General features: G+C 43.4%; 3 protein-coding genes, 1 long non-coding RNA gene and 1 pseudogene across 4 annotated transcripts; 1 reads left to right on the top strand and 4 right to left on the bottom strand.

The window, feature by feature from the left end:
• The first annotated feature begins 24,386 nt into the window (after positions 1–24,386).
• LOC123412723 (dormancy-associated protein 2-like) lies at positions 24,387–25,426 on the top strand. Its single transcript, XM_045105662.1, has 2 exons — positions 24,387–24,548; positions 24,679–25,426. The coding sequence occupies exons 1-2, from the start codon at positions 24,449–24,451 to the stop codon at positions 25,164–25,166; spliced, it is 588 nt and encodes a 195-aa protein (XP_044961597.1). The 5' UTR covers positions 24,387–24,448; the 3' UTR covers positions 25,167–25,426.
• A 1,112-nt stretch (positions 25,427–26,538) lies between these two features.
• LOC123412722 (damage-control phosphatase At2g17340-like) lies at positions 26,539–32,607 on the bottom strand. The gene is made up of 12 exons (XM_045105661.1): positions 32,249–32,607; positions 32,101–32,166; positions 30,014–30,080; positions 29,873–29,941; positions 29,628–29,768; positions 29,268–29,396; positions 28,476–28,562; positions 27,692–27,766; positions 27,545–27,622; positions 27,367–27,444; positions 27,226–27,288; positions 26,539–27,092 (listed from the first exon to the last, which is right to left on the bottom strand). The coding sequence occupies exons 1-12, from the start codon at positions 32,416–32,418 to the stop codon at positions 27,018–27,020; spliced, it is 1,098 nt and encodes a 365-aa protein (XP_044961596.1). The 5' UTR covers positions 32,419–32,607; the 3' UTR covers positions 26,539–27,017.
• Positions 32,608–41,689: 9,082 nt separating this feature from the next.
• LOC123412721 lies at positions 41,690–42,977 on the bottom strand. The gene is made up of 2 exons (XR_006613586.1): positions 42,108–42,977; positions 41,690–41,967 (listed from the first exon to the last, which is right to left on the bottom strand). It is a non-coding gene; the product is annotated as an uncharacterized LOC123412721 (long non-coding RNA).
• Positions 42,978–63,168: 20,191 nt separating this feature from the next.
• LOC123412655 lies at positions 63,169–65,831 on the bottom strand. The gene is made up of 2 exons (XM_045105598.1): positions 64,296–65,831; positions 63,169–64,175 (listed from the first exon to the last, which is right to left on the bottom strand). The coding sequence occupies exons 1-2, from the start codon at positions 64,370–64,372 to the stop codon at positions 63,293–63,295; spliced, it is 960 nt and encodes a 319-aa protein (XP_044961533.1). The 5' UTR covers positions 64,373–65,831; the 3' UTR covers positions 63,169–63,292.
• Positions 65,832–67,011: 1,180 nt separating this feature from the next.
• Positions 67,012–69,542, bottom strand: LOC123412653 (annotated as a pseudogene).
• Positions 69,543–72,089: the final 2,547 nt, after the last annotated feature.

The following is a 72,089-nucleotide window of genomic DNA, read 5'->3' as shown; positions in this document are numbered from 1 at the left end:
ACAATCACAAATGCTACATCCGGCGCGCCGGCGGAAGCAACGTGGCGGTCGATCGTTGTCCATGCATCTCGCACGCAACCCGCGCGTATGTCCATGTAACATTTTTCCCTGTGGTGATCGTTTAAATTTGCTACAATCGGCGTCCAAATTTGCTACATTTATCCATAAAAAAACTGCATGTACGTTTGATTGCAACCTCAGTCCATCGGATTTTTGCTACAACCGATGTTTTTTTACTACAACCATGTTAATTTTTGCTACAACCGGTATCATTTTTTGGTGCAACCGTTCACTAAAAAGTTGCATACACGTTCGTCAGAGTTGCAACCCGAGTTCATCGGATTGTTTTGCTACAACCTTTTTTCTTTTTGCTACCACGCATCATCAGCTTTGTTTTTTTGTTACGACCACGTTGACATTTTTTTGCTACAACTATATTTTTACTGCAAGCATATACGAAAATTGCTGCATCGTGAACAAAATTTGTTGCATCGAAAGAATAATATTGGATGAAGATCTAACAGTGCGGCCCGTGTACAGCTAGCGGATCGGACGGCCCGCGCGCGGCCGCCCAAACGATTCAACCAGCGCACCGGCACATAGCACTCGCCTTTTCAGATTCTATCCAAACTTCAGAAATTCCTATCTCCTAGACCGTATGTCCGATTTCAACAAATAAGATATCCATGAATTCGTTAGAACCTGTAGTTTATGGTAAAAATATATAATCTGACTTATGGACAGACTAAAATTTCGTTTTGATTTAAATACCAATTTGACTAATTTTGTTATATCTTTTATTCTGTAAACCGTTTAAAAATGTCTTATAAACGAAAGTTGGACCTTACGAGTTAGGACCTCAACTTTCTGTTGGAACCCATGTCATAATTTATCAACTATATTTAGGTACTATTTTAGCTTCAACACTCCAAATTGACTCTCTTTAGTCATAATTAATTAGATAAATCTTCTTAGACGATCCCTAGAAACCCTCCCCGTTAATGTGTTGCCACCACAAAAAGTTGGAGCTAGTAAATTATTAACTTTTTTTTTGAACGGGGAAGGCCAGAGCGGCCCTTATATTTCATGTGAAAGGATAGTTACATCATTCGCTAGAGTATCTATGAAAAAGTCAGGAGGCTCCTCCATCCACTTTATAGTTCTAGTGGGTTCAACAAATCTAGCTAGGGTATGTGCTACCATGTTTGCTTCCCTGGGGCAGAAGACAAACTGAATAAAGCTAAAGTTTTTTGCAAGAAAAGAACACTCTTCGTAAATTGCAGCTGCCGGTCCAAGCGAATTGCCGTCGAGTAACATGGTGTCGATCACCTCCTGGCAATCTGACTCAACTATGATTTTTTGCACACCCACCTTGCTAGCCAGGATAAGTCCATCTCTAAGAGCTCTTGCTTCGGCTGAACTGGCATCTTCAGCAAAGGAAATAGCACTACATGAGCCGGCGATGAAGACTCCTCTGTCAGAGCGCAACACAGCCCCTGTGCTACCCGTCCCCGAGTCACCAGAGAATCCAGCATCGACATTGAGCTTGTAGAGACCCTCAGGCGGCCGCTGCCACCCATGCCGAATAACACCTTGTTGCTTATTCCTTGCCCTGAAGTTCTTTGCAAGAGATAATATTGCATGCGTCGATCTGGGGGGTTCAGAGATTTGCTCGCCGTGAGTGAAACTCCCTCTCTCCCACCAGACATACCAGACTGTCGTTGCGATCAGTTCAGCATGGCCCATGTCCGATATGTGCGACTTGATTGTGCTCTTAGATAGGATCATTTCAGATAAAGCACCACTCCCATCTTGCTCCAGAGAGCAGATTTATTGCACCAAACTCGAGAGTCCCAAAACCCTCCAGATTTCCTGCGCTCTCGGGCATTGGAAGAAAACGTGTTTAATACTTTCACAGTCCATTGTGCACAACGGGCATTGGGAACTAGTTATGATGCGTCGATTCGCCAGAACTCCGTAGCATGGTATAGCACCCAGTAGGGATTTCCACAAGTGGATTTTTATCTTTGCAGGTAGCCGAAGTTTCCAAATGGTTCTCCAAATAGGGTTATTACCTGAGGAATGGTTTGTGTTTGTCCTCCTCAACTTTCGCCCATGTTGGGTCTCCCATTCTTGATGATACGCCGATCGAACAGAGAATATGTCGCGCCTGTCAGGATGCCAAGATACAAAGTCGTTCATCATCCCCAAAGCCAGTGGGATATTTAGAATGCGTTGTGCATCAATCGGCCAGAAAAGATCATTTATAAGCTCCTCATCCCACGTTCTGTTGTCTGCATCTATAAGTTCAGAGACTTTGGTCAGGACTATATTGCTCCGTGGCGTCATAAGCTTCTTGCTTGGGCTGCTTGGTATCCACGGATCTTCCCAGATGTTAATGGAGACACCATCTCCCACTCGCCATATGATGCCTTTTTTGAACGTTTGCAGGCCACTCCACAGGCTCTACCACGTATATGAACTTCCCTTCTTCAGAGTACAGTTGAGAAGATCGCCATCCGGGTAGTACTTAGCGCGAAGCACTCTTGCACACAATGATTTTGGGAAACTTAGGAGCCTCCAAGACTGTTTCGCTAGGAGGGCTAGGTTAAAACAATGGATGTCCCTGAAACCCATGCCTCCCTTCTCTTTCGGCACACACATCTTCCACCATGCAAGCCAGTGCATGTGTTTCTTATGGTCGTCATCACCCCACCAATATTTTGACATTGCCGAAGTAATATCATTACAGATCTCCTTTGGCAGTTTGAAGACTGACATAGCATATGATGGAATAGCTTGTATTACAGCTTTAAGCAGTATTTCTCTTCCCCCCACAGAGAGAAGCTTTTCTTTCCATCCTCTTATTCTGCTCAATACTCTTTCAACTAGATGTTGGAAGCAATCAGATCGGTCCACTCCGACAATTGGAGGCAGCCCAAGGTATTTTTCTGAGAGGGCTTCAGCCATGATATTCAGGGTGGTACAAATCTCCACTCTAGCTTGAACAGCTGTGCAAGGACTGAAGAATAATGCAGATTTAGCCTCACTGATTTGCTGGCCCGAGGCCATGCAATATTCATCTAGGACTTGTTGGAGGCTTGTTGCATTTCCTTGGTCCGCACGCATCAAAATGAGAGAATCATCAGCAAAAAGAAGATGGGATACTGAGGGAGCATCTCGGCACACTTTTATCACAGTGATATTACCTGTCGTCTCTTCGAACGCTAACAGGCTTGACAAACTTTCTGCACAAATAAGGAACAAGTAGGGCGACAGCGGATCACTCTACCGGAGGCCCCTTGTTGGTGTGAAAGATTCCGAGAACTCATTATTGATACGAACTTGATACTGCACAGAAGATATGCATTCCATGATGAGGGCCACCCAATCGGCTGAAAACCCTAGTTTGATCATAATCTTCTCGAGAAAAGCCCACTCTACCCGGTCATATGCCTTGTGCATATCCAGCTTAACCGCACATGTTCCATACCCGGAGTTTTTCCTCTTGATTGCATGGTATGATTCAAAAGCCATGAGGAAGTTATCAGTAATGAGCCGTCCAGGAACAAAGGCGCTCTGGTTGGGAGATATGATATCAGACAATACAAATTTCAGTCTCGCCGCCAGGACTTTGGATATTACTTTGTATAAGACATCACAGAGACTAATAGGTCTGAACTGTGTTACATACTGTGGATTTTCCACCTTGGGTATAAGGACTATAGTAGTGTTGTTCCATCCAATCGGGATTTTCTTGTTTTGTATAGCTACTAATACCTCATCCACCAAGTCCTCTCCAATAATGTGCCAGAACCTCTTATAGAACACCGCATGGAGTCCATCAGGTCCTGGGGCTTTGAAATCACCTATACTGTACAGGGCTTTCTTCACTTCTTCCCTGGTATAGGGTTTATTAAGATCAGCATTCATCTCTGCTGTAACCCTTGGAACTACTTTCTGAATTAGACCGCCGTCATCCCCCTGTAATTCAGTGGTAAAAAGAGTGGAGAAATACGCCGAGATATGCTCATGTATGTCGTCGGGATCCTCCACCCAGTCGCCATTAGACCTTCTGATTTTCACGATCGATTTCCGCTTCTTCCTACCGTTAGCTGCTCGGTGAAAAAAACCCGTGTTCTGGTCTCCTTTTGCAAGCCAGTCGGCTCTACCCCTTTGCATCCAATAAAGCTCCTCTTTCTCGAGCATCTCCTCGATCTCAATGTGGAGATTCTGCTGTTGGATTATTGCCTCATCAGTTAACGGTCCCGAAAGTACAGAAGTAAGCTCAGCTTGCAGCTTTCGTAACTTCGCCCTTGGTCCCTTTAGTGTTTCTTTATCCCATCGATGGAGGTCAGCGTGCACCCCAACAACTATGTCTGCCAAGGGATTCAGGCCTTCGTCCTTCCTATTATTCCATGCCGCTTGGACTATGGTTTCCACATTTTCCTCTGCTAGCCATCGCGCCTCGAACTTCAGAGTACCAGGTCTCGTCCTCTGTTGTAGTATCGTGATGTATTCCGTGTTAATGAGAATAGGACGATGATCCGATTTGTCGTAATCCTCATTTGAAACACCGTAATCCGGGAACATATCCGCCCACCGCACATTGCTCACTGCTCGATCCAGGCGCTCACGGATATTTCCCCGGTGCCAAGTAAAGATGTCACCCGCATAGCCTAGATCATCCAGCCCGCAATCGGTGAGTGCATCGCTGAAACCCCGTAGACACCGTAGCGGTCGTGAGGTACCTCCTTCCTTCTCATAATTGTGCAGAATTTCATTGAAATCACCCGCGATGAGCCAGAGGAGACTTATCATCGCATGTAGCTGTCGTAGATAGTCCCAAGTGAGGTGTTTTCTTTCTCCGCTGGGTTCGCCATACAGCCCCGTGAAACGCCAACCATCCAGAGTATGTTCATTGATCCGAATGTCGATGAAGTTTGTATGTACTTCCATCGACGTGACTCCCAAGTTATTATGCCATAGCATCACTAAACCACCACTTCGCCTGTCGCTCTTCGAGACAGCCATTTGATCAAACCCCAAGCATCTCATCAGTTTCCCTGCCTTAGCTTTATTCAGATGTGCCTCAGACAAGAAAAGCACATCTGGTCTTGCTCGCCCGTGGATTCCCACAAGCGCACGCACTGCCGCAGGCTTCCGCAACCCACGGCAGTTCCAGCATAATATTTTCATTGCGTCCGGTCGAGCTCCTTCTCGGAGCTCGCCGATATCTGATGACTAACATCCATGACAGTATTGCAGCCCGTCTTTGATCGCTTTGAGTCTTGTGAAGACACATCGTCCTCCTCCTCCCCATCTGCAACAAGGTTAGGTCCAAAGTCCTCCATTGGTATTACTCCCACAGCCACGGCCTCCAGGAGAAGAGGAAGCTTAGAACTACTAGGTTCTGTGGCCGGCTCCTCATACGTTAATCTCTTGCGGGATTTCTCACCTTCATGCTTGTTCCCATCTCCAGCTTTATGAGGGCTACTAGCATCATCCTGTAGCTCCTTCACCGAGGGCCTCCCGCTCTCCGCTCTACCCTGGGGATTAGGTTTATGTCCCACAGTAGTGTTCTGTCTGGACCCTTGAGATTGGCCTCCCGATCGGGGGCGAGAATCCAGTCACCCCAGGCCATGGAATCTTTATCATGCTTCCCATTACCATGCTCCAAGAAAGTATGCCCCATATGTCCACACACGTAACAAAATGCCGGCATCTTCTCATAGAGGATGGAGTAATACACTTTCCGCTGATTTTTAGTTATAGAGACAAACCTCATCAGTGGTTCGTTTACATCCAACCTGACTCGGATCCTGACGATCCTGCCGTTGCCCCATCTAGGGTTTAGCATGATGCTCGACACCTCCCCAACTTTCCTGGTCAGGGATCGAACCACCTGCTCCTTCCTGTACATTGGAGGGAGATCAACTATCTGGATCCAAACTGCTAGTTTATCAAGAGCCACCTCATCAAATTACGTGAAGCCATCGTATGGTTCGATCAAAACCCCATGGTCCCTGAAGAGCCAAGGTCCTTCTTCCGTAATCCTCTTCCAATCACCCAGACAGTTTACCGTGATCGAGAAGAGATTTTCTCCCAACGCGCTGAAAGTGGCATCCTGTGCCAAGCTCCACGCCATGCGCATACTCTCATAGAAAGCCCCCCTGGAAAAGGGTTTATCGGTGTGTACTTTGGCAATCACCATGAACTCCGCTTCCCCGGTCTCATCTGGAAATTCCTCATCAAAATTGAGATCATCCTTCTCTCTCTCTTGCAGGTTTAGCTTCCCTATCATATCGTCCACCCCCATCGCCTTGTCCGCCATGGTCGTGCTATTAGCCGATGATTTCGAGCCCGAAGTCGCCATAGCCAGCGATACCCACCCTAGCACAGGGTATGATCTGCCCGATCTAGTGCGTCTATATGGATGGCCTTGAACCGCACCGAAGGGTAGTTGGAGTCGGACTACAATCGGGGTAAAACCCTAGACGTTTCCGCCAGGGGAGATAAACCCTAGACGCTGCCGCCACGGGAGATAGCTTTAGTAAATTATTAACTTCAATTCCCATAGTCGGTCATAAGTCTAATATTCTAAATAGTTTCTTCATGGAAATTTGGTTCGTTCGAACCTTGTCTCTCAATCATTCTATATATTCACATCATGATCTTCACTCGAACCAATTTGACCCATCCTAGAATAAAACCTATGACATATTCCCATTCAAATAAACTTGATCTTTTCTTAACCATAACCATGACGTTGTCCGAATCAAGTAGATTAAAACTGTAGGATGGACTTATATCACAAACCCGTTTGAGCCAAGCTTGTTCATATTTAACCTATAGCCATACCATAATAATTAATTTAATCTCATAGTTGTATTGTAAACCTTGTACCTTTTGTTAGCATCTATTATTTGGTTATTCTTATGTGTTAAAGTGCTTTCTTATGACGTTAGAGTTAGATATTTCGTAAATAGAAGGAGAGATGACTCGAAGTAGAATATTTCATCTTCAAGAGACCCAGGCAAGTTGCAACTTGATCATACTTTATCCTATGCTTTTGAAATATGCATGGTCTCTTTCAAAATTACTTGTATGCATGTTCTACTACAAACTTTGCAAATTTTTATTGCTAGCTAAAGGCCCTAGGAACTTGTAGTTATGCTTAGCCATGCTTACAAAGAAAGGGGTTAGGAATCAAACAACTTTTAAACGAATAAACTTGCCCTCTTTTGGGGCAACATTTTGATAAAATTTTGAAAAACAAAATTATATATTATTTTCTTTCTACTCCCTGTGCAGAATGGTATTGACGGGAGAGTCTACAAGTGATGGCGCCCATCGGGGTCTTGCACTCAATGCGCCTGACTGAGGTCTTGCACACAGGTTTTTGGTGGGGATCACCGTCCAGGAAACCAAGATCTTCCAAGTACAGTTTGATGTAGCTTCCAGTACAGCCACATGCTATTACGGCTCTGGCTTAGTTTAGTACTAACGAGAAACACTTACCTGAGGACCGCCATCGGAGAGGGGCTTTCATTGCCAAAGTTGCGGGCGGCTTGGTCTGGTATAGGGGTCGGGGATGTTATGGAAAGGCTTCGCCACAATCTTCTCCCGGTAACACACCCAAGTGGTGTCACGACAAAAAGGGTTGATTGTGTCATGTGGGGAACGTATACGACCTCTGTAGGCGGTTAAACCTAATCGATTAGATGTGCCCCCGGTTACAGGCAACTTTGATCAACTGGATACTTGGACTGAAGAAGAATCTCCCCTCCCTTTTCTAAATGTCTGTTTTAAGGGTTAAAGATGAGGAATGAACATAGTGAATGTGTTTCACTTCAACCTTATGTATGTTTTACAGCTAATTTGGAGACTGAGCACTGGTGTGTATATCCAAGTGTTTCACTGTTGGAAATATGCTCTAGAGGAAATAATAAATTAGTTATTATTATATTTCTTTGTTCATGATAATCGTTTATTATCCATGCTATAATTGTATTGATTGAAAACACAAATACATGTGTGAATACATAGACAAAACACTGTACCTAGTAAGCCTCTAGTTGAGTAGCTCGTTGATCAAAGATGGTTAAGGTTTCCTAACCATAGACAAGTGTTGTCACTTGATAACGGGATCACATCATTAGGAGAATGATGTGATGGACAAGACCCAACCTATAAATGTAGCGTATGATCATGTCAATTTATTGCTACTGTTTTCTGCATGTCAACGTATCCCAGTTTATCAAACGTCGCAACATAACTGGGTGACTATAAAGGTGCTCTACAGGTATCTCCAAAGTTTTCTGTTGGGTTGGCATGGATCAAGACTGGGATTTGTCACTCCGTGTAACAGAGAGGTATCTCGGGGCACACTCGGTAATACAACATCACAACAAGCCTTGCAAGCAATGTGACTAAGGAGTTAGTTATGGGATATTGTATTATGGAACGAGTAAAGAGACTTGCCGGTAACGAGATTGAACTAGGTATCGAGATACCGACGATCGAATCTCGGGTAAGTAACATACCAAAGGACAAAGGGAACAACATACGGGATTAATTGAATCCTTGACATAGAGGTTCAACCGATAGAGATCTTATAATATGTGGGATCCAATATGGACATCCAGGTCCCGCTATTGGTTATTGACCACAGAGTGTCTTAGGTCATGTTTGCATAGTTCTCGAACCCGCGGGGTCTGCACACTTAAGGTCCGGTGACGTTTCAGTATAGTTGAGTTATACGTGTTGGTGACCAAAGTTTTGTTCGGAGTCCCGGATGAGATCCCGGACGTCACGACAAGTTCCGGAATGGTCCGGAAACGAAGATTGATATATAGGAAGTTGGTATTTGGATTCCGGAAGGTTTTCGGGCATTGCGGGCGGTGTACCGGGAGTGACGAATGGGTTCTCAGGGTCCACTGGGTGGGCCCACCACTCCCCAAGGAGTCCACGCGGGTTTATTGGATGCACAATAAGGCATAATGGGCTGACAAAGTCATCCAAGGAAAGCTCATGAGGAAAAAGTGGAAAATCCAAAAGAGGTGGGACATTAAGGAAGGAGTCCTAATCCAAGTGGAATTGGAGGAGGACTCCTCCCTCCTCCACATCGGCCGACCCAAGGGCTCCTCCCTTGTGGCGCAAGGCCTGCCCCCTCCCTCCTCCTATATATATTAGAGGTTTAGGTCTGTTTGATACACAACTTTGCCACGTGTTGCCCTCTCCTCTAGATCGTAGTTCTTCCTCTAGATCGGTTTTCTACGGAGCTCGGGCGGAGCCCTGCAGGAACAGATCACCACCACCACCGGAGCGTCGTTGCGCTTCCAGGGAACTCATCTACATCCCCGTCTCTCTTGCTGGATCAAGAAGGCGGAGATCGTCATCGATCTGTACGTGTGCGGAACGCGGAGGTGTCGTCCGTTCGGCACTTGATCGGGACGGATCATGGGATGGATCGTGAGGCGGTTCATGGGACGAATCGTGGGATGGTTCGTGGGATGGATCATGAAGACGTACCACTACATCAACCGCATTTATTAACGCTTCCGCTTAGCGATCTACAAGGGTATGTAGATTCGCTCTCCCCTCTCGTAGATGATCATCACCATGGATAGGTATTGTGTGTGCGTAGGAAAATTTTGTTTCCCATGCTACAATCCCCAACATTCACTCCCACCTTTTATACTAAAAACTATTCTTATTTTAAAGCAAGTTTACAAATTTTAGTATAGGAGAAATTTGGTTTTATGCAAAGGAAACCTCCACCAATACTTACCCTGCATATATATTCTGTTATATTTCCTTTGCAACTTGCGAGTACATTCCATGTACTCATTTGCACGTGTGATGTGCAGATCCCAACAGATTAAGAGACGATAGGGTTATGGTCTACACTCAACGAGCCGAGTGGCATTGATGGAGACCTAACTTAGTGACTACGTATTTTTCCGTTGTACTATGTGCCAGCATTGAGCTATGCCAATGGTATGTATTTGCCTAACTCTGCATCTATCATTGTAGTAAAACGATGTTTGTCTTGCTGATATTCATTCTTGTTATTCTGTGTGCTAGCTTCGATCCAGGGATAGCATAGTAAGCACAGAGACTTGGATTTTACCAAATCCGGGTCATACATATCAATGCATCTTATTTTCAGCAAATTCTAAGAGATCCACATACTCAATTATCATAGTCTTCTGTGATTGCTAATACTCATATCATATTTTTAGAACAAACATCATTCATCGAACACATAGAAAGGTAAGGGATTAATGTTTCACCTTCCAGCGTACTTATCATGAAGATAAATGTAAACAAGAATAAATCATGATCAAATATATTTGGCTGGATATATATGCCTGACCTTTCCCCAGAATATGGTGCTTTCTTGCTAATAGGTTGAGGCTGGAATAAGAAATTGACTCAACATGGCAAGTAAATAACATGAAAGTAAATAACATAAAATAAATAGATTGTCCATTTACAGAGGGAAGCATAGATTTGTAGAGGTACTAGAGCTCATTGTTTAAAAGAGTGATGAATATATTTTGGGTGGTGTGCCTTTCATGTCAATGTTACGATAAGGGATTTCAATATCTTCCATGCTAATCACATTATTGGCAGTTCCCAAAAAAAAAATGAAATTTTACTCCCCCTTGACCATTTAAACACATTCCATATCTAGCCATATCCACGGGTGTCCTCCAAACAATCAACTTTCTAGGGGGTTCTTGTTTATTTATTTATTTATTATTATGCAGGACTGAGAATCCTTATTATCACCCTCTCTCGTGTAATGACAAGTGTGTTGGAATTATGCCCTAGAGGCAATAATAAATATAGTTATTATTATAATTCCTGTATCAAGATAATCGTTTATTATCCATGCTATAATTGTATTGAATGAAGACTCATTTACATGTGTGGATACATAGACAAAACACCGTCCCTAGCAAGCCTCTAGTTGGCTAGCCAGTTGATCAAAGATAGTCAGTGTCTTCTGATTATGAACAAAGTGTTGTTGCTTGATAACTGGATCACGTCATTAGGAGAATCACGTGATGGCTAGACCCAAACTAATAGACGTAGCATGTTGATCGTGTCATTTTGTTGCTACTGTTTTCTGCGTGTCAAGTATTTATTCCTATGACCATGAGATCATATAACTCACTGACACCGGAGGAATGCTTTGTGTGTATCAAACGTCGCAACGTAACTGGGTGACTATAAAGATGCTCTGCGGGTATCTCTGAAGGTGTTAGTTGAGTGAGTATGGATCAAGACTGGGATTTGTCACTCCGTGTGACGGAGAGGTATCTCGGGGCCCACTCGGTAATACAACATCACACACAAGCCTTGCAAGCAATGTAACTTAGTGTAAGTTGCGGGATCTTGTATTACGGAACGAGTAAAGATACTTGCCAGTAAACGAGATTGAAATAGGTATGCGGATACTGACGATCGAATCTCGGGCAAGTAACATACCGAAGGACAAAGGGAATGACATACGGGATTATATGAATCCTTGGCACTGAGGTTCAAACGATAAGATCTTCGTAGAATATGTAGGATCCAATATGGGCATCCAAGTCCCGCTATTGGATATGACCGAGGAGTCTCTCGGGTCATGTCTACATAGTTCTCGAACCCGCAGGGTCTGCACACTTAAGGTTCGACGTTGTTTTACGCGTATTTGAGTTATATGGTTGGTTACCGAATGTTGTTCGGAGTCCCGGATGAGATCACGGACGTCACGAGGGTTTCCGGAATGGTCCGGAAACGAAGATTGATATATAGGATGACCTCATTTGATTACCGGAAGGTTTTCGGAGTTACCGGGAATGTACCGGGAATGACGAATGGGTTCCGGGAGTTCACCGGGGGGGGCAACCCACCCCGGGGAAGCCCATAGGCCATGAGGGTGGCGCATCAGCCCTTAGTGGGCTGGTGGGACAGCCCAAAAGGGCCCTATGCGCCATACAAAGAAAAATCAAAGAGAAAAAAAAGGGAGGTGGGAAGGGAAGGAAGGACTCCCACCCACCAAACCAAGTCCAACTCGGTTTGGGGGGGGGGGGACCTTCCCCCTTGGACTCGGCTGACCCCCTTGGGGATCCTTGAGCCCCAAGGCAAGGTCCCCTCCCTCCCACCTATATATACGGAGGTTTTAGGGCTGATTTGAGACGACTTTTCCACGGCAGCCCGACCACATACCTCCACGGTTTTTCCTCTAGATCGCGTTTCTGCGGAGCTCGGGCGGAGCCCTGCTGAGACAAGGTCATCACCAACCTCCGGAGCACCGTCGCGCTGCCGGAGAACTCTTCTACCTCTCCGTCTCTCTTGTTGGATCAAGAAGGCCGAGATCATCGTCGAGCTGTACGTGTGCTGAACGCGGAGGTGCCGTCCGTTCGGTACTAGATCGTGGGACTGATCACGGGATTGTTCGCGGGGCGGATCGAGGGACGTGAGGACGTTCCACTACATCAACCGCGTTCACTAACGCTTCTGCTGGACGATCTACAAGGGTACGTAGATCACTCATCCCCTCTCGTAGATGGACATCACCATCATAGGTCTTCGTGCACGTAGGAAAATTTTTGTTTCCCATGCGACGTTCCCCAACAGTGGCATCATGAGCTAGGTTCATGCGTAGATGTCTTCTCGAGTAGAACACAAAAGTTTTTGTGGGCGGTGATGTGCGTTTTTCTGCCCTCCTTAGTCTTTTCTTGATTCAGCGGTATTGTTGGATTGAAGCGGCTTGGACCGACATTACTCGTACGCTTACGAGAGACTGGTTTCATCGTTACGAGTAACCCCGTTGCTCAAAGATGACTGGCAAGTGTCGGTTTCTCCAACTTTAGTTGAATCAGATTTGACCGAGGAGGTCCTTGGATGAGGTTAAATAGCAACTCATATATCTCCGTTGTGGTGTTTGCGTAAGTAAGATGTGATCCTACTAGATACCCATGGTCACCACGTAAAACATGCAACAACAAAATTAGAGGACGTCTAACTTGTTTTTGCAGGGTATGCTTGTGATGTGATATGGCCAACGATGTGATGTGATATATTGGATGTATGAGATGATCATGTTGTAATAGAAAATATCGACTTGCACGTCGATGGTACGGCAACCGGCAGGAGCCATAGGGTTGTCTTTATACTAACGTTTGTGCTTGCAGATGCGTTTACTATTTTGCTAGGATGTAGCTTTAGTAGTAATAGCATGAGTAGCACGACAACCCCGATGGCAACACGTTGATGGAGATCATGGTGTGGCGCCGGTGACAAGAAGATCGTGCCGGTGCTTTGGTGATGGAGATCAAGAGGCACGTGATGATGGCCATATCATGTCACTTATGAATTGCATGTGATGTTAATCCTTTTTTGCACCTTATTTTGCTTAGAACGACGGTAGCATTATGAGGTGATCTCTCACTAAAATTTCAAGACGAAATTGTGTTCTCCCCGACTGTGCACCGTTGCTACAGTTCGTCGTTTCGAGACATCACGTGATGATCGGGTGTGATAGACTCAACGTTCACATACAACGGGTGCAAAACAGTTGCGCACGCGGAACACTCGGGTTAAGCTTGACGAGTCTAGCATGTGCAGACATGGCCTCGGAACACATGAGACTGAAAGGTCGATCATGAATCATATAGATGATATGATTAGCATAGGGATGCTTACCACTGAAACTATACTCAACTCACGTGATGATCGGACTTGAGATAGTGTAAGTGGATCATGAACCACTCAAATGACTAGAGAGATGTACTTTTTGAGTGGGAGTTTAGCAAATAATTTGATTAAGTTAAACTCTAATTATCTTGAACATAGTCTAAGTCCACTTTGTATATATTTGTGTTGTAGACCATGGCTCACGCTACAGTCATCCTGAATTTTAATACGTTCCTAGAGAAAGCTAAGTCGAAAGATGATGGAAGCAACTTTGTAGACTGGGCTCGTAATCTTAAGCTAATCTTACAAGCTGGGAAGAAGGATTATGTCCTTAATGCTGCGCTAGGAGATGAACCACCCGCTACGGCTGATCAGGATGTTAAGAACGCTTGGTTAGCACGTAAGGAGGACTACTCAATAGTTCAATGTGCAGTCTTGTATGGCTTAGAACCGGGACTTCAACGTCGCTTTGAGCGTCATGGAGCATTTGAGATGTTCCAGGAGTTGAAGTTTATCTTTCAGAAGAACGCCCGGATCGAGAGGTATGAGACCTTCGATAATTCTATGCTTGCAAGATGGAGGAAAACTCGTCTGTCAGTGAACATGTGCTCAAAATGTCTGGGTACTCAAACCGTCTAGCTGAGCTGGGGATTGAACTCCCGCAAGAGGCTATCACTGACAGAATCCTTCAATCACTGCCGCCAAGCTATAAAGGCTTTGTGTTGAACTACAACATGCAAGGGATGAACAAGTCTCCCGGCGAGTTGTTTGCGATGTTGAAAGTCGCAGAGTCTGAACTCCGTAAGGAGCATCAAGTGTTGATGGTGAATAAGACCACTAGTTTCAAGAGAAACGGCAAAGGCAAGAAGGGTAATTCGAAGAAGAGCGGCAAGCCTGTTGCCAATCCGACGAGGAAACCCAAAGCTGGACCTAAGCCTGAAACGGAATGTTACTATTGCAAGGGTATGGGTCATTGGAAGCGCAATTGCCCCAAGTATCTGGCAGATAAGAAGGCGGCCAAAGAAAAATCAGGTATATTTGATATATATGTTATTGATGTGTACTTAACCGGCTCTCATAGTAGTGCCTGGGTATTCGATACCGGTTCTGTTGCTCATATTTGCAACTCGAAACAGGAACTGCGGAATAGACGAAGGCTGGCGAAAGATGAAGTGACGATGCGCGTAGGAAATGGTTCCAAGGTTGATGCAATCGCCGTCGGCACAGTTTCACTTCAGTTACCATCAGGATTAGTGATGAACTTAAATCATTGTTATTTAGTGCCTGCGTTGAGCATGAACATTATATCTGGATCTTTTTTATTGCGAGACGGTTACTCTTTTAAGTCAGATAATAATGGTTGTTCTATTTCTATGAGTAACATCTTTTATGGTCATGCACCAAATGTGAGAGGATTGTTCATATTGAATCTTGATAGCGATACACATATACATAACATTGAGACCAAAAGAGTTAGAGTTAACAATGATAGCGTCATATTTTTGTGGCACTGCCACTTAGGTCATATTGGTGTAAAGCGCATGAAGAAACTCCATGCTGATGGACTTTTGGAGTCACTTGACTTTGATTCACTTGACACGTGCGAACCATGCCTCATGGGCAAGATGACTAAGACTCTGTTCTCCGGAACAATGGGGCGTGCAAGTGACTTGTTGGAAATCATACATACCGATGTGTGTGGTCCGATGAGCGTGGAGGCACGCGGCGGATATCGTTATTTTCTCACCTTCACTAACGATTTGAGTAGATATGGTTATGTCTACTTGATGAAGCACAAGTCTGAAACATTTGAAAAGTTCAAGCAATTTCAGAGTGAAGTGGAAAATCATCGTAACAAGAAGATCAAGTTCCCGCGGTCTGATCGTGGGGGTGAATATCTGAGTTTCGAGTTTGGTACTCACTTAAGACAATGTGGAATTGTTTCACAGTTAACACCGCCTGGAACACCACAGCGTAATGGTGTGTCCGAACATCGTAATCATACTCTATTAGAGATGGTGCGATCTATGATGTCTCTTATTGATTTGCCGTTATCGTTTTGGGGCTATGCATTAGAAACAGCTACATTCACTTTAAATAGGGCACCATCAAAATCCGTTGAGACGACACCATACGAATTGTGGTATTGCAAAAGGCCAAAGTTGTCGTTTCTTAAAGTTTGGGGATGTGATGCTTATGTCAAAAAGCTTCAGCCTGAAAAGCTGGAACCCAAAGCGGAAAGGTGTCTCTTCATAGGTTACCCAAAAGAGACAGTTGGGTACACCTTCTATCTCAAATCCGAGGGCAAAGTTTTTGTTGCTAAAAACGGAGCTTTTCTCGAGAAGGAGTTTCTCTCGAGAGAATTGAGTGGGAGGAAGATAGAACTTGACGAGGTTGTCGAACCTCTTATCCCTCTAGATGGTGGCGCAGGGCAAGGGGAAACCTCTGTCGTTGCGACGCCGGTTGAGAAGGAAGTTAATGATGATGATCATGAAACTCCAGTGCAAGTTTCTATCGAACCACACAGGTCGACGAGACCACGTGCTGCTCCAGAGTGGTACGGTACTCCCGTCTTATCAATCATGTTGTTAGACAACAATGAACCTGCAATTTATGAAGAAGCAATGGTGGGCCTAGATTCCAACAAATGGCTAGAAGCCATGAAGTCCAAGATAGGATCCATGTATGAGAACAAAAGTGTGGCCTTTGGAGGTACTACCTGAAGGCCGCAAGGCTATTCAGAACAAATGGATCTTTAAGAGAAAGACGGACGCTGACGGCAATGTGACCGTTTATAAAGCTCGACTTGTGGCAAAGGGTTTTTCACAAGTTCAAGGAGTTGACTACGATGAGACATTCTCACCCGTAGCGATGCTTAAGTCCGTCAGAATCATGTTAGCAATAGCTGTATTTTTCGATTATGAAATCTGGCAGATGGATGTCAAAACGGCGTTCCTTAACGGTTTCCTTAAGGAAGAGTTGTATATGATACAACCCGAAGGTTTTGTCGATCCTAAGAATGCTAACAAGGTGTGCAAGCTCCAGCGATCCATTTATGGACTGGTGCAAGCATCTCGGAGTTGGAACAAACGCTTTGATGAGGTAATCAAAGCATTTGGGTTTATACAAGTGGTTGGAGAATCTTGTATTTACAAGAAAGTGAGTGGGAGCTCTGTGGCGTTTCTAATATTATATGTGGATGACATATTGCTGATTGGAAACAACGTGGAGTTTTTAGAGAGCATAAAGGATTACTTGAATAAGAGTTTCTCTATGAAGGACCTAGGAGAAGCTGCTTACATTCTAGGCATTAAGATCTATAGGGATAGATCAAAACGCCTGATAGGACTTTCACAAAGCACATACCTTGACAAAGTTTTGAAGAGGTTCAAAATGGAACAGTCCAAGAAAGGGTTCTTGCCAGTTTTACAAGGTACGAGATTGAGTAAGACTCAGTGCCCAGCAACTGATGAAGATAGAGAGCATATGCGCTCCGTCCCCTATGCTTCAGCCATAAGTTCTATCATGTATGCAATGTTGTGCACTAGACCGGATGTTAGCCTGGCCATAAGTATGGCAGGTAGGTTCCAGAGTAATCCAGGAGTGGATCACTGGACAGCGGTCAAGAATATCCTGAAGTACCTGAAAAGGACTAAGGAGATGTTTCTCGTGTATGGAGGTGACGAAGAGCTCGCCGTAAAAGGTTACGTCGATGGAAGCTTTGACACAGATCCGGACGACTCTAAGTCGTAAACCGGATACGTATTTATTCTTAATGGGGGTGCGGTAAGCTGGTGCAGTTCCAAGCAAAGCGTCGTAGCAGATTCTACATGTGAAGCGAAGTACATGGCTGCCTCGGAGGCGGCTAAGGAGGGTGTCTGGATGAAGCAGTTCATGACGGATCTTGGAGTGGTGCCAAGCGCACTGAATCCAATAACCTTGTTCTGTGACAACACGGGTGCCATTGCCTTAGCAAAGGAACCACGGTTTCACAAGAAGACCAGACACATCAAACGACGCTTCAACCTCATCCGCGACTACGTCAAGGGAGAGGACGTAAATATATGCAAAGTGCACACGGATCTGAATGTAGCAGACCCGCTGACTAAACCTCTTCCACGGCCAAAGCATGATCAACACCAGAACTGTATGGGTGTTAGATTTATTACAATGTAATTCACATGATGATGTGAGGGCTAGATTATTGACTCTAGTGCAAGTGGGAGACTGTTGGAATTATGCCCTAGAGGCAATAATAAATATAGTTATTATTATAATTCCTGTATCAAGATAATCGTTTATTATCCATGCTATAATTGTATTGAATGAAGACTCATTTACATGTGTGGATACATAGACAAAACACCGTCCCTAGCAAGCCTCTAGTTGGCTAGCCAGTTGATCAAAGATAGTCAGTGTCTTCTGATTATGAACAAAGTGTTGTTGCTTGATAACTGGATCACGTCATTAGGAGAATAACGTGATGGACTAGACCCAAACTAATAGACGTAGCATGTTGATCGTGTCATTTTGTTGCTACTGTTTTCTGCGTGTCAAGTATTTATTCCTATGACCATGAGATCATATAACTCACTGACACCGGAGGAATGCTTTGTGTGTATCAAACATAGCAACGTAACTGGGTGACTATAAAGATGCTCTACAAGTATCTCCGAAGGTGTTAGTTGAGTTAGTATGGATCAAGACTGGGATTTGTCACTCCGTGTGACGGAGAGGTATCTCGGGGCCCACTCGGTAATACAACATCACACACAAGCCTTGCAAGCAATGTAACTTAGTGTAAGTTGCGAGATCTTGTATTACGGAACGAGTAAAGAGACTTGCCAGTAAACAAGATTGAAATAGGTATGCGGATACTGACGATCGAATCTCGGGCAAGTAACATACCGAAGGACAAAGGGAATGACATACGGGATTATATGAATCCTTGGCACTGAGGTTCAAACGATAAGATCTTCGTAGAACATGTAGGATCCAATATGGGCATCCAGGTCCCGCTATTGGATATTGACCGAGGAGTCTCTCGGGTCATGCCTACATAGTTCTCGAACCCGCAGGGTCTGCACACTTAAGGTTCGATGTTGTTTTACGCGTATTTGAGTTATATGGTTGGTTACCGAATGTTGTTCGGAGTCCCGGATGAGATCACGGACGTCACGAGGGTTTCCGAAATGGTCCGGAAACGAAGATTGATATATAGGATGACCTCATTTGATTACCGGAAGGTTTTCGGAGTTACCGGGACTGTACCGGGAATGACGAATGGGTTCCGGGAGTTCACCGGGGAAGCCCATAGGCCATGAGGGTGGCGCATCAGCCCTTAGTGGGCTGGTGGGACAGCCCAAAAGGGCCCTATGCGCCATACAAAGAAAAATCAAAGAGAAAGAAAAAAAAGGGAGGTGGGAAGGGAAGGAAGGACTCCCACCCACCAAACCAAGTCCAACTCGGTTTGGGGGGGGGGGGGAACCTTCCCGCTTGGACTCGGCCGACCACCTTGGGGCTCCTTGAGCCCCAAGGCAAGGTCCCCTCCCTCCCACCTATATATACGGAGGTTTTAGGGCTGATTTGAGACGACTTTTCCACGGCAGCCCGACCACATACCTCCACGGTTTTTCCTCTAGATCGCGTTTCTGCGGAGCTCGGGCGGAGCCCTGCTTAGACAAGGTCATCACCAACCTCCGGAGCACCGTCACGCTGCCGGAGAACTCTTCTACCTCTCCGTCTCTCTTGCTGGATCAAGAAGGCCGAGATCATCGTCGAGCTGTACGTGTGCTGAACGCGGAGGTGCCGTCCGTTCGGTACTAGATCGTGGGACTGATCGCGGGATTGTTCGCGGGGCGGATCGAGGGATGTGAGGAAATTCCACTACATCAACCGCGTTCACTAACGCTTCTGCTGTACGATCTACAAGGGTACGTAGATCACTCATCCCCTCTCGTAGATGGACATCACCATGATAGGTCTTCGTGCGCGTAGGAAAATTTTTGTTTCCCATGCGACGTTCCCCAACAAAGTGAATGAACAATCATCATGAGAATAACCCATTTAGCATGGAAGATATTGACCGCCCCGATCTCTCCATGAGCGGTACAAGCATGCAAAACAGATGTTTATTTGAAGGTTTTTAGAAATGGCACATGCAAATTTACTGTGAATAGCACTGAAATACAATATATAGGTAGTGATGGTGGACTTTCACGGAAGAAACGTAGCTCAAGGATTTGGATGCACAAGTAGTATCTCTACTTAGTACGAAGTTTTGGCTAGTGAAATGTTCTAAACAAGCACCACATGTTGGAGGATCCATAACAACATAACTTTTATGCAAATATACCCAAACATAACCGTTATGTCGTCTTCCTTGTCCAACTTTGATAATTTGATCAAGGTTGAAAATAATTAATGGGTATTCACAATCATAAAATATGTCCAATATAATATGTTTGTGTGTGAAAGTTCTCTTTCTTATACTAATCATTAAGGAATTGCTTGTATGACCAACATTGTGATTGTCAAACTTCAATAAATTTTACTTTCTAAACCAACTACTACTAAGCATAAAGCACACGGATTCTTTTAGATTTATGGTCATTCATTCATTCATAATTTACTCTTAGGATATAAGTGAAACACAAGAGTAAACATGAAACTACTCTTAAAAATATATAAGTGAAGATCAATGAGTAGTTAAACAATTAAGTAGTGATACGTCTTCAACGTATCTATAATTTTTGATTGTTCCATGTTGTTATATTATCATTCTTGGATGTTTTATAATCATTTTATATCAACTTTATATCATTTTTTGGACTAACCTATTGACATAGTGCCTAGTGTGAGTTGCTGTTTTTTACTTTTTTTCTTTCATGGAAAATCAATTTCAGATGAATTCCAAATGCCATGAAACTTTTTGGAGATTTTTTTGAACCAGAAGGAAACTTGAGGACCAAAAATGCCAACCATGGGAGGTCTAGGCGGCCCACTAGGCACCAGGCTGCGCCCTGGGCCCGTGGCGTGCCCTGGTGGGTAGTGGGGGCCTCGGGCACCTCCTCCACCGCTTCTGAGCTCTATAAATACCGTAATATTCTAGAAACCCTAGAGGAGAAAAAGAAAAATCATTTTAGCCGTCGCAAGTTTCAGAAGCCACGAAATTCAATCTAGAACCTGTTCTGGAAGGGAACACGGTCACGGAGGGGTTCATCATCCTCATTGGTGCTCCTTCGATGATGCGTGAGTAGTTCATATCAGACCTACAGATCTGTAGGCAATGGCTAGATGGCTTTTCTCTCATTTTATTTTTCAATACAATGGTCTCTTGGAGATCTATTTGATGTAACTCTATCTTTTGCGGTGTGTTTGTTGGGATCTGATGAATTGTGAGTTTATGATTAGATCTATAAAATTATATCCATTCTTGATTATTGCAGGCTAATATTTATTCTTCTATATTTGGGTTCTATTTGTCCAACTTGATCTTTTTATCTTTCAATGGCAAGAGGTGCTTTGTGATGGGTTCGATCTTGGGGTGCTCAACCTTAGTGACAAAAAGAGACATGACACGCATGTATCGTTGCTATTGTGGATAAAACGACGGGTCTATTCCTACACGAATAGATCTTGTCTACATCATTTCGTCGTTCTTAAAGCATTACTATGTTTCTCCATGTACTTAGTACACTAGATGCATACTGGATAGCGGTTGATGTGTGGAGTAATAGTAGTAGATGCAGGCAGGAGTCGGTCTACTTGTCTTGGACGTGATGCCAGTATACATGATCATTGTCTTGGATATCGTCAAGACATCGAGGGGCATGAACCCACAATCATGCATAACGCTCCCTCTTGGAGTTACGATCTACTACTCGGCCAAAGCAATAAATAGCAACGGAGAAAATGCGTGAATCACTAAGGAACATAATATAAAAGGATAATCAAATATACAACTCATAAAAATCCGAACATAATCTCATAATCCATCGGATCCCAACAAACCAAGCATAGCAAGAGCAAGAGAATTACATAGATGCCTTGATCATGTAGGGCAGCTCACATGGACTAATCATGGAAGCACAAGATTGGAGGGAAGACATCACATAGCTACTGGTCATGGACTCATGGTCCAAGGAGGACTACTCACGGCACGTCCGGGAAGCGTCCATGGCGGTGGAGAAGCCCCCGAAGGTCAATCCTCCCTCCGGCAGGGTGCCGGGATGAGGTCTCCTGACGTTCCCGATCTCTGAAGCGCTGCGGCAGCCGAACGATGGAGAAATTCGCGATTCTGGATCTTATTCAAGGGTTTTCTCTCAGAGGAGTAAATATAGGCGAAAGGAGGGCACCGGAGGAGGTGGGACCCACCCAGGCGGCTTCTTGGCGCGGCCTAGGGTTGGGCCGTGCCCACAGGTCGCCTGGACGGCCCCTGGCCCATCTTCGGTGATCTGGAAGCTTCCGTTACGCTGATTTTTTATATTTTTTTCTCGGGATTTTTCGGGCTTCGGAAAATTGGGTAAAAGCCCCTGCAAAATAGACATCAGTAGACAAAACTAGCACTGGGTGCACTGAGTTAGTAGGTTAGTCCAAATATGTGTAAAATGATATAAAAGTGTAGCAAAACATATAACAATGTCACCCAAAAGATTATGAAACAAGCAGAAATTATAGATACGTTTTGGACGTATCAGCGAGCTGGAATCGCGGGCAAGACCTGGAATCACGGCAAGGGAAAGGGGATCACGACGCTGCTATATTGGATTGCTAGCTATTTAAAATGTACAGAGTGTAAATGAAAATTTGTGCTTAGTTCAAAAATTATGTCACCTGCGACAGATATTTCGGGACGGAGGGAGTCCTTTCAAACTCATCTATCTCTTCTTCTTTCCAACTCTTTCTCTCTTGTAATCTCGTGTACGAACTCTGGGAAGAATCCTAGGGATCTCCCTTAACTTGTAAGCCATGACAATTACTCAATAGGAGACCAAAGGGTTCAACGCTTCTCCAATCTTTTACAATAGTGTTATGTGTGATGCATGTGCACATGCATGTTGTATTTGGTTGATGTTTGGTTTATAATTGTGCAACCGAAAGCAAGGAGTATAAGAGCATTTACATCCGTGACGGGTAAATCCAACCCCTCAAACATTCACGGACACGTTCGCGGATAGTGACTGGTCAACCCTCAAATAATACAATTATAGTCGGATACCTCAAATTAGAAATGTCAAATCCTTACTATTACATGCAGCGTAAACCTAATAGCAAACACAGCTCGTCCGCCTTTGTCGTGCCCATGTTCGACGGCTGGCTGCACCCCTCATAGTGTCAGTCTGGTCACCGACGAAGTAGAGTAGGACATGGGACACTAGCCGGTTCACGGGAGTCAAGCTCCCGCTGTCTCCCATTCCCCGCTCTTCCCCGTTGGAGCCCGTAACCCAGACGGTGCCGGTGCACGTAAGACTGATGACAGATCCTTCCTGGAAGGAACCAACGTCCACCACGACGCGGTTGCGGTGCCCGCAATGGTTCACCATACGGAGCACCGGAGAATGCGACTCCGCCTCGCCAACGTCCACCGTCTGAGGGCTTCCGCCGCCTCCCGTGCATGTTGCCTCGCACGACGGGCACGCCCGTGCCATGTTTGAGTCCGATGAAGCCGGTGGTGTGTCCTCCATCTCGGCGTGCCAACGGAGGGGCTGCGTATCCGCCATCGCGTTCGGACATGAGATGGACCACACCGCCTCTGGTGAGGCAGCAACGGCGGATCCATGCACTAGTTGTGCAGGCGCAACGGATTCCCGACGGAAGGAATCCAAGCGCTACTGTTGGGTGGCCACCTCCCTGAAGCGACAGAGCGCGAGCCGAACGGACATCTCCTCCTCGTGATCGCGTGGGATGAGTTCGGAGTAGACGGATGTTGAGGTGAAGGATTAGGATCCGTTGTTCATCTTGTCGGAGATCGGCGAAGGTGAGCTCGGGTGGTAGAAAGGATGGGGGAGTAAAGTCGCTAGGGCTTGGTCCGACGAGTCGATGGAAAGGAATATATGTGTGGTCAAGTAGGCCAGGTCCGATGTGACGGACATGTCCGGACGTCCATATCCGCCTCATATTTGAATAGGATATGAAGGGTGTCGGTCAGCCCAGACGTATAAGGTCCGTTTAAGGCGTTCGTCTGGGTCATTTTTTTAATTTATTTTTTGGTATCGGTCAATGATCCCAAGCGTTTATAAGGTTTACAAGGTCTAGCTATAGATGCTCTAAGCATTTCCCCGTTAAAGCTACGTGTGCCACTTCTGTGTGTACGTGTAAGCAGATATTTTTGTATTTCCACGTTACAGTGTACATTAGCATGATGGGTCTAATCAATAGCCAGGATATAATGGACAAATGGATCTGATAATTAATACACGGTTGCACAAAGATGGGCAATCTCTACTTTGTTAGCTGATCTTGGTTAGCAAGTGGTTCTACACTCTCGATCACACGTAAATCCACGGATAAATGTCAATGCCCCGCTCCGTGGGTACCTCATATAATGTGACAACGAGATATACCAAAGCTCGGTTCCGGTTTGATCATATCCTAGCTAACAGCCAACCATATGCTCCCGTCCATTAACTCGACGAGATAGACATAGCCTATGCATGCCTTGCCTCTTCTATAAAATACGACAATTCTAGCAGCTATATCATCTCATCCTAAGCTAGCTAGTATAACTCGATCAAACTGATCATCGCCAATGGCGGTCAAGTCTCTGGTTCTTCTTGGTGTCGTACTAGCCTCGCTCCTGCTTCTCTCCGAGGATGTAGCAGATGCTAGAGAACTTACTGATGCTAAAGGTTTGTAAAACATGTTCTCTCTTAATACAGTATTTAGTAACACAGTAGATACAACTCATACTTCATCGTATATATGCATGACTACCTGTCAATCTCAAGCAATGTTCATTAAGGAATTGTGTGCATGCAGAGTCAGAGGAGAAGAATGTGAAACCTACAAGAGGGCCGGGCTTGACTAAGGATGAGAAGTGGGGAGGTGGAAACAAGCATGATGGAGGATACGGAAACGGTGGAGGGTATGGAAACGGTGGTGGATATGGTAACGGTGGGGGATATGGAAACAATGGCGGGGGCGGTGGAAACGGTGGGGGGTACGGGAACGGCGGTGGAGGCTATGGAAACGGTGGATACCGGAACAATGGTGGAGGTTATGGCAATGGAGGTTATGGAAACAATGGTGGCGGGTATGGTGGAGGATACGGCAATTCTGGACATGGTGGCGGTTATGGGCGTGGTTATGGCGGTGGAGGCTATGGACCTGGATATGGTGGCGGGTATGGCAATGGTGGTGGAAATGGTGGGTTTGGTGGGGGATATGGTGGTGGCGGTGGATACGGTGGCGGTGGTGGGTATGGTGGAGGTTACGGTGGAGGATCTGGTGGCGGTGGCTATCCTTGAGATGGATAGGTGCAAGATGTCACAATGGTTGGAACTATGGAAACAACCACTAGATATGGGTTTATGTTTTAACTAAGAATCTGTTGGGTACGTCATGTGGTTAAATAAAAAAATGTTCCTTATGCTCGTTATAGGAGCAAGGTCCGTAAGGTTGAGAAGTCAGACGAGCAAGCCAGCCTTGTATTATCTCCTATGTATGGAAGAGAAGATGACTTCTAAATTGTAAGTGGGCTTTGGTTATTGATTTTCATTTTCAAGAACATGAGAAGATCTGTGTGCCTATATATTATGGTAGAAAACATTCATGATTTACAAGAATAGCTCCATGGCACCAACAAAGGACTTATGGTACTACTCTTCTTATAATACTGTCTCCTAACATTCGTCCCTCACGACAATAATCACTTACTCTATCGACTACCACCGAATGGAGCAAAGGGGTGTGCTTAAAGACACGCTGGCTCCTCTCAACCCAAATGCATCGTACCGAGTAAATCACCACCGAGTTGACACCCTTGTGAAGCTTCAGCGCGATGTACAATTGCCAACAGGTCCACCATTGAAGTATAGAACCATTCGTCGTCAAGGGCAAGATGGCCGAGAGCCCGAGACAGATCCAGCGAAGGACGCCATTTGACAAGTAAAAAACGGTGGAAATCATAGTCATCCTGGATCCAAAGCACCCCATAGTCATCCTGGATCCAAAGCACCTCAGATTTTTTTTTTTCCAAATATGTCTTCAACCCAGGCATTGTCTCAAACGTATAATGTGTCAACTCGAAATTCTTAGCGTATTTATCATCTTTTAAACACAATATGACATCATGACATATCTCAGTATGACCACCACTAGGATTTAGGAATGATTTAGGGGTTGATGTAAAAGAAAAGGAATGACAAGAGGGGCAACATGAGTACATGGCATGGTAGTTTGGCAGGTAAAACGTTTTTCTGATTTGTGTATCTAGTACATTGAATCGACTTAAACGGTAATCTCCACATCAAACTCAACCCAAACAATAATAGTGGTTTTCTTAAAATACATCGAGCTCCTCTGATGTTGCATCAAAGGGTCCTTCACGCGTTCGTGCTCACGCTCAGCCGCAGGAGACAAGCACGGAGGCAAAGGCAGTGGCTGTAGAAGGCAGGGATAGCGAGACCAGCAGGCAGCATTGACTATTTCATATACATACATACATACATACAATGATCGTAGGAATTTCTTTTTCTCCACTGAGAATGTATGCCCAAGCATTTTCTCCAGCTACCATGAAATCATCAGCAGCACAGCACTCCAGGAACTGCGAGCCCAAACACAAAATATGTGCAATCATCTGCGGATCAGCCACAAGTTGACATGGTGCCATATGAATTCGGTGACAAGTGGGATAACCTTTTTGACTCGTCAAGCAAATGTTGTTGTTGTAATTCTTGCTCTAATACAAATGTGGTAATCTATTTCAATAGATTGAACCATTATGCCCCTGGGGGTCATAGCCTCATAGGATCCAGCAGGTTGCACAAAGCAGCGGGACCAGGTCCAGGGCGGAGTGGGCCGGCCAATTCCCATTCTTAGAACTGGGATGTGCAAATGCAAATCCAGTAAGGACCTAGCCAATAGCAGAACATGCACCTCTATTTACTCTTAATTATTATAAGCTGAAGCGCATAAAGGGGTGTTTTGCCACATCTGCCATAAAAATTGTTGTCCCTCGCACTACAACAAGCGAATTGTAATTTCTTCCACTTACTATCATCATGGACGCATACGTTCAGTGTAGGATTGCATCAGTGATCAATGATTAAAATGGATGCAATGTGGCCAGTGTCATGCAGGGTCTTCAGAGTTTTTCACGCCTCGTTGAACTTGAAGACACAATCATAAAGCCTTCCACCCAAAAACTGCGCCACTTCAGGATGCTTGACCTGGAACAGAACAAGAGAACAGTAGTTTGCAAACTTCAGTAACCAATTTGTATTAAATTATAATCTGCAGCTAAGCTGGATGCTCTTTGATATAAACAAATTACATAATCATAATGGACATAAAACAACGCACCATTCCAATCTTGATCGAGTCACATTTCATTTGTGCGTATAGGTTGGTTTCAATTCCTCTCCCCTGTAAATGATACAGGTAGGATGCAATTAGTAGACAGCCTTCAAACAAAAAGATGTGCCAACTTGTGAATGCACATACCATGCCTTCTAGGACGACCAAGTCAGCATCACTTGCCATATAGGCTAGTTCTGGTGCGACGCTAGACAAATCTATTACCTGAGAGGAAGTGAGTTGCCTATTTAAGCATCTGAGATAATCAATAGAACTTATGAAGCCACCATAGTGGATGGCAGAGTCCGGTTCAAGATATTCTTACTGGCAGATCGTTACCGGAGTTGGCAACAATGAGGTCAGATACATCCACGCCTGCAAGCTTACCATTTACGTCCTTGAGCTGAGAACAATTGAAGAACATGAGTCACATTGTTGTATCGTAAATGATAAATTATCCTCTTTTAGTTACCTTGTTTACAATCTCAACCAACTCTAGGTAAGTGATGTCATTGATGGAAGGCATGTCATTGGCAGCAAGTATGACCTGCACCAACCAAAGAAATTAACTATTGATATTTTTTATTCTTTACTCTTTATTAAAAGAAAGAAAAGGAATCATAAATCACAGACAATTTATGCATAGATCACAGTGATTCCAAGCTGTACATGTACAATACCACAAGCGCGTACGTGACACTTTCAGCTTAATTAATAAGTCATGGTTAGACATAGAGTTCAATGTGGACCATTTTCCATACTCCCTCCATCACAGTTTACAGGGTGCGCTGGAATTCTCATGCATTTCCACCAGCGGAGGGATTTTAGGCGCGTTTGGTTTAAATGCCCAATTAATTAAGACGTGTTAACCGCAATCAAGCCCACACTTTTGTCTGTGTGCAGTGTGTACCTGGGGTGGAAAACCTGTAGCATGCAGGTGTGTTACACGGGGTGGAGGCCTCGTTTACTGGCCATAGGGGGTACATGCGCGTTAATTTCTCTGGCAATTAGGCGTCGTGGTATAACTAGCGATCTTGTTTTCCAGTCCAATAGGGTAACACCTAGGTCCCAGTGACCACTCCAGCACGCCGTATAAACCGTGATGGAGGGAGTACATAATTTCTTGCATTCAATTACTTAAAAGCTGAATAGGAGTGATATGTTACTACCGGAAACAAACTCATGTAAAAATGACAAGTAACATGCTTTCAGTAGTTCTGAACGACTAAGACCAATATGAAAAGATTAAGACAAACCTTAGTGCCACGTCGGAGCAACTCCCTCGCAAATGGTAATATGCCCAATATGATATCAGCACCAGAATTATCAACAAAAATAACTACCTACAGCATATGATAGAAGATTGATTCAGCTAGGCACAAACTTAGGTTAGTTTTACAGTATCAACATTGTAAACATATACACAGCTGAAAGAAAATGCCACTGAGTAAACATAGTTTATATCCAACAGCGAGTAATGATTTTATCCGGAACTGATGCATGGATGGTCCAAAACTGTTACTAGGCCAACAGTAACAACCATAGATACATAAATCAAATCCATCAACAAAGCTAGAAGGAGATAGAGAAAGGAATACACCAAATATCACTGAGCGAATTATTGATTTCTAACAATATACCCCCTCTGTTGCAAAATGTACGACGTTTTTTGACGCTATGATAGACAGAGGGAGTACATAATACATATCAAAACAATTTATAACTAGGTTAGTAACAAATATGAACCATAACTATTGGAGATAGACATGGAACCAGAATACTGATATTAGCACATTACATTATTATTTTGTTTCAAAATATAAAACCATAGAACTGCAGATGTATGCTAAAATGACATAGAACAGTACATCGCCACGGAACCTATTGCCACGTATGCAAACTAAAACATTATAAAACAGTACATTGTCACGGAACCTATTGCCACATATGCAAACCAAAGCAATCTCTTGCCATAGGATGTATAGCAGGCTCTGTCTCTGACATGTAACGTGCAGTTTCAACAAGATTACAGTAAAACAATAATTTACCTTCTCCCAAGATTTCTTGGTCCATTTGCTTTTAAATGTATCTAGGTCATCAATAACCCAAGGTCGAGGCAACAGATTCTGGCAACTCGCCAAGAAGGACATACCATCTTTAGCAAAAACTTCTGCAAGCTTCAAATTTTGCAATAAAAAGAACATTTTGTCAATAATAAACATATATGATATATCTCAGAAGGATTCACAAAAAAAATAATGAAATTTCATTTCATCGCTTTCATGACTTCAGGTTGAATGGTCTTTCACATTTAGATGGTGATGTTTCAAAGCAACCTAAGGTAAGCCCTTCGAAGTTCCATGGGAGTAAAAGACCAATAAAACATTAATGCAATTGAGACTAGATACCTGTGCAGACCCTAGGTCAAATATGTTTCCTGCTAAGATTCCACGGATCAAGTTCTCTGCTCGTTTCTCAGCGTCTTCTATTTCATCATTCCGCTGAACAACTCCCTCAAAGAGTGACATAGCCTTAGCGTTCTCCTCATCCTACTCATAAAGAATCAAAATGAGCATAAACAGTTACGACCAGAAATTATCACAACAATGAACAACAAAATTATGCGAGGTAGGAGAACCTTGTTACAGCTTACCTTAACCTTCTTGAAGATGTCATTAAACCCCAATTCTCTGAGGATTAGCTCACGAAGCCTACAAAGAAGCTTGAGATTCATTGCAAGAGTTAGAGGTAGTTGAAAATTTTCTTTCATGATCCATTGAAAAACTCATCTTACTATGCAATCAGGAGGTCCTCCATGGCTCTCTGGGTTCTTCTTCAACTCCTCAAGCATATCAGTGTACCTTCACCACACAACAAGATGAACATAACAAAATGTAAGAATGCATCTAGAAGGCTCCATTATATGAACTGAGTAACATACTAACATACTAACATTGCATATGAACAGAGTAGCATACTAACATTGTGATCATATTTGAGTAATTGTTGACACACATTACGTCAGCATTTAACCCCAGAGACGCAATGATGTACGCGCAATGCACATGTTTTTCTTTACAAAGCAATGCAAATGTTGACTAGTGTAAATTAAGCCACACGTACATGTAATACTATGTCGCAATAAAAGCATTGAACCTAAGACTAAAGCACCTCAACATATAAAAATAACAACATGGTTTGGGTTGATTTGCAGATCTATTTTCGCAGCCAAAATTTATTTGGCAAATATCTGTCCATGAAACCCAATAATAAACAAGAGAAATCATCATCTGAACCATGAAGTAAAACTCATGAATCATTTATGGAACCGTGCAGTTTTTGGTGCTTAGTAGCATACACGATACAATTGTCTTTAAGGCATCCCGTCTTGGACACTTAGGTGGCAAGGCATCCTGGCAGCGCCTTGGCATTTTTTCCCGCCCTAGGCGCTTCGTCGTCGCTTAGGCGTCGGGACGATGGGTGCTTGCCTTAGGTCACCTTGCCGCCTTACGAACAATGCACGATACATCGAAAGGAGGAAAGAGCATGATACAACTAGATATACACGATCTCACGCTTCATTTCAAATACTTTGTATAGTAATTCTTAGAATTAACTAGGTCTCAGAATTACCTCACATTGCTAGTTACTGAGATCATTATGTGTGGATAAACTGCAACAGGTTAATGCTAGCACTGCTAATAAGTTGCTTATGGGGGTAAATCCAGGAATACTGAGTGCAAACCTAGTCTGTCAAATTTGTCACTAGTTTAGACTGCCAGTTGGCGAACCAAAGCTGAGTGCCTACACCTGCTTGATCTCAACTTGGCCTTAGCTGATTATCCTTCCCACATCCGTACTCTTTTGACCAAAACCTTCCAATCAAGTAATTCCCAAAGATATAGGCTTTCTTCGTATAATAGAATATCCCAAAATACTCTAAGGAGAAATGGCATTGGTTTATGTGCACAAGCAGAACTTTGAGGCAAACGAATCACCAAGAGGTAACATCGAGCTGTTCAACTTTATGGCTTTCAACTCAAAGTAACTGGTCTAATAATATTACAAACATAAACTAACTTGGCCAGCTACTTCCACATGTCACTCATATCACAATAACAGCGAAGGCAGCCCTCCCAAGCTTTGAAGCTGTAACGTCCAAGAAATTTAGCAAGAGAGTTAGCTTTGTGACTTAGGTGCTGTGTGTTTGCTTGTTACTGTTTAAAACGCCGCACCAAATTTCTTAATATTCACAATAACATAAATTGATTTTGCTGAAAGCTAACAATTGAGATTGAAATATCTCTATCAGGATTAGGACACTTCTCTTGCAAACAGTTAACAGCTCATGAACACAGCAGAAGTTAGGTTTTGAATTTGATACTTCCTCCCAAGGATCAGCCTTCGCAAAGCTCTGCATGCCTAATTCAAGTGAGTTGTTTCGTTTTTTATTTTATTTTATTGGTTCAAAATTGGTAATGAAATCTGCCTCTGTCAAGTAGATCAGGCGAATCTTTCGACCAGTGGCTGTCAACAGAATTTGCAGAAACTTTTTACCATGCCATCAGTAAATGGTTTGGCACCTGCTCGACACAAACCAAAATTGCCTGACACACCAATTACTGCAAGTACCAACGGGATTTAGCTATTGTGTAGTATATGTGGTCAATTGCAAATTAGTCATGCTCTTTCTTTAGGAGTAGATATTTGATAAGACCGACCTCTTGCCAATAGTTGATATCTAATGAATCTTCCAGGAGTCTGATTGGTAGCTAAGGAGTTGATATCTAATGAATCCGACATCAACTTGTCTTTACCACCACTATCTTTGAGTTACAACGAAGTAACATGATCAGCATGGTACTGATCACTGACACATACCTCTGAGCAAACTTCTCGGCCTTGGCGGGGGCATCGGGCACCGTGGGGTCATTCTCCGCCCGCTGCCTGGAGAAGGGCCAGAAGACGGGCTGAGTGAGAACCAGTGGAGCGCTACGGGATTAGTCGAAACTCCGGGTCGGGACCGTACCTGAAGGATGGCACGGATTTCAGGAAGAGGTCGATCCACTGGATCTCGACGGGGGTGGCCTTGCGGGGGTTGTCGGAGGGGAAGCGGTAGGGTATGGTGCAGGCACGATACGTGCTCTCCACTGGCGCCTGCAGCAGCGGGAACGGCACCGAGGGCGACGAGCTCTCCATGCTCCTCCGCCGCCGCTGCTGATGGCTTCTCCTCCTCTTCCTCTGACCGGCGGCGGTTGCGGGGGGGCGGTTAGCTCGGCCTTGCCGTGAGATCTGGTTGCGCCGTACCGTACGCACCGCACCGGCCGGGAAGATGAAGGAAGCGAAGTGCCGCTTGGCAATTGCAGTTGCAGAGAGCCGCTACAGATGCTCTCTTTTTTTCGCACATTCGCTACAGATGCTCTTGCCTGCTGATGTAGATTGGGCCGCAATGTGCAGTTGTTTGGGCTGTGTACGCTTCATATGAGCCAGCCCAACCCCTGATGAACAGGCTGAGGGACAGGGTCCATCGCGTCTATTCCCTCCGTTTTAAAATATAAGTTGATTTCACCAGTGAAATCTATATGAATGTATATAGACATATTTTAAAATATAGATTCATTTATTTTACTTTGTACGTAGATCCCTAGTAGAATTTCTTAAAAGACTTATATTTAAAAACGGAGAGAGTATTTTTCATGCTATGCTACTCTAAAAAAGGTCTATTTCTCATGCAATCCCTATTCGGCGCTTACTCGGAGCGACTAGTCCATGGGCACCCCCTCGGGGATGGATGGGGCTTGCCTGCTCCAGTCCCATCTGTGCTCCTGCCTGGAAAAATAATTTTATATATATCCAATGGTCACTCGATTTTCCTTCCCCGTCAACTCTTTTCTGGCCTAGAAGAGGAGCAACAAACTCGTATTTTCCTCTTCCTTAGGCCTTTTTTTATTAAACCTTTTTTCAAAAGGATTGAAGAGGTTTGGAAGTGATTGAGGGAGAATTTGACTTGTAGAAAATTAAATCCTCTCCAATCCATTTCGAACCCCTTACAACCGAACAAACCATTAGGTAATTTTAACGATTGATTCCGGAGGGAAAAGGCATGTATTGCCCTCACGGACTTTCCAGAGGACGCGCATAGGGACACTCCAGGTGCTACATGGTGTGTCACTGTGTCGCCGTGTGTCATGGTTGGACCCACGTTCATAATCATTTTTTTAAGATTTATGAATGTGTTTTGTCTTTTGAGATTTTGTCATTTTTACCTGTTTTTTCTGTGCTTCCTTGAATTTGTTCTTTCCTTTTTGCTATTTTTTATGTTGTTTCTTGGTTCCTTTTGTGTGGTTTTTGCGTGAAACACAAAAGGTACAGTGCAAAACATGTGTGCTATCCTATGAAGTACTATGTAGTTGTGCTTTCGTATGAAACATAAATTGTGCTTACGTGCTTAAAAATGAAAAACACGTTTATTCTTTCCCTGAAAAGTGAAGCACAGTTATGCTTCACGTGAAGCATAGTTGTGCTTCCACCTAAAAGTGAAATCATAGTCGTGCTTCCAAAAAATTAAAACAATTTGTGCTTACCAGAAAAAAATTGAAGCACAACTTCCCAAAAAAGTGAAACAATTTGTGCTTCCCAAAAAAATTGAAGCACAACTGTTCTTCACATGCCAGCACAGTTGTGCCTCGGTTTGTTAATTTCCGATTGGGAAAGGCTTTTTGGTTTTTCATTTTTATATTTTTGCAGTCTTTTTATTTTTTGTTTTAAAAAAGAAATTTCGTTCAAATTTATTAAGATGGGATATAGTTTTGAAGTTCTTGACTCCGGAAATATTACGATACAAATGGTTCATGATTTGGATGCACGATTTAAAAAATTAAACATTTAAAAAATATAAAAAAAATCATAAATCAAACACATACGCAGTGCGTCATTTATCATCACGAGAAAATTTAAATATGAAAGGGGCTTCTTTCCCGAAAAGGCGGCACCTGCTACGGTACAAGCCTACACTCGAAAGGGGTATGCTTTAACTAGTGCTTTCACGCTTATTGCGACAAGTTATCGCCATTTAAGGCCTTATGCAATGCTAGGTGCTTAGGAAGGTGTTTAGAAAAATAAGTCGGGTTTTTCTAAAGCATCGATGCTTCTTTCTAGAGGAGAGAACTAAACGTCTATCCTGTACAAATAAGCATCGGTGCTTTAAAAAAGCCTGACTTATTTTTCTAAACACCTCCCCTAAACACATTACATTGTACAAGGGCTCACATAGGAGGAGCACGCTAGCGATTGCTTTTGGCCGGTCCAATAAATGCTTTTTGAGGTTGGACCGTTGTTTCCAGCTTTGGAGAAATGTTTTGGAAGATTCCAATCTGGTTTTGTCGGTTTTGTGAACCTTTTACAAGGTTCATGAGCCGGATTGTTTTTCCTTTTTTTTCATTCCTTTTCCATCTTTTTTCTTCACTTCTGGTCCCTTTATTCTTTTTTTATTTTTGAAGAATTTATAAATTCCGACAAATGTTAAATATCTTCTGTTTCTTTTTCTTCATTTATTTTTTCAGATTTCTTCCTAATTTCTTGATGCTTTTTAAAAATGTTAGAATTTCTAAAATTGTTCGTGATTTTAGAACAAATGAACAGAGTTAAAAGAAACAAAAAATGCTTCTCCAATTGTTCATATTTTCAAAAAATTAACCTTTTTTGTACAAAAGAAGTTCATATATTCAAAGATTGTTTACAACTTTCTAACAACTAGTAAGCTTGCACGTGCACGCACGTAATCTTGAATTTGTTCAATTTTTGTATCATAATAATCATCACAATAACATGCTATATTTTAATATCAATAGTAATCTTGCATGTGCTTCCCTCAAAATAAATTCCCTAAAAAAGTAATCTTGCACGTGCAAAACATGTATCAGTCAAATACCAACAATTCAAGTAAGTGATAAATTGTCATTCAAATTTTGAAAACATTATTTAACAAGAGTCAATCAATTAACTATGATGGACAAAAGAGAATTTTGAAAACATTATTTAACTTGAGTCAATCAATTGCAAGTCACTGTTGCATCTCCATCGCTACTCAATCAACTGGTCCATTCCAGTATAGATACCTTCAATGTTTTTTAGAGTATATCTTCGAGGTTTTCCAACTCAAAAGTTTGAGATCAACTCAGAACAACAAGGTGGTTGCAAAAAATGCAAGCATCAGATAAGGAAGAAAACATTCATCATCTTTCGACCAATCAAAAATATATTCCCAGATGAAGGGCCTCATTATCAGTGTTCTTGCATATTCCACAAGCTTATCACCTCATATGAAAACCATAATAGCTTGTTATATGCATTTACTGTTCTGTCCACAGTAGAAGATAAAATAGTGAGATAATATATTGATTCTTGCTTGATCCCAAAAAAATAAAATGCCTGCTCTTATATACAACTACCTACCTTTGACCTGAAAGACATAGAGATAATCGAAACGATCAAGCTCATGCTCCATGACATTCTCAAAAATAGGCTTCAGAATGTCATCATACTCATTATTGAGTTGCATGATATGCACTTTCAACAGTGTCCTTGTACACTTTTTCTTCAAAAATGATGTGCTATATGGTTATTGAGCTGAAAATGTGTATCTGAATTACAATTACCCCTCCCGTTGCAATACCTTCTACATTTGTTTATGCTTGCAAAATATATATACAAATTGCAGTGTTCTGAGCTCAACATTTATCTTCTTGCAACGGTGAGTTGTGAATTATTCTACATCAAAAGTATGACTTCTGAACGAGAGCACGTACTGTAAATCAAGTAAAAGTGTGTGTACCTTTCACAACCATCGCCATGAATTGCTTGGTACTGATACATATCCTCTCAGCTTCCTTGATAGTACAAATAATCTCAAACTTAACATGTATAAAGAGGCACTTTCCAGTCCTGGCACATACCATACACTCATCCACTTCACCTCCAACGTGCCTCGGGCGGTATTTGATGTGATCGTTCATAATATCTGCAAAACAACTTTCTCATATTAATAGAAAAACTCAAACAATTATTGTTTTCAACCAGTGTAGTCCTTGCCTCTTGTACTCCCTTCGGTCCTTTTTACTCCGCATATTAGATTTGGGTCAAGTCAAACTTTACAAAGTTTGACCAAATATGTATTAAAAAATATCAACATCTACAATACCAAATATACATATCATGAAACTACCTTTCGCAATGAATCTAATAATATTAATTTGACATTGTGAATGTTGATACATGTTTCTATAAATTTGGTCAAAATAGAGATACTTTGACTTCGGACAAAGCTAATATGCAGACTAAAAAGGACCGGAGGGAGTATAAAGAAGAGACTGTTGTCGTTGATATCTATTCACTAACTTATTTCTAGAACAAGCATATTCAGCGAGTCTAAAACCATTGTTAATAGCAAATTAAAACCTACACTTCTTTCCAACAAAGAAGTAGAACTGCCCTTTTCCGAAAAAATGTGGCACATGGTCACAAGAGTGGATGCTCCTGTAGATATATTTCTAAAAAAATATCACATTCATCCATAGGACTATAGTTTGATTTTATTTTAATAAAATTCTCGTAAATATGAACTACTGACTGCATAATTTAGTGTGACAAATAATTTTGCACAATCGCGAGGAAAATTAAGTAGCACATACGACCATAAGCCCATGCACTCCATGCGAAGCCATGATTATGTAGGGCATGCCCGAGTAATCTTTAGAGGCTTCTGAGGCTAAATAAGGGATATCCTACGAATCAATATTTTGCTATCCGTATTATGCTAAGCACCTGAGTACCAGTAGAAAAATGAATCATTGAATGGTTATTTCACAATGTTGCTCAAGCCATAACATCATTGAAAGCCGGCAATAAATTTATAGAAACTACCTAGTATTATGTTACCGGCTTATGCTAATCATGCCAGTAGCATTAGTAAGAGTAATCATTAAATGGTTATTTGACAAGGTTGCTCAAACTGCAAAAGGTCATATTTCTATCAGTTCTCGACCGTTTGGGTGACACAAATAAAATAAAATTTCCTGATCTCGCATGACCTTTATTTTTTACATGAAGGTGAATATAAATGTAACTAAAAGACATTATAAGCATGCGACATATTTCTTTCTCACACCCCATGATTCAATCTCTTGAAACACCAAATATATGTCTTCTTTTTAATTCAAACTACAATGTGGAGTAAACTTAATAAAATGCATTTCCTTCTTCTTATCCTATATTTCATATTATATATTAACTGAATGGCGTAGAAATTCACATGCTAAAGGAAGCATTCCAAGGACCACATCACCTGTACCCAAGTGAATCTCTTATGAATCAGCAATATATATGAAGCTCGTACCGGCTGCTCGGGAACATAGTCTATCATCTATGAAGGAAATGTCAATAATTGTACAAGGGACTCCAGCATGGCTGCTCCAGAACAGAACGTACTTCAAGTAGGTCGTTGATCAGATAAATAGTTAAACATATAAAAATAGAGAAAGCAAAAGGTTGATTGTGACCCAAGCAGATAACTTGTATTGTCCATGAATTCTCAACAATTCCTATTGTACAGTGAGACATGCTTGAACAAAATCATCTGCGCAGAACTACAGTTATAGAAAATTATAGAAACTGAATCATGTAGGAATGTTGCACCTTCTTTGAATGTATTCGAGTGTAGCATGAAAATGTGGTGCTCGAGACATGAAATGCCTGGGATGAATAATTTTGTGGGCAAATCTGTCAAGATATGAGGTTGAAGAAAGATTGACTACTTCCAGTTAAACATTCCTTTTAAGGAGAGGGAGGGTCCTCACTCCTCAAGCCTTGTGTATAACATTTTCCTCGCCAGAGAAGAGCTCAAGAAGGTACAAACCAGAGCGCCCATAGCCGCTCTCCGGGAAAGTCATACAGGCACTTGTAGGCTGTGCAGACAGGTTTATGCGAACAATAGCATCCAAATCATTTTGCTGATGAAATAAACCCGTTTTATTCTTTGGAGAAGCATGATGCATGCCCCTATAATCCACCCAAGGAACATGTAATTCATTTGGTGTGCCTTAGGTGGGAGATAGTGGAGACTTGAAAGGTTGGATATGGTATGTTTGCACATCTCATGATCGAAAAGCTAGCTGGCCAACTGAAAGTGGGATAACTGATGATTTCATCAGAGGCGGATGGATCCAATAAACAAATAAAAACACCAAGTGTAACACACACCAAGAACAACTAATTCATATGTGGATATAACTTATAACATCAGCTCGTAGCAACAAACCACGGAATTAACGTCAAATAGGCAAGGGTCTCGTAATCATACACTGTTCGGGCCGCCACCACATTGCCAAGCCAGTCGAAGAGGCCCTGATCAGCTCGAGGATAATTAACACGCAGACTGGCCACCATATCCCGGAGAGCAGAGGATCACTACATGCGCCCTAGTGATGCCAAGCAAGCGCATGAAGTTAACACAGTTGGAAGCAGGAAAAAATTGGGCATGTAGAGCACTGGCTGGTGAGTACCTTGTTGGGCGACGGTGAGGGTGATGTTGTAGGTCCAAACAGGCGTGCCGGAGTTGGCGGTCATATAGCCCTAGTTGGCCGGTGCTGCTCATCGGCGGGGTGCCAAGCTGTAGCAACAAAACAAAACAAAACCACATGGTCAGATCGAGGGCGATGGAGACGACGATCTCGGTGGACGGACGAGACCGAATCGGCGGTCAAAAGGCTCGCCTCTTATCGTAGGTCGCCTCTCCCCTGAGGTGGTTCTTGCGTGCTCGCCCGCACTTGCCCGTACTCGGCTCCCATTGCCACGAGCTTCACTAGGTAGCGGATTCCGCGAATTCACACAAGGGAGCCGGGTGAGCGCTGCAAGGTGGCGCATGATCGCGGGGCGGTCCGCCGCTAGGGGGGGCGCGCTAGAGCAGGATTGGCGGGAACCAGGCGAGCGACTCGAGGTGGGCGAGCGGTCGCGGCGAGGTGTGTCCACTGCGAGAGCGGCGGAAGACTACGCGATGTAGGGCGCATAGGCCGTTTCCGCGAGTCGTGCATGACGATGGGAGGTGGGGTGCTGATTTTGTGGGATTAGATAGGCACTCGTGATTACAACTTCCTAATTGTCCAGGGCGTTCATTTTCCTTTACGGTGGAATATGTTCAGTAAATTGTTAAGTGCACACAAGAGAACAAATTAGATTAAGTCCAACCGTTAGATTGAGTTTAATAGGCCTAATATTACGATGGTAATGAGTTTGTGTACACTATGTGGGGTGTGTTCAAAAAGATAATGTTTGCTCTTTTATAAATAGTATAGATGCCAAAAAAAGTTAATATTGTTCATGTTTTTCAGAAAAATGTTTCAAATTTTAACAATTTTTACCATTTACAAGAAATCGGAATTTTAAAAATATTCCCTATTTCCAGAAAAATATTGAACTGTTTTTCAATTTCAAAAATATCAAAACATCAATTTTTTAAAAAATTGTTTGGATTTTCACACGTCTGCTACAGTATGGTTCACTATAGTCCGTTTCCCACATTCAATATTGGACAGTACCTCCACCCCACGCTAGTGCCTATTCCTCCCGTCCCGCTCCCTGCACTACGCTGCTAGTGGGTTGGGTTGACCCAGTTGTGGCGCGCCCTATGCGAAGGAGTGGCTAGCTGCCGCAGCGAGCGGCATACATGAGGCCCTTTTTTCTCTACTTCACAAGCCTCACATCAAGCATTTTTATGTGTCGTTATTTGACGTGTTCTTAACCGTCGTCATGTGTTGTATTTTGAGCGCTTTTTTTATTTTTTCGTATGCGTTTTCGATTTCTTAGATTAGTTTTTATTTTTTATTTTTCACACTTTGCTTCACGGGAGACACGGTTTTGCTTTTGTGAGAGGCATAGTTTTGCTTCTGTGAGAGGCACGGTTTTGCTTCCGCTTGCCTCTTGGAAATGAAAAAAACTTGTTTTCTGTTTGTTTTTTGCGAGATGCATGATTTTGCCTTCGCGAGAGACATGACCGTGCCTTTCGAAAAGGAAAAGAACACGCTTTTTTGGTTTTTGTGAGAGGCATAATTTTGCTTACGCGAGAGGCACAGTTTTGCCTTTGTGAGAGGCACGCCCGTGCCTTTCGAGAAGGGAAAATAACGCATTTTTTTCACGAGAGGCATGGTTTTTTCCGTGAGAGGCATGGTTTTTCCTTTGTGAGAGGCTGTGCTCCTCGAAAAGGAAAAGAACACGAAAAAACACGTTTTTTGTTTTTTTCTATCACGAGAGGCATGTTTTTTATCCGTTTTTAAAAAAAATGATAAAACCTATCAAGATGGGATCTAGTTTTGATGATCTCAACATGAAAAATCTAACGAAAAACGGTTTAAGATTTGGACGCACGTTTTAAAAGATAAAACATTTTGAAAATACGAATCTACGGAAAAAATAAAAACTCTCAGGTTACAGCCTAAACAGATAAGAATGATTTTAAAAAGGAGTACTCCTAATCAGTGATTTCGCCTTTTTCTCGCTCTGTGCAAGGCAGAGTACGTCCCTGCATAGTTGCCTACACGGCTCCGCCTTTTTCTCGCTCTGTGCAAGGCAGAGTACGTCCCTGCATAGTTGCCTACACGGGTCCCTTGGTGAGCCGGCCCTTTAAATGCTTGTTTTTTTTTTCTGATCGCTTATGTAGCAATTAAGCTTCACAACACTCCTGTTTGCACGTCGTTGTCCTTATGGGTCCTTTTTTATTACCTTTATTTATACTAGTAAAAGGACCCGTGCGTTGCAACGGTAATAAAATTATGATCTTTTATGATGATGACCATATTATGTTCATACATCATTGTTTGATTTTAAAATTTTGTGCACAAATACAAGAAAATGTTTCTTCTTTTAAATTTATTCACAAGTTGAAACAATCTTCACATTTCCAAAAAAATATCATGGTTGTCAAAAATCTTGGTAATTCAGAGAATTATTCTGAATTTCAAGATTTATTTTTAGAAAACAAACGATAATAATCCGATCCACCTGACAGATAATTCTTCAAAATTTACATGGGTATATTGTCACAAAGACCCCGATTTTCAGGGTGCGACCATGTGCAAGCCAATCAAAAAAGGCCACATCAGCACCTACGTAAATTTTCGTAGAAAACTTTACGTAAGTCTAGCAAAGCTCTTTTTTTCTGTTGGTAATTGATGTACAGTGCAAGAAAATTTTGACACAAATGAAAATTCCTCTAATTTACTGGTCGATAATTTTACTTGTAAAAAAATTCGTGCAGCTAGCATGTGATGAGCAGTTTACTTGCGTATCTGCATAAGTTGATGAAATGCCCATGCCAGTTGACCTTAAGTAGTCACTTTATGTTTTTGACATCAAATTATGGTAACCCCATTTGGTTGAACAAACCTCCTAATCCACAACCCAATATTTTAATCACTCGATCTTTTGGCTTCACAAAAATCACAAGTATTCATTCAGCAAAAAAAATCTACAGAGAAAGCACCAGCATATTAATTGCTGATTTTGCAGCTTATCTTGAGAGTATACGAAAACACACGTGGGTAGCAATGATAACAGTGAACTGGGAAAAGAATGAAGGGTTTGTATCTATCATTGTTGCTGGAGACTCCTCAACATACTTGGCTTTCACAGCATCATTGAGCTCTTGTAGGAACGAACATATAGATTTTGCTCTTGATTGACCCAAGCACCCTTCATCCACTGAACATAAATATAGATCAATCAGTAAATATGAGTGTCATAATTTTAGGAAATGAATTCATACACCTAGACACCTGACAGAAAGTAGCAGTAAATATGAGTGTCATAATTTTAGGAAATGAATTCATACACCTAGACACCTGACAGAAAGTAGCAGACAGGAGTTAGAGTGATGAACTGAAGCTGGAACTAATAGTGTGAATATTTTGCTCTGCAAGTAAAGATGAGAAGATTTCATAAAAAGTAAAGAGAAAACAGTTTACAGTAGATTCTCTATGTGCAGTCTGAGGACACCTCCTAGTCCATACTTCACAACCTAGATCTCTCTTTCTTCTTCCTTTCGAAAGTGGTACAAACTTCCGACCCATCTCTCAAGCCCAGTAAGAAATTTGAACCAGTAGCAAATTATCAAAAATTTCATAATCAAACTACCAAACCAACTCGAGACATTTCTAGAACCTGACTACTCAATCTTGAGGAAATTGGAACAAATTCACCAAGACAGTTTACAGTGCCTAGGTAAAGGTAAAGATAAAAGAACATAGGCAGCCAACGGCAGGGGCGTTCAGCGCCTCCGGAGCCTCAACGGCGAGCGGCGGCGTGCTCTGTTTTCCTCGCCTTCACACCGCCGCGTATCCCCGTCCCTATCTTCCACCTTCCATATCCATAGTCCAAAGGACCAATCTTTTCCTTGCCTTGCCGCGTCTCGTTGTTGACCAAGACCCAGGCAGAGATTTGCTACGACTCGTCTCCTCCGCCCGTCTGCTCCTCTCCATCCATCATCGTCGGCCCTCTCATTCGTCGAGCTGCTCTGCGTGACAGGGGAGGGGAGGCACGCAATCGACAAGGGATGGACGGGGGTGGCGGGATCATGGCGAGCGCCGCGACGGGGGCGATGAGCTCCCTGCTCGCCAAGCTGGCCGAGCTGCTGGGGGAGGACTGCTACCAGCACCAGATGCAGAGGGGCACGCGGCGGGAGGTGGCCTTCCTGCGGACGAGCTTGGCAGCATGAACGCGCTCCTCGAGCGGCTGGCCGATGCCGACGCCGTGGCGCCGCTCGACCCGCAGACGAGGGAGTGGAGGGACCAGGTGCGAGAGATGAGCTACAACATCGAGGACTGCGTCGACGAGTACATGGGCCAGCTCCGCCGCCGATCCGGCGGCGGGGGCGGCGTCGTCAACGAGAGCAGAATCGCCTCAAAATCTCAGGACTATCAGAGGCACCGAGCGAATCGCCAGGAGGAGCACCTCCCTTCACCCCGCCCTTTCCCCCGCCACCGCAGCTCAAACCGCAGGCAGTAGTGGTAGCCAGATGCTCCGCGTGCGCTCCGGATCTGGGCGGAGCTCCAAAGGAGGCAGGGCAGGAGGCGAAGGCTTCGGAAGCTCGACGGTGGAGGGATCTGGCGTGGATCGGGGCCGGCGACCGGCGGGATGAGCGAGGCGGCGACCGGCGGGAGGAGCGAGGCGGCGGCGCGGTGAGCATATCAGGGGCTCGGGAGGAGTCGGTGGCTGGCTGCTGCCTACTCTGGAGCTCCTCCTTGGCCCGCCCCGATGCAGTTTTTTTTTAAAACGAAACGTTTTTTCCACTTAATGAAGGACCGCGGGTTGATTACGAAACAATAGAGGGGTGTTTTTGCAAAACCGCCAGCGACGGACGACAGAAGCGCTCCGCGCTTTATTATTAGGGGAGATTTCTGCAATTGATACATATTTTCCCTAAATTCTAAAGACATTTATCATACATTAAGAAAATGTTCTTATCTTACCCTATTAATAAAGCACGTAGTGCTTCTGCCGTACGTCGTCGTCTGGTCGCGACAGTGGTCTTTGGTTAGTTCAAGGCGATCTCCAAATATAACGCTCGCACTAGGCTGGCTGTAGTGGCGAGGGACTGCTCCTTCTATTGGAAAGACGCGAGTTCGAGTGCAGGTTCTTTCCTTTTTTCCATCTTTTTTCCTTTCCCATTATTAGGGAGAGATTCCCCAGCCGCCAGCATCCGCCGCCCCAGCTGCCGGAACTGGAACCCTAGCTCCGGCGCGACTTGCAGATCGGGACGCCTCCTCCGTCGTTAACGGCAGTTTTCTTGGAACCTCGTGCATGGATGAGGGTCAAAGGGAGAAACTGAAGTTTATTGCATGACATGACGGATGTACTCCTACAGTTTACCTGGGAGCTCCCACGGGTCGAACTTGTAGATGTCGACGTCGGCGATGATGAAGGTGACGGTGGAGGCGACCTTCCTTTTGAGGTAGCAGACGATGATCTCCTGGTCCATCGGCTGGAACCGGAACCCCGGCGGCAGCTCGCACCCCCGGAACACAAAACCTTCTTCCATTAGCTCTAACTAGCTGCCGTGGTCGATCTGCACGGCTAGCCAGCTAGGGTCGATGCTGCCGACCAAGAAGAGATGGCCTGATTTGGGAACACTCCAAGAAGTCGGGTGGCGGATGGCCTATATATACATGCATACGCGTAGGTGCTCAGGTCGTCAGGGTGCCCAAGCAATGAGATTAAGCGAGAGCGGCGCGCGCTCTCGAGTCCGGGACGACGACGCGCGGTGCAGATCCGCCCATCGGGCGAATCGACGGTCGAGGATATTTTCCATTGTATAGAATAGAACTCACCAGCATATATATCTGGCCAGTTTTAAGAGGAAGACGATCAGCTCTCTTCCTAGGCCACCTGCTGCCACATCCTCCCTCGACATGCTGGTGAGTTCGTCCCCTGATCCTTTTTCCCTTGTTGTAGATCCTCTTATTACAACATCACCGCAGAAAAGAAATCAAGGAATAATAGTAAAAATTAGGAACCATAATCATAATTCATGGTCAAAATTTAACCTCTTCGGTGGCGAAATTTCAAAACTGCATCAACCTCTTAGAAAGTATACGTCGACTCTGGGTAATTACATCCTTTAATTTTGTGGGTAACTGCAAAGGAAAAAATTGTACTATCAAAATTGCGTCTTTCTGTGTGAAAGTATATACTATATTTTTAATTTTTGTCCATGGAAAATATTAAAATTGCACCTGTAATAGACGGTAAGGAATCGACTCTCATTCGTTTCCATATATATAAAATGTAGGACAATGAAGTTGATAGGCTCAGCAAGTTGCCCGATGACGCTTTGCTCAACATTGTCGAGCGACTTGATATCACCGATGTCGCACGAACCACCATCCTCTCGAAACGAAGCAGATCCTTGCTATGCTCTTAAAAATTATCATAACAGTTGGTCCTTTTGAGGCCAAGCATGGAAGGAGAAAATTAACCTCACATGATGTAGTTCGAGCCAACACCACCGTGGTAGAAGCAATCAGGAGCATACTGGAAAGCAGGACCGGAAGCCAATACACCATTCACCTAATGTCCGTGCAATTCTATTTGGGAGATGACTCCATCTTCATTGACCAGACAGTTGCCAACACCATAGCAACACAAAAGGTTGCTTGAGTTGAGTTTAACCTCACATGATGTAGTGCGTACGATTTGTTACATCGAGGACCTGCTCATATATGGGAAGCACTTCATGTCATTCCTTGATTCGTGTCCATACGTCGTCGTCACTTTTACAAAAAAGTATCTCCGCTTCTGAGTATTCAACCCGTAGCCGTTGTAACTACATGTGAATATTTTTACTCCCGTTGCAACGCAAAATTGCCCTTAAAATGGACTAAAATTACCCACCAATGCCACCTATAAGTCATAAAAAACGTTTCAAACAGGAAAATCTCCAAACTGGGCTGGCCCATGTAGGCACCTCCTATATTACGCTCTGGGCATTGAAAAAGATGCAGCACACCTGTTTGGGCCGGCCCATGCGTGGGCGCCTGTTTTTTTGGTTTAGTTTTTTATTTTTATTTTCAGTTCCATTTTGTTTTTCTACTTTAAATAATTTAGAACTTCAAACAACTTTTCTCAATATTAAGAAACCGAGAATTTCGAAATAAAATATTCAAAAAAACATATTTTTTGAGAATTCAAAAACTACTGAGGAGTTTTGAAAAATGTTTGCATATAAAAAAATGTTTAAACTTTGAGAAAATGTCCATAAAATAAAAAAGTCAACGATTTTAAACAAAAGTCTGTGTAAAAATCTTAAAAACAGTTCGTGCCTCTGTTTTTAGTCTCATTTTTTATTTTCATTTTTCTGTTCCATTTTTTAGTTTAAATAATTTAGAAATTTGAAAAACTTTTGCAATTTATAAAACTGGGAATTTTGAAATAAAAGTTTGAAGAAAATATAAAATGTTTGTGAATTCAAAAAAATGCTCAGGATTTTTGTAAAAATATTCGCATATTCGGAAAAATGTTCATAATTTTGGAAACAATGTTGGTGAAAACAATAAAAGTCCATGATTTTGGAAAAAAAAAGTTTGTGTGTTATTTTTTAAGTGCAATTGAAAAAAATGTTTGCTACTTCAAAAAATGTTCATGCATTTCAAGAAATGTCCTAAAATTTTAAAGACATAATATGATCAGCACCATTGGAGATTATAATTGTTTTTCTCCCGTTGCAACGCACGGGTCCTTTTGCTAGTAGTGTTATAAAATGTTTGTGCGACTTTTACAAAATGTTGGTAGCATTCAGAAACATATGTTAGTGGCATTTAAAAAATATTCACACATTTAAGAAAACATTAAAGTTCTATAAACAATATACAATGTAAAAAATCGTGTCATTAAAAATGGGTTTCATACGATTCAAAATAAATGAATTTGTTCGTGACATTCTTAAAAATTTAATATAATGTATAAAAGTATTCACATAATTTGGAAAAACGTTTTGTACCATTCAAAAAATGTTTATGCACTGTAAAACATATTTGTTTGGTTCAAACAAGTGTAAATTTAACTAGCCTTATTTCATATCCCCCTTCAATTCTGCAAACTCAATTAATTGTCTTGTGAACCAATTAGCTTGCAAGTCGGTTATCATATCAAACACACCGTCCACAAGATTACAAATTTTATCATGAACCTCTAAACAGGAACGTTTAGTTCTGTACAAAGTAGGAACAGATTATTCAGGACATCAAAATAACAACCATAGGCCACTGAAATTAAAAAATCAGGCACGAGATACATCAGTGCAAAATCTTGTTGAAATTAGTAGTGGGCCTTAGGCCCATAAGAGAATTTCAGAAAATCTCCAAGGGCACATGTAGGTGGTGGCATGACAAGATGGTGGTGGGAAGTTTAGTCCCACCCCGCTAGTAGAGAAGAAATTGGACCCCTTTATAAGGGTCTCTCTTCCACATGCTATTGGAGAGTGAGAAGAGAAGGTGCCCTCGCGTACTCCTCCTCCGCCGCGAGCCTCACCATGCCTCGCCACGATGCGGGAATGAGCCGAGCCCATACCTACGTGCTTATTTTTCTCGGTCAGGAACGGAGAATACGTAATGGACACGACACGATTCGACGACTCGGACGTGGGTTCGGCCCACGTCTCTCCGCTCAGCCGCCTATATAAGCAGGCTAACGCCTACCCTAGCCGTCACGAGAATCAGATCACATCTGCCTCACGCGTTCGTTCCTTTTGCTGCTGCTGCCGCCGGCGACTCCGTCCCGTTTACCGCGTACACGGTCGACGGGAGAGCAGGCCTCCGAAACCCCGCCTCTCCGGTTCCTGTACGGGAGAGGGGCGATTAGGTTTTTGGGGAGCAATCACGCGACTGCTCGCCTCCGTCCGTCTGCTTCGTCTACATCCGCGTCGCCCTCGTCAATGCCATGTCTTCACCATCCGAGCCCGATCGTCTCGTCCTTGAAGCTTTGAAGAAGAGGGCAGAGGATGCTGCTGCTGCTACGGCCGCGTCCAACGCCAACGCTGCTGCTACGGCCAACTGGCCTATTGGAGGGTATGACTCGTTTATCCTCATGTTCGAATTTATCCTAGCAGTACTACTTGCATGCATAGATGGATCAACTATATGCGTAGTATGTGCTAGGTTAGTTCAAGATCAGTACATCATTAGTCTAGACAATGCCATGCTAGTTATTGTCTCGTGGATTAATACACTCGGAAAATTGCCTATTTACTCAACAATCCAAAAACCTAATGTGTGTAGGAATTTTTCGAGTAATGGTTTTGCTGCTGCTCTGAAACCAAACAAGTTTACCGGTACTTATTTCAAGCGTTGGCAAACGAGAACCACCTTATGGCTCACGGCTATGAACGTGTTCTGGGTAGCCGGTGTCACTCCAACGGGAACGATCTCTCCTGAACAAGAGAAGATGTTCGCGGAGGCCACCGTCCTATTCCTTGGAGCAGTCATAAGCGTGATCGGAGATAAGCTGGTTGATGCATACTTACATATGCATGTTGCCAAAGACCTGTGGGAGGTGCTCGAATCTAAATTCAGGGCCACCGATGCTGGGAGTGAGATGTATGTTATGGAGCAGTTCCACGATTACACGATGGTTGACAACCGTTCTGTATTGGAACAGGCTCATGAGATAATATGCATAGCTAAAGAACTTGAGGTTCTTAAGTGCAATTTGTCGGGCAAGTTTGTCGCGGGTTGTATAATTGCTAAGCTCCCTAATTCCTGGAGGAACTTTGCTACTACTCTGAAACATCAGAGGCGTGAGTTCTCAGTAGAGGACATCATCGTCCATCTGAGTGTTGAGCAGAACTCGAGAGCAAAGGACTCCAATGAAAAAGCGGTGGAAAGCTCTTCTGTTGCCAATATGGTACATCAGAGGAACTTCAATTCCCACAAGCCCAAGGGAAAGAATTCTGTCCAACAGAATACCGACTTCAAGAAGAAGGGAAAGAAGACCTTCAAGAAGAATAAGAAGGGAGATGGCTGGTATACTTGTGGTTCAGAGGAACATTGGGCGAACAAATGCCCAAACAAGTACAAGAAGCCGACGCAGGACTCCAAGTCTGCCAATATGATTGTGGGGAACAATGAAAGTGGTGCATCTGGGTACGGTAATTTACTTACTGTATTTTCAGTTTGTCAGTCCACCGATGGTGGGTGGACACGGGTGCAAATATTCATGTGTGTGCTGACTTATCATTGTTCTCTTCTTATCAGGCCACCGGTCGCGGGTCCGTATTGATGGGGAATGGCGTGAGTGCTTCTATTCTTGGTGTTGGCACGGTCGATCTGAAGTTTACTTCGGGAAGGATCGTATAGCTGAAGAACGTGCAGCATGTCCTCACCATCAAGAAGAACCTCGTTAGTGGTTCCCTTCTGTGTAGAGAAGGGTTTAAGTTGGTATTCGAGTCTAATAAAGTAGTAGTTACGAAATATGGACTTTTTGTTGGAAAAGGTTATGAGTGCGGAGGTCTGTTCCGCCTTTCCCTCACAGATTTTTGTAATAAAGTCGTGAACAATATTCATTCGAGTGTTAATGAATCTGAAGTTTGGCATTCACGTCTTTGTCACATAAGTTTCGGTGTTATGTCGCGGCTAGCAAAACTGAATTTAATCCCGACTTTCACTTTAGCCAAAGGTTCTAAGTGCCATTCGTGTGTGCAAGCAAAGCAACCTCGCAAGCCTCACAAGGCTGCAGAGGAGAGACACTTGGCACCATTATAACTCATACATTCTGATCTTTGTGATATGAATGGTGTGTTGACTAAAGGTGGAAAGAAATATTTCATGACATTGATAGATGGTTCCACTAGATATTGCTATGTGTATCTGTTAAATACTAAAGATGAGGCTCTACACTACTTTAAAATCTACAAGGCAGAAGTTGAGAATCAACTTGAAAAGAAAATTAAACGGTCTGACCGTGGTGGAGAGTACTTTTCAAATGAGTTTGATTCCTTTTGTGCGGAACACGGCATTATTCATGAGAGGACGCCTCCCTATTCACCCCAGTCAAACGGGGTTGCCGAGCGGAAAAACCGTACTCTAACTGATTTGGTTAATGCCATGTTAGATACATCGGGTTTATCCAAGGCATGGTGGGGGGAGGCTATATTGACTGCGTGTCATGTCCTGAATAAGGTTCCTACAAAAGATAATGAAGTCACTCCTCATGAGGAGTGGTCGAAGAGAAGGACGACGCTCTCGTACTTACGTACTTGGGGCTGTTTGGCGAAAGTCAATGTACCGATCCACAAGAAGTGTAAGCTTGGACCAAAGACTGTGGACTGCGTTAATTTGGGATACCCTAAGAATAGCGTAGGTTATAGATTTCTAGTAATGAAATTTGAGGTACCTGACGTGAAGGTCGGTACAATAATGGAGTCGAGGGATGCTACATTCTTTGAGGATATATTTCCCATGAGAGATATGCAAAGCACTTCTAGACAGGAATCTGAGATAACTCCCGAGCCTGCCATTCCTATGGAATATTATGAACAAACACATGATGATAATCCCAAGGAGGATGACGAGGAAACCCTTGGTAGGGGCAAGAGACAAAGGACTGCAAAGACCTTTGGTGATGATTTCTTCGTATACCTTGATGTTTGTTGTGTATCCCTCGCAAATGCGCCACAAATACTTCTGCTACTGCAACAAAAGACCTTCCAACGGTGCCAGAAGTTGGCACGTCGACGGGAGAATACTTGGCTTGATCTTTCTGCTACGGATACGCCTTAAGGGACTTCCTAGGCAAGTATCCAAAGGATTTCCCCCGTGGCCTTGGAGCCTTGCGTTGGTGTTCCCTTCAAGCGGAAATGGTGATGTAGCGTAGCGGTGGGAAGTATTTCGCTCAGTTTGAGAACCAAGGTATGAATCCAGTGGAGGAGTATCTCAAGATCCTGCACAAACACAAAACTTGCTCCCAACGCTATGAAGGGGTTGTCAATCCCTTATAGATTGTTTGCCAAGTGAGAACTGAAAGCAACAAAGTAACAAAGCAAAGTAAAAGCGGAGATGTAAATGATGGATGTGAATAGACCCGGGGGCCGTAGTGTTTACTAGTGGCTTCTCTCATGAAAGCAAGTAGACGGTGGGTGAACAAATTACTGTCGAGCAATTGATAGAACTGTGCAAAGTCGTGACGATATCTATGCAATGATTGTTTCTATAGGCATCACGTCCGAAACAAGTAGACCGATACTTTCTGCATCTACTACTATTACTCCACACGTCGACCGCTATCCAGCATGCATCTAGTGTATTAAGTCCATAAGAACAGAGTAATGCCTTAAGCAAGATGACATGATGTAGAGGGATAATCTCAAACCAATGATAAAACCCCCATCTTTTTACCCTTGATGGCAACTACTTGATGTGTGCCTTGCTGCCCCTACTGTCACTTGGAAAGGTCACCACATGGCAGAACCCAAAACCAAGCACTTCTCCCATTGCAAGAATCATAGATCTAGTTGGCCAAACAAAACACAAGACTCGGAGAGACTTACAAGGATATCAAATCATGCATATAAGAAATCAGCAAAGACTCGAATATATAGCATAGATAATCTGATCACAAATGCACAATTCATCGAATCTCGACAAACACACCGCCAAAGAAGATTACATCGGATAGATCTCCATGAAGATCATGGAGAACTTTGTATTGAAGATCCAAGAGAGAGAAGAAGCCATCTAGCTACTAACTATGGACCCGTAGGTCTGAAGTGAACTACTCACAAGTCATTGGAGGGGCTATGGTGATGATGAAGAAGCCCTCCAACTCCAAAGTCCCCTCCGGTAGGGCGCCGGGAAGGGTCTCCAGATGAGATCTCGCGGAAACGGAAGCTTGCGGCGGCGGAAAAGTATTTTCGAGGCTCCCCTGATTTTTTGCGGAATATTTGGGAATTTATAGGCCAAAGACCTAGGTCAGGGGGCGGCTAGGGAGGCCACAAGCCTGCCCACCGCCTCCCCCTGGTGGCGGAGTGGGGGCTTGTGGGTTCCCTGGAGCCCACCTGGCTTGGCCCAAAAGCCCCGTGATCTTCTTCCATTCGGGAAAAAATCATTTCGGGGTTTTTCTTCCGTTTGGACTCCGTTCCAAAATTAGATCTGAAAAGAGTCAAAAACACAGAAAAAACAGGAACTGGCACTTAGCATTGGATTAATAAGTTAGTCCCAAAAAAGATATTAAAGGTACATAAAACAACCAAAGAAGACAATATAACAACGTGAAACCATCAGAAATTATAGATACGTTTGAGACGTATCAAGCATCCCCAAGCTTAACTCCTGCTCGTCCTCGAGTAGGGAAGTGATAAGAATGAATTTTTGATGCTTTCATGCTACCTAGCATAGGTGTCCTTTGTAATTCCTCTTATGTGACGTGAATGTTCAGATCCATTAGATTCAAAACAATAGTTTGCTATTGACGTGGAAACAATAATAATTCAAGCAAACTAGCAAAGTAATCATGAACTTTCAAAATAACAAGGCCAAAAGAAAGTTATCCCTACAAAAGCATATAGTCTGGCTATGCTCTATCATCATTGCACAACGAATTTAAATCATGCACAACCCCGGTATTGGCCAAGTAATTGTTTCACACCTTTACTTTCTCAAACCTTTTCAACTCTCACGCAATACATGAGCGTGAGCCATGGTTATAGCACTATAGATGGTGTGGAATGTAGTGGAGGTTGCAAGACAAAAAGGAGAAGATAGTCACATTAACTAGGCATATCAATGAGCTGTGGAGATGCTCATCAATAGATATCAATGTGAATGAGTAGGGATTGCCATACAATTGATGCACTAGAGCTATGAGTATGTGAAAGCTCTTAAAGAAAACTAGTGGGTGTGCATCCAACTTGCTTGCTCACGAAGACCTAAGGCAATTTTGAGGAAGCCTATCATAGGAATATACAAGCCAAGTTATATAATGAAAATTTCCCACTAGCTATATGGTGGTGACAAAACGAGAGACTCTCAATCATGAAGATCATGGTGCTTAATATGCACAAGTGTGGAAAAAGTGGAAGCATTGTCCCTTCTCTCTTTTTCTCTCACTTTTTTTTATTTTGGTGGGCTCTTTGGACTCTTTTTATTTGGTGGGCTTCTTTGGCCTCTTTTATTTACTCACATGGGACAATGCTCCATTAATGATGATCATCACACTTTCAACTCAAAACTTAGAGCAACAATGACTCTATATGGAATGCCTTCGGTAGTGTACCGTGGCAATGATCTAGCATGGCATAGACATCAATGGAAACATCATGCTAGCTATCTTACGATCATGCAATGACAATGTAGACGTGGTGGCACATGTCATGGTGGTAGTTTCATGGCAATATATCTCGGAATGACTTTGAAAAAGCCATAGTAGGTAGGTATGGTGGCTGTTTTGAGGGAGGCTAATGGTGGATTTTGTGCACCGGCGAAAGTTGCACGGCACTAAGAAGATAGTGATGGTGGAAGGTGAAAGTGCATCTAAACCATGGAATCAACATTAGTCATGAAGAACTCATATACTTGTTGCAAAAGTTTTATTAGTATCGAAACAAATCATTCAAAGCATACTCCTAGGGGAAGGGTTGGTAGGTATAAACCATCGCGCGATCCCGACCGCCACGCAAAGGATGACAATCAATATACTAATCATGCTCAGATTTCATCACATAGCGGTTCACCATACGTGCATGCTACGGGAATCACTAACTTCAACACAAGTATTTCTAGATTCACAACACCTTACTAGCATGACTTCAATATTACCATAACCACAACTCAAAACTAATTGAGATGAATCAAACTTCTCTAACTATTCAATGCACATGAAGGTGGAAGTTTTTGTATCCCTTTGGATAACTACCCCTTTTGAGACTACTTTCAAAGCATAGATCAACTACCAAGCCACGCACCGCTGTGCTCTAAAAGATATAAGTGAAGCTCATAGAGCAAAAGTATATAGCTCAAAAGATATAAGTGAAGCACATGTGAGCTGAATTGTCTACCAAAAGATATAAGTGAAGCTCGACAAAATCATGATGTGTGCATGTCTCTCTCTCTAGGTGTGCAGCAAGGATGATTGTGACACAACAAAAATTAAAGACTCCTACGATACAAGACGCTCCAAGCAAAAACACATAACATGTGGTGAATAAAAATATAGCCCCAAATAACGTTGTCGATGGATTAAAGACGAGAGAGGGGATGCTGCCTTCCCGGGGCATCCCCAAGCTTAGGCTTTTACGGCATCCTTGAATCTCTTGGGGTGCCTTGGGAATCCCCAATCTTTAGCTCTTGCCACTCTTTATCTCTTTGTCCATAAGAACTTCACCCAAAACTTGAAAACTTCACAACACGAAACTTAAACAGAAACTCGTGATAACATTAGTACAAGAAAGCAAACCACCACTTCCTTAGGTACTGTAGCAAACTTAAATTCTACTTGTGCTGATGTTGGGTCACTGTACTTTCAATCTTCCATGGCTAATACCCCCCGATAATATCCATAGTTTCATCAAAATAAGCAACCAACAGAACAAAAACAGAATCTGTTTAACAGCAGACCAGTCTGTAGCAATCTGTATGTTTCCTATACCTCTGGTACTTAAAAAATTCTAAAAAATTATGACAGTCTGAATAATTTGCGTAGAAATCAGCAGCAATAATAATCAACTCAAAAGCTCTTACAGAAAAAATGAAAATTCTTTTCGTGAGCAGAAAGTTTCTATCTTTTCCAGCATGACCAAACGATCATCCCCAAGACTAATCATAACGGTTTTGCTTGGCACAAATGCAAAAAGAAACACAAAAAACACAATCATAACAGAATTATGAAAGTGTGGAAAACACAAAACAGAAAGAAAAAGGATAGATTCGTTGGGTTGCCTCCCAACAAGCGCTTTTGTTTAACGCCCTTAGCTAGGCGAAAGTGATAGAATCACGTATAGTCATCTTTGGTGCTCAAACCATAGGTAGCATGATCATTTATCATCTTAAGATTTTCATCTTTATTAGATGACTCACCACTAGCTCTAGGAACAAAAACAGGCTTGACGGTCTTTTTGAGAGTAAGGTTTGGAGTATTTTGCACAGCGGCAAAAGCGGAGCCCAAGTTGGTTATGACATCTTCTAATTTGCCAATTCTAGAAGAATCATTAACTATAAGTTCCTTCTCCTTTAAAATTTTCAAAAAGTTTCCCACTTTGGATCCGCACTGAGTAATTTGATTGTGGATCTTTCTATCCAAACCCTCAATAAGTTCAACTATGGCAATTTTGTTTTCAATAGCGTCAAGCCTTTGCATCACGTGTTCTAAGGTCAAGATAGTTCCATTAACCATGAGCGGGGGTGAGCCTACCAAATTAATGCTAGCTCTATAAGTGTCAACAATATGGCTCCCCAAAAAGTTCCCGCCTACAATGGTATCAAGGATATACCTATTCCAAGGAGAAATTCCCACATAGAAACTGCGAAGGAGGACGGTAGTGGATTGCTTACGAGTAGATCTACTTTGAGCATTGCAAATCCTGTACCAAGCGTCCTTCAAATTTTCTTCCTCATTCTGCCTGAAATTGAGAACTTCATTTTCAGGGGTGTCGTTTGGAGTGGTGGGTCTAGCCATTGATGGACTATCTCACACACAAACGAGAAGGAAGAGAGAGTGAAACGGGCAAAAGAAGACAACAAAAAGGCAAAAGAAAACGGCGAAGGCGAAAGGTGAACGAAAACGGCAAATGTGAAGTGGGGGAGAGGAAAACGAGAGGCAACTAGCAACAAAAGTAAATGCAAGAGAAGAGTTTGTGAAACCTACTTGGATAGATCTTGATTTCTCCTCCCCGGCAACGGCGCCAGAAATACTTCTCATGTTTGCTGTGTATCCGTGGCAAATGCACCAGAAATACTTCTGCTAATGCAACAAAAGACCTTCCAATGGCGCTAGAAATAGGCACGTCGACGGGAGAATACTTGGCTTGATCTTTCTGTTGCGGCTACGCCTTAAGGGACTTCCTAGGCAAGTATGCAAAGGATTTCCCCCGTGGCCTTGGAGCCTTGCGTTGGTGTTCCCTCGAAGCGGAAAGGGTGATGTAGCGTAGCGGTGGGAAGTATTTCCCTCAGTTTGAGAACCAAGGTATCAATCCAGTGGAGGAGTATCTCAAGATCCTGCACAAACATAGAACTTGCTCCCAACACTATGAAGGGGTTGTCAATCCCTTATAGATTGTTTGCCAAGTGAGAACTGAAAGCAACAAAGTAACAAAGCAAAGTAAAAGAGGAGATGTGAACGATGGATGTGAATAGACCCGGGGGCCGTAGTGTTTACTAATGGCTTCTCTCATGAAAGCAAGTAGATGCTGGGTGAACAAATTACTGTCGAGCAATTGATAGAACTATGCAAAGTCATGACGATATCTATGCAATGATTGTTTCTATAGGCATCACGTCCGAAACAAGTAGACCGAAACTTTCTGCATCTACTACTATTACTCCACACGTCGACCGCTATCCAACATGCATCTAGTGTATTAAGTCCATAAGAACACAGTAACGCCTTAAGCAAGATGACATGATGTAGAGGGATAATTTCAAACCAATGATAAAAACCTCATCCTTTTACCCTTGATGGAAACTACTTGATGTGTGCCTTGCTGCCCCTACTGTCACTAGGAAAGGTCGCCACATGGCAGAACCCAAAACCAAGCACTTCTCCCATTGCAAGAATCATAGATCTAGTTGGCCAAACAAAACCCAAGACTCGGAGAGACTTACAAGGATATCAAATCATGCATATAAGAAATCAGCAAAGACTCAAATATATATCATAGATAATCTGATCACAAATCCACAATTCATCGGATCTCGACAAACACACCGCCAAAGAAGATTACATCGGATAGATCTCCATGAAGATCATGGAGAACTTTGTATTGAAGATCCAAGAGAGAGAAGAAGACATCTAGCTACTAACTACGGACCCGTAGGTCTGAAGTGAACTACTCACGAGTCATTGGAGGGGCGATGATGATGATGAAGAAGCCCTCCAACTCCAAAGTCCCCTCCGGCAGGGTGCGAGAAGGGTCTCCAGATGAGATCTCGCGGAAACGGAAGCTTGCAGCGGCGGAAAAGTATTTTCGAGGCTCCCGTGATTTTTTGCGGAATATTTGGGAATTTATAGGCCAAAGACCTAGGTCACGGGGCGGCCAGGGAGGCCACAAGCCTGCCCACCGCCGCATCCCCCCTAGTGGCGGAGTGGGGGATTGTGGGCTCCCTGGAGCCCACCTGGCTTGGCCCAAAAGACCCTGGTCTTCTTCCGTTCGGGAAAAATCATTTCTGGTTTTTTCTTCCGTTTCGACTCCGTTCCAAAATCAGATCTGAAAAGAGTCAAAAACACAGAAAAAACAGGAACTGGCACTTGGCACTGAATTAATAAGTTAGTCCCAAAAAAGATATAAAAGGTACATAAAACAACCAAAGAAGACAAGATAACAGCGTGAAACCATCAAAAATTATAGATACGGTTGAGACGTATCAAGCATCCCCAAGCTTAACTCCTGCTCGTCCTCGAGTAGGGAAGTGATAAGAATGAATATTTGATGCTTTCATGCTACCTAGCATAGGTTGTTGGAATTATGCCCTAGAGGCAATAATAAATATAGTTATTATTATAATTCCTGTATCAAGATAATCGTTTATTATCCATGCTATAATTGTATTGAATGAAGACTCATTTACATGTGTGGATACATAGACAAAACACCGTCCCTAGCAAGCCTTTAGTTGGCTAGCCAGTTGATCAAAGATAGTCAGTGTCTTCTGATTATGAACAAGGTGTTGTTGCTTGATAACTGGATCACGTCATTAGGAGAATCACGTGATGGACTAGACCCAAACTAATAGACGTAGCATGTTGATCGTGTCATTTTGTTGCTACTGTTTTCTGCGTGTCAAGTATTTATTCCTATGACCATGAGATCATATAACTCACTTACACCGGAGGAATGCTTTGTGTGTATCAAACGTCGCAACGTAACTGGGTGACTATAAAGATGCTCTACAGGTATCTCCGAAGGTGTTAGTTGAGTTAGTATGGATCAAGATTGGGATTTGTCACTCCGTGTGAACGGAGAGGTATCTCGGGGCCCACTCGGTAATACAACATCACACACAAGCCTTGCAAGCAATGTAACTTAGTGTAAGTTGCGGGATCTTGTATTACGGAACGAGTAAAGAGACTTGCCGGTAAACGAGATTGAAATAGGTATACGGATACCGACGATCGAATCTCGGGCAAGTAACATACCGAAGGACAAAGGGAATGACATACGGGATTATATGAATCCTTGGCACTGAGGTTCAAACGATAAGATCTTCGTAGAATATGTAGGATCCAATATGGCCATCCAGGTCCCGCTATTGTATATTGACCGAGGAGTCTCTCGGGTCATGTCTACATAGTTCTCGAACCCGCAGGGTCTGCACACTTAAGGTTCGACGTTGTTTTATGCGTATTTGAGTTATATGGTTGGTTACCGAATGTTGTTCGGAGTCCCGGATGAGATCACAGACGTCACGAGGGTTTCCGGAATAGTCCGGAAATGAAGATTGATATATAGGATGACCTCATTTGATTACCAGAAGGTTTTCGGAGTTATCGGGAATGTACCGGGAATGACGAATGGGTTCCGGGAGTTCACCGGGGGGGGGGGGGGGGCAACCCACCCCGGGGAAGCCCATAGGCCTTGAGGGTGGCACACCAGCCCTTAGTGGGCTGGTGGGACAGCCCAAAAGGGCTCTATGCGCCAAGAAGAGAAAATCAAGAGAAAAGAAAAAAAAAGAGGAGGAGGTGGGAAGGAAGGGGGACTCCCTCCCACCAAACCAAGTCCAACTCGGTTTGGGGGGGGGGAGTCCTCCCCCCTTGGACTCGGCCGACCCCCTTGGGGCTCCTTGAGCCCCAAGGCAAGGCCCCCCCTCTCCCACCTATATATACGGAGGTTTTAGGGCTGATTTGAGACGACTTTTCCACGGCAGCCCGACCACATACCTCCACAGTTTTTCCTCTAGATCGCGTTTCTGCGGAGCTCGGGCGGAGCCCTGCTGAGACAAGGTCATCACCAACCTCCGGAGCGTCGTCACGCTGCCGGAGAACTCTTCTACCTCTCCGTCTCTCTTGCTGGATCAAGAAGGCCGAGATCATCGTCGAGCTGTACGTGTGCTGAACGCGGAGGTGCCGTCCGTTCGGTACTAGATCGTGGGACTGATCGCGGGATTGTTCGCGGGGCGGATCGAGGGACGTGAGGACGTTCCACTACATCAACCGCGTTCACTAACGCTTCTACTGTACGATCTACAAGGGTACGTAGATCACTCATCCCCTCTCGTAGATGGACATCACCATGATAGGTCTTCGTGCGCGTAGGAAATTTTTTGTTTCCCATGCGACGTTCCCCAACATAGGTGTCCTTTGTAATTCCTCTTATGTGACGTGAATATTCAGATACATTAGATTCAAAACAATAGTTTGCTATTGACGTGGAAACAATAATAATTCAAGCAAACTAGCAAAGTAATCATGAACTTTCAAAATAACAAGGCCAAAAGAAAGCTATCCCTACAAAAGCATATAGTCTGGCTATGCTCTATCATCATTACACAACGAATTTAAATCATGCACAACCCCGGTATTGGCCAAGTAATTGTTTCACACCTTTACTTTCTCAAACCTTTTCAACTCTCACGCAATACATGAGCGTGAGCCATGGTTATAGCACTATAGATGGTGTGTAATGTAGTGGAGGTTGCAAGACAAAAAGGAGAAGATAGTCACATTAACTAGGCATATCAATGAGCTGTGGAGATGCTCATCAATAGATATCAATGTGAATGAGTAGGGATTGCCATACAATTTATGCACTAGAGCTATGAGTATGTGAAAGCTCTTAAAGAAAACTAGTGGGTGTGCATCCAACTTGCTTGCTCACGAAGACCTAAGTAAATTTTGAGGAAGCCTATCATAGGAATATACAAGCCAAGTTATATAATGAAAATTTCCCACTAGCTATATGGTGGTGACAAAACGAGAGACTCTCAATCATGAAGATCATGGTGCTTAATATGCACAAGTGTGGAAAAAGTGGTAGCATTGTCCCTTCTCTCTTTTTCTCTCATTTTTTTATTTTGGTGGGCTCTTTGGCCTCTTTTTTTTGGTGGGCTTCTTTGGCCTCTTTTATTTCCTCACATGGGACAAAGCTCCCTTAATGATGATCATCACACTTTCAACTCAAAACTTAGAGCAACAATGACTCTATATGGAATGCCTTCGGTAGTGTACCGTGGCAATGATCTAGCATGGCATAAACATCAATGGAAACATCATGCTAGCTATTCATGGTGTTCTCATTGGCGGCCTCTCATGGTCTTCTCGTTCATCAAATGGACGTTAAGACGACTTTCCTGAATGAAGAGCTAAATGAGGAAATCTATATGCAACAGCCAGATGGCTTTGTGATAGAAGGTCAGGAAGGAAAGGTGTGTAAGTTATTGAAATCTTTATATGGTCTAAGACAAGTACCTAAGCAATGGCATGAGAAGTTTAATACAACTATGACATCTGTTGGCTTCGTTGTTAATGAAGCTGACAAATGTGTATACTATCGCCATGGTGGGGGCGAAGGAGTTATATTGTGCTTGTACGTTGATGACATACTGATATTTAGAACCAACCTCAAAGTAATTGAGGAGGTTAAGTCTTTTCTGTCTCAAAACTTTGAGATGAAGGACCTTGGGGTGGCTGATGTTATCTTGAACATCAAGCTTTTGAGAGATGATGAGGGTGGGATTACACTTCTGCAATCCCACTATGTTGAGAAGATTTTGAGTCGCTTTGGATATTCAGACTGCAACGTTTCTCAAACACCATATGATCGTAGTGTGCTTATTCGAAAGTTTAAAGGCACAACTATAGATCAATTGAGATTCTCTCAAATTATCGGTTCGCTTATGTACCTAGCTAGCGCAACGAAGCCTGGCATCGCGTTTGCTGTGAGCAAACTTAGACGGTTTGTTGCAAACCCGAGCGATGTTGATTGGTGTGCTGTTGAAAGAATTATGCGCTACTTGAAAGGTACTGTCAACCACGGACTTCACTATACGGGATACCCATCGGTACTTGAAGGGTATAGTGATGCGAATTGGATCTCTGATGCTGATGAGATGAAGGCCACTACTGGGTATATGTTTACTCTTGGGGGTGGTGCTGTTTCCTGGAAGTCTTGCAAGCAAACGATCTTAACGAGATCGACAATGGAAGCATAATTAACAGCATTAGACACATCTGGTGTCGAAGCAGAATTTCTTCGAGATCTCTTGATGGACTTACCTGTGGTTGAGAAGCCGGTTCCGGCTATCCTTATGAACTGCGATAATCAAACGGTTATTGTCAAAGTGAAGAGTTCAAAGGATAATATGAAGTCCAACAAACATATAAGAATGAGATTGAAGTCTGTCAGACGTTTGAGAAACTCCGGAGTGATAGCGTTGGATTATATCCAAACGGCTAAGAATCTGGCAGATCCCTTTACTAAAGGGCTATCACGTGTTGTGATAGATAGTGCATCGAGGGAGATGGGTATGAGACCCACATGAGTTGCCGTGGCAGTAACCCAACCTATATGATCGGAGATCCCGTGAAGTAGGACCTGGGAAAACAAGCCAGTGGTGAACTGAGGAGAGTAACTTTACTAACCCACTCCATTGGAGATGCAATACTCTCGGATACTGTATGGTAGGATGACTACTGTCTTAATGTGTTCTAAAGCTTATGTGTAAGCAAGATGCTGTCGTACAGAGCGATCTTTGGAGGAACACACCTATATGAGCTTGACTGCTGGTCACAGTCTATGAGATTTGGGTGATCTCTAGTAAACTCATGAATAGGCCAGGAGTGTGACTAATATTCTCCACCCGAGGGGTCACCTTCGGCAGTCTAGTACTAGTAAGACTTGTGGTGAAGCTCCTTTATGCCAAACTGACAATTCAAGGCATAGTCCATTGTTCAGTTGTAAAGGGGTGTAGCTACTTGCTCTAGGTGAAGCTCAACCTTAACAGGTCTTCACTGAAATGCTGGTATATTAAAACAGTGATTTGAACGAGGAAACACGATGTGCCCTTGAGATCTGGTGGGGGATTGTTGAAATTAGTAGTGGGCCTTAGGCCCATAAGAGAATTTCAGAAAATCTCCAAGGACCCATATAGGTGGTGGCATGACAAGGTGGTGGTGGGAAGTTTAGTCCCACCCCGCTAGTGGAGAAGAAATTGGACCCCTTTATAAGGGTCTCTCTTCCACATGCTATTGGAGAGTGAGAAGAGAAGGTGCCCTCGCGCACTCCTCCTCCATCGCCCGCCACGCCTCGCCACGACGCGGGTTGCGGGAATGAGCCGAGCCGAGCTCATACCTACGCGCTTATTTTTGTCGGTCAGGAACGGAGAATACGTAACGGACATGGCATGATCCGAGACGTCGGATCGTGGGCTGTTACCGACTCGGACGTGGGTTCGGCCCACGTCTCTCCGCTCAGCCGCCTATATAAGCAGGCTAACGCCTACCCTAGCCGTCACGAGAATCAGATCACATCTGCCTCACGCGTTTGTTCCTTTTGCTGCTGCTGCCGCCGGCGACTCCGTCCCGTTTACCGCGTACACGGTTGACGGGAGAGCAGGCCTCCGAAACCCCGCCTCTCCGGTTCCTGTACGGGAGAGGGGCGATTAGGTTTTTGGGGAGCGATCACGCGACTGCTCGCTTCCGTTCGTCTGCTTCGTCTACGTCCGCGTCGCCCTCGTCATCGCCATGTCTTCACCATCCGAGCCCGATCGTCTCGCCCTTGAAGCTGAGAAGAAGAGGGCAGAGGATGCTGCTGCTGCTACGGCCGCGTCCAACGCCAACGCTGCTGCTACGACCAACTGGCCTATTAGAGGGCATGACTCGTTTATCCTCATGTTCGTATTTATCCTAGCAGTACTACTTGCATGCATAGATGGATCAACTATATGCGTAGTATGTGCTAGGTTAGTTCAAGATCAGTACATCATTAGGCTAGTCAATGCCATGCTAGTTATTGTCTCGTGGATTAATACACTCGGAAAATTGCCTATTGACTCAACAAATCCTGTCCTCCAACAATCCTGTTACAAGTAACCGAATGGAATAACAGATGACGTTAGCGAAGGAGAAGAAACACTCCAATGTAATAAAGTATCACGAGCAAAAGGCAATAGCTGATCTTCTGCTTGAAGAATAATAGAAGTACATTTCCATTTTGTTGCTGACATACATTTTTTTAGAAAAGGAGGCCTCGCCCCGGCCTCTGCATCGAGGGATGCATACAACCATATATTAAGCAAACATAGTGTTCAAGCAGTACAAAGTATATGAAAAACGGAAAAAAAGATACATGGTGAACATCACGCCGCGGCGTGAAGTGGCTAAAAGATAAAGATGACTAAACACCTATCCTATTAATATGCCGCCATCCAAACCGGTCGAAGATACCCTGTGCTACCATCTCCCAGCGGACACACCCAGTAACCATAGGCTCCCTGGCTGCCACAGGAGTTAGTAACGACCATGTACGGATCAGTGCAGTAATTCTGTAGATAACCTGCAGAAAGTTAATATCATGAAGTCTGTTAAAAACCAAATCATTTATGCTATTCCATAAAGCCCAAAGAAGAGCACATGCTCCGACACGAATAGATTTGGCCAATTGAACATCAATTCCCCGTAACCACGTTCCAAATAACGAGTTGAAGTTTACAGGAGGAGAGATGTTAAAAGCAATATGAATTGAGCGCCAAACAAGTTTAGCCATAAGACAGTCGAGAAAGAGGTGCTGAATACTCTCTACTCTTGGACAGAAACAACATCTGGGGTTACCTTTCCAATTCCGTTTGGCCAAATTATCCTTAGTTAAAATAACTCTGTGAACAAACCACAAGAAAACTTTAATTCTAAGAGGAACTCTAATCTTCCAAATATGTTTGGATTTTGGAATAGGTACGGAATCAATAAGATCAGAATACATGGATTTAACCGTAAACAACCCATTCGTTGTTAATCTCCAGGAGATTCGATCAGTCCTATCAGAAAGATTAACCTCCATTAACTTTCTAACTAGATGCAACCAGGAAATCCATCTATCCCCAACTAGAGATCTGCGGAATTGAATATTAAGGGGAGTCTCACGCAATACCGCCGCAACTGACACTTGTCGACGCTGGGCAATATGGTACAACCGCGGATATTGAAGAGCCAAAGGCGCTTCTCCTAGCCAGGTGTCTTCCCAGAATCTAGTCAATTCCCCATTCCCAATGATAAACCTCGATCTGTGGTAGAATGAACTTTTTACCCGCATCAGACCCTTCCAGAATGGCGAGTCAAAAGGTCTCGCTTCAACCTGAGATAAAGATTTGGAATGAAGGTACATTTGAGAGACATCTTCCTACCTCTTTGTCGTTGTGACCCTGACCTGTTGTTCCAAGTGACAGGAACTGAAATCCGCTCCTTTCCTGAAAACCAACATCGTCGAGAGTGGTCAGTTATCTTTCCTACTTATAAAGGTTAGAGTTGATGGCGAATTCACATGTGGGACCAACAACCTTCACAATAAACAAATGCACCCCTACCCACATTAAGAATAGCAACCTTCCATAAACATAAATAAACAAATGTATTTGTGCTCACATGTGGGATCAAACACAAATAAACAATACACTACTATTCATGTGAGACTAACACTTGGGCACAAATAACAAATGCAGAAATGCGACTCCAACTCAATATAATGCTCTTATTTTTCTTTTTCTTTTTTTCCAGCCAAGTTATTTCAGTTTTATATCACAGAACAAGAGAGTGAACAGATTGTAATTCGAAAACGATGATAGACCTTATCCTCCTACCTGACCCACGACCTTGTCCAGTACCATTGTCTATTTTCATATGTTTCAACATACGAAATGTTGTGTTTGTAAAGGACCATGGTCACTTAAGATTCAGTGTCTGATGCGTGATCTTTTGTGGTATTGTTTATCTTTTTAATAGTGAACTACAAGCAAATTCCACATGGCACCATCGTATTTTGACGATTTCCTAAGCCAGTGACCTAACTCTTCGTATTTTTTAGTTTCATAGCAACGCACGGTCATTGTTCTAGTTTTGTAAAAAGTCAGGCAGCCGTAGGAGTTCAGAACAACCATTATCTACTTTTTTCCCATTCAATCTAGTGGTACGGCAGTTTCCGTAAGAAAATAAAGAAACCCCAAGTAGAAGATCTAAGAGAGGAACATAACATGGTGGAACAACATACAAAGTCTACATGTCATCTTAGCAAGCAAATAATAGAAATTAAATCATGTTAAACACTATCTCTTTGCGAAATACTCTACTTGTTAGTCATATTTTTGGCTAGGTATGTAGTATTATGTAAACCTTGACATAAAAAAATAAAAGAAAATCATAGCTAGCAAAGCAATAATGATACCATGTTGACTGGTGAGGTAGAGGTACATACCATGGGTAATTTCTATGAAACAAACAAAAATGAGTGAGAGATATTGAGACGGGGAGAATGAAGATGCGGATTTGTACATACAATATGTTGTTGCTGCCGAGCAAAAGGAGAAATTACTCTGGAAAAAAATTCAGATTGCGACGGAAGAATCTGATTGTAACACGAGGATGGCTTGGATGCATGTTGATAGCACTCGTCAAGGCAGACTCCGTGCTTCTCTTCATGGGTTCTGTAGCACCTTCACAGCCGATTGCTGCAGATAATTCTTCAAGCGCTAACAAGTGCTCGATGCCGGCTGGTGCAGCGCCATTCTGATCCGATCCACTCATATTATACATTGCCTCGAGCCTCTGGAGCTTGGGCATTACACCAGCCCGGAAGTCCAGGTATGTCACGCTGCTTAATTGGAGACAAAAACGCTTCAGAGCAGGGAATGATCCTCGCTGTGCACATATGACAATCATTTCATTTACGGCTCTTCATATATCTATATCGAGGTGAGTGAGGACGGGCAGCTCCGAAAGGATACCAACACCATCATTTAGCAGCTCACAAACTAGCAAGTTTAGTTCACCGAGGTTACGGAGTTCCCCTATCCAGCTAGGGATCCGGGAAAACCAGCAATTCCGGAACATGACGAATCTGTCAAGTCGGTAAGGAGTTGGGGCAGGAGACAATGGCATCAGGCCATCTATGGAGCCCCTCATACTGACAATCAGGTCCTCAAGGTTGCGAAGTTTCCCCAGAGAAGAGCGTAATACATCCATGCGTCTCTCCGTATCGTCCGCATGAGGGCCACATGAGATAAATAGATATCTCAGGTTGGTAAGCTCACCAATGTTCTTGATATTATCTACGGTGTTCACCGCCAAATCAAATGCACATAGATGTCGTAGGGACTTCATGTTGCCAATCCCATCAAATAGCTCCGATCCAACATTTAGATGCGTCAAGTGTGGTAGATGAACAATATCTGAGGGAAAATCCTGTCTCATATTGGAATACCTTCCCAGATCAAGTGTTTGCAAGTTTTGCAGCACTCTAATGTGTGTTGGTAGTTGGTAGAAGCAAAAGCGACTAATCCGTAAATACCTCAGCTGATACAATTTAGACAGTCCACTGAGATCAACTTTAGCACGGTGGAGGTTAATAACCAGAACTCGGAGGAACTTGAACTGTAATAGATCAGGTGTACTCTCAGAGCTCCCAAAGAACATAACTGATCGGATATGTGACATAGCAGTGTTCTTCGGTAATATTGCTTGACCGTTACTTACGCTATCTAAGCGAACAGACAGTCGACGCATCTTGTAATCCAGTCCTGTAATGGCTCGTGAGTCATCCACAATAGTGAAAAAATTCTCTTCTGCGGACTTGAGCAAGATAAGATCAAGCATCATATCATGTATTCTGCATTTTGTCACTGACCCTCTGCTGTCAAATTTTACAGGTTGAATAAGACTCCTATTGACAAGCTCATTGAAATAATTACTTGCAACCTTCACACAATCTTGTCCATTTTCTTTGCCGACAAATCCTTCTGCCATCCATTGGCGTTCTAGATCATACCTTGATATTATGTAGTCCTCTGGATACATACCAAGGTACAACAAACACGTCTTAAGATGAAGGGGAAGTTCTCTGTAGCTAAGGTTTAAGATTCGCCTAACTCCTTCCAATGTGAGATTTGTTAATGAGCCTAAACAACTCCTTACATGTTCCCACCTTTCTTTTTGGATGGAATCTTCGCTGGCTAGCATGCTGGATATAGTAACAATTGCAAGAGGCAAACTACCACATTTTTTAAGAATTTCAACCGAAACATCTCTAAGATGGAGAGGGCAAGCTTCCTCGGAGCCAAATATCCTGCCAAAAAATAGTCTTCTCGAGTATTTGTCATTGAGGGGCTTCATTTCTAAAATGTGACCATGTCCATGGAAACAACATGCCTTGGCCACAACCTGAATTCTAGTAGTAGTTATTACTCTGCTGCCAAGATGATTTTCTGGAAAAGCACATTTGATAATATCCCATGCTGATACATCCCATATATCATCAATTATAATCAAGTACCTGCCAAACATTCATCATTATGTGAACCAACTGAAATTTATCAAGTAATTAAGACATCAAACCAAAAAACATAAATTTATTTAATCAAACATTAGTTGTGATTTAATAAAAAAAGACTCATTAATTAGCTTCTGATTGTTAATAAAACCAATATTTTTTTGGAAAAACAAAATATATGGTCTGAAATAAATTAGACTAATACGGTTTACTTGTATAAGTTTACTAAATGAAATCAGTATATATGTATATATGTGTGTATGTATGTATGTATGTATGTATGTATGTATGAGAGATCTTGAAAAGCAAAGACAAGGGCAAAAAATAATACATGAAGTACGAATATGCACCTCTCATTTTTTAGATGTTCCCTGAGCATGTCGATAAGATGTGACTCGCATGCGTGAATAGATGGCTCTCTCCCAAGTTGTGATAGTAAACCACAGAGAAGTTTTGAGATGTGGCTTTTGAGACACTAGCACAAAAGCGGTACAACTGCTAAATTCACCCTTGAGCTTACCATATACCACATTGACAAGCGTTGTTCTGCCTAGACCTCCAAATCCCACAATTGATACCACTTTCAACTTCTTCTCCTCGTCTCTTAGCAAGTTAATAAGCTCATTCGTTGGCTCCTCAACCCCAACAAGGTTAGCTGCATTTTCATAGAGTCTGGCAACACGTGGGTCAATGGCCACATTGCCTAATGAGGAGGTATCAATCTTATACCTTCGACGCCGTGCACTTGTCTCGAGAACAAGTTTCTTTACGTCCTCGCTTTGTTGAGCAATCTGATGGCGAGCCCTCAAAGTTTTGAGGCGTCGAATCGTGCTGCCGACGAACCCATTGCTTTTATCGGTGCCCCCAGTGTTTTGCATAAAGTCATCAATGATTTCCTCGATGTCATACGACAACTCCCTGACGATGTCCCTCCATCTCTTGGTTTGTGGATCTAGCTCATCCAAATAAGAAAGCCCCTCGAGAGCATCCTTCATGCTGGCAAGTTCATCGCTGACGAACTTGACCTCTTTTCGGAGGTTTTTTAGTTTGGTGAACTCCACCCCCATGAGGTTGGCCATCTTACCCAAGACAGAGTTCATCGCGCCTGTGGAAGCACTCACCAATATCCTGTCCATCGCAACCGTTTATCTTGGCTCCTAGTAATGCTCCTGCGGTGTAGGTCAGAATTTTCGAGGGGGTTTTATTTTTCCTTGATAATAGAAAGGGAAAGAACTTTCAATATGTACATAGCATGTTCATTGTAAAGAAAACCAAGGATGTCAAAACAAAAAAAACTAATCATGCCTATAGATACTACTACCTCCATTCCAAAATACAAGACGTTCTGGTAGTAGATTGTACCTGTCGTGTTTATCCAATTGAAGGCGTTGTGGTCCTACTACTTCGGGGGAGACTAATGTAGAATCTGACCTTAGGTGAGACCAATGAGATTTCTTTTAAGATGCAAAACATGTTAAAAATCTCTACAAATATTTGCAGACACATATCCATGTTCGATGTGCAATCTTGAAAAGATTGAGCTCCTAATTTGAAGTACGCTTAGAGAAGCAAGAAACAGATAATCGGATGTGAATACTATCAGATACTACTCATCCAAAGCTAACACTATTCATAGTCGAATTTGTCTCTTTTGGATTTCTAATTCAGTTTTGAGCTGATTTTTTTCTTAAGCTGTAGACATACCCCGCATTTATGTTTTAAAAAAATGATTGTCTAAATATGAAATTTTGAGGTTGATCCTATAATTCTCACCTAAAGGGCAGATCCTATACTAGTCTCCCCCTACTAATTCACAGCAAATTGAAGCGCAGGCTGGCAACGAAAAGCAAAGCAGAGTTTGGAGAGATTTAATAACCTCTGAAACTTGCAAGTTGCACCGTGTGCTTGGAGAAGATGCCCGCTGGCCGCTGGTGGTGGCCGCACGGCCGGCGGCGGCGAGCGGACCTTGCAGTACGATATATCGGAGTCTTAGGAGATGAAATGCTAATGCGCGTGCGGAATAAGGAGAGGAACGAGCAGAGAAGTAAAAGTATCCGATGATATCGATCTGGTGGGAGTGGTTGGGGGAAGGAACAAGTCAAGTCCACGTACGTATAGGATTGATGTTGTGTTTCCGTACCTCGCACGCATTCGCTACATATTATCTGGTGGCATGCTAAAACTGCTCCCGTACCCCCTCGCGTCGCCTCCCCTCGGGCGACACTAGGGGCCCCCGAAGCCCTAGCCGTCAGAGCGGTTCCCTCCTTCCTCGGCTGCCGCTGCCGCCGGCAAGGGCCGCGGTGGCGGCGGGCCCTGCGCCTTAGAGCCAGGGCGGGTGGTGCCGCGGAGCCCCAGCGAGGCGGAGGGGCCGTCGCGTGCGGGGAAGACGGGGGCGGTGGTCAGGGCGGCGGACCTGATGTGCGGCGGCGTTCATGGCCCCATGGCCGACCGTGGTCAGGTTGGATGACGGCGGAGGCGCTTCATCTGACGAGGGCAGCGGCTGCGCGCAAAGGCGGTCATCGAGGGTTGTGGATCTGGCGTTTCCTGCCCAGATCCGTCACGGCTTGGACTTCTTCGGCCGGTGGCGCGAGGAGGATCGGTGTGGGGCGGCGAGGCCTCTGCCGGCATGCCGACGGCGGTCTTCGTCTACATGACGTGCCTCCCTCGGTTCCATGCAGCCACGAGATCGGGGGGTCGCGACTTTCGGTGAAAACCGTGCCGACCTCGGTCATGGCGAACGATGGCGGCGTCTAGGACGTCGTTACCAGCCCATGGCATCGTTGTTGCAGGTCGTGGCACCACACTCGTGATGCTCCAAGGGAAACCTTAGATCTGGATCTACCGGTCGGACGATTATGGCATCTTCGATGTCATTTCCCTTCTGAGGGCATCGTTTTGAAGTACGTGATAGGTGGACGGAACAAGAGGAGGAGCGGTGTTTGGTCTACCGTGAGCCATACGGTGTAGCCCGGCGGCATGGCGCTGCGGTGTTTCGTCGACAGGCACGTGTAGGCGGACACGTGCAGGATGGTGGCGCTGTCTGGCACCGTGGTGGCGTCGATGGCAGACCTCGCAAGGATGATGCGTTTGTTCTAGCTCTGGAGAGGGTACGGTGGTAGATGGTGGAGGCGGCCTCTGCGCCGGACCAGTTTGGGATCCAGTCTCAGTGGTGGCTGGGCTGGAGCATCAGACTATAGATGTTAGGATTTGATGCGATATCTGTTTCGTATTTGGCCCGGATATTCAGCACACCTTCATCAAGGAATAGGAGTAGCAACATGTGTTGTCTAGATGATGGCTTCAGACTGACTGATGTATTACGTTGTATGGTCTCTGTGAATAATTAATAAAATGGCTGTATGCATCGTCTGGATGCAGAGGCCGGGGGTATATCCTCCTTTTCTAAAAAAAAAGAAAAAAAAAGCTAAGACTGCTCCTGTCTGGTCAATAAGACCAAGGGGCGGTCGTGAAGGATGACATGGGAGGTGATCCAACAAGGGGTATAATTTCTAAACATTACAGGAGATTTGGAACATGTGCTGGTAAACCATGATGATTTAAAACATGTGACAATGTGCTGGTAAACCATGATGATTAGTCGCCTTCTGGATGTAACTGTCAGTCTGTATGTTATTACCAATTTTTGTCTGTTGTGTTTACAATTGAATTCAGTATTGGTATTATTGGTACGGTCTGCTATTGCCAATTTTGAGTTGTATCTGGGCTGACATCGATCTTCATGTCAGACTCACAGCGAACATGCATTGGAATTGAGAATATTACAACACTTTTAACAAAATTGTCATGAATCTGCAGACAGGAACCATTCAGTCCGGTGCAAAGTATTAAACTATAATTCAGAGTCACTCTTGGGGAATGACGATCTATGGAAACAACGAGGTCTCCCTTCTAATTTTGAGGAGAGGGCCCGGCACATGTTTAAAAAAATCAAAAGCATCCGACGAATAAGCCCCCTTCCTAATTTTGAGGAGAGGGGGGGTTTACAGCACATGTTTAAAAAAATCAAAAGCATCCCACGAATAAACTGACTATAGTGTTACTATAGATTTAATGATTCGGGTATCAAACGACCTTCGAATGCGATGAAATCTGGCAAGCGGTCCACGTACGGTAAATTAAGACCGCACGTCAACTTTCAACCCATTTCGAAAAAGTTTTATGCACACATTTTAAAATAATATTTTAATAATGACGCGGGCGCGTGCATGTGTGGTTGGTCTCGAAACGATCGATGAAGACAACAAGGAGAACCAGTAACTACAAACGGATGCAAGTTTTGAAAAAATAACGATAACGGAGTGCCGATGCAATGCTAATGATGTGAATGATGCGATTGTGAATATGACAAACAAATAAATTACACGACGAACCTCGGAATAACTGGTAGACACATGGAGCGTCGGTCTGGGCTATTGCATGATGAGATCTTTAAAATAAGATTAATATTGAATATGTTTCCAGAAATATATTTTTATTACTTTTTTTTAAACTTGATTCAAAACTTAATGTATTGGAAGCACGTTACACGCAAGACCCACGTGTGAGTGAGGGAGATGTTTCTCACAAACAAATTATGAAACTTGTAAATGTTGCAGCCAAGTTTCAAGTTAAAATTTAAAAGACTAAAAATATGAATTTT

This window comes from Hordeum vulgare, chromosome 7H (genome assembly GCF_904849725.1).
Source record: "Hordeum vulgare subsp. vulgare chromosome 7H, MorexV3_pseudomolecules_assembly, whole genome shotgun sequence".
NCBI classification, from domain to species: domain Eukaryota; kingdom Viridiplantae; phylum Streptophyta; class Magnoliopsida; order Poales; family Poaceae; genus Hordeum; species Hordeum vulgare.
The sequence above is the reverse complement of the archived record's forward strand: the minus strand, read 5'-3'. Positions and strand labels throughout refer to the sequence as shown.

What these genes read in the sequence shown, in the direction of transcription:
- LOC123412723 (XM_045105662.1), top strand. Translation starts at nt 24,449, where the DNA reads ATGGCGGTCAAGTCTCTGGTTCTTCTTGGTGTCGTACTAGCCTCGCTC. An exon ending in AGAACTTACTGATGCTAAAG is followed by an intron (nt 24,549 to 24,678) that starts GTTTGTAAAACA and finishes GTGTGCATGCAG; the next exon opens with AGTCAGAGGAGAAGAATGTG.
- LOC123412722 (XM_045105661.1), bottom strand. Translation starts at nt 32,418, where the DNA reads ATGGAGAGCTCGTCGCCCTCGGTGCCGTTCCCGCTGCTGCAGGCGCCA. An exon ending in ACATCTTCAAGAAGGTTAAG is followed by an intron (nt 29,769 to 29,872) that starts GTAAGCTGTAAC and finishes CTTTATGAGTAG; the next exon opens with GATGAGGAGAACGCTAAGGC. An exon ending in ACTCGATCAAGATTGGAATG is followed by an intron (nt 27,093 to 27,225) that starts GTGCGTTGTTTT and finishes GTTCTGTTCCAG; the next exon opens with GTCAAGCATCCTGAAGTGGC.
- LOC123412655 (XM_045105598.1), bottom strand. Translation starts at nt 64,372, where the DNA reads ATGTTGGTTTTCAGGAAAGGAGCGGATTTCAGTTCCTGTCACTTGGAA. An exon ending in AGGGTCACAACGACAAAGAG is followed by an intron (nt 64,176 to 64,295) that starts GTAGGAAGATGT and finishes ATTCTACCACAG; the next exon opens with ATCGAGGTTTATCATTGGGA.